This window comes from Cupressus sempervirens, chromosome 6, assembly GCF_028749045.1.
Source record: "Cupressus sempervirens isolate cs-2001-9-10 chromosome 6, ASM2874904v1, whole genome shotgun sequence".
Classification (NCBI taxonomy): domain Eukaryota; kingdom Viridiplantae; phylum Streptophyta; class Pinopsida; order Cupressales; family Cupressaceae; genus Cupressus; species Cupressus sempervirens.
Genome location: NC_143123.1, coordinates 19,552,862 through 19,624,950, shown reverse-complemented (window position 1 = coordinate 19,624,950; position 72,089 = coordinate 19,552,862). Strand labels below are relative to the sequence as shown.

Sequence of the window (72,089 nt, the reverse complement as noted above, 5' to 3'; positions counted from 1 at the left end):
TATTAACATATATATTCTTAGTTTATTTCTAAACACATCCTTATGAACCAAACTAAACAAGAGAAATTAGTGGATTTAAAACTGAAAACTATGTGTTTTTTAATATTCTATTTATAGTCTTGTGATATTTATTTTCATGATGGCTTTTCTTTGTGGGTTGTTTAGTTGGCCAAGTTAGGATGTGAACTAGAGGCAGTTTTTGAGATTTCTTTTATGATTATTTAATTGGATGTTATGATGAACTTTATTATTTGAATTGAGATTTATGTTTTATGAGTTTTATGCTATTGAGCAATTTTGAGAACTTGGGTTTTGAGAACCAATGTTATTTTTTGGGTTGCCTGATAAGAAACCAAATTTGATCAATATTACTTAATGTGGTATGGGACACTATTGTGGTTTGTGATTTTTGGGAAGATAGTCTAAGTGCATGTCTATGGGAGTGGCTTGCAATGAGTGTCGAGGCCCAAAGTGGCTACCATGGTAACTCATTGTAAGTTGTGTAACAAGTGATAATATAGTAATTAAAATATCCTACCTAGCCCTTTTCTTTGAGATACATTAAAAAGATAAGTTAGATATTTTTCCTCATCCATGCCTTCAGTGCTTGTATAGACTAAGCATGAGATGGAGATGATACCTTGAGAGGTATGACTAGTTTTCTTGTCATCCCGAGAGGGTATTCTGGTTACACATAGAGTCACTATAAGGTCGAGGTCTTGAGAGATTGCTAGGGTAACTCTAGAGTTGGCTCATGTGATGACACTCCATAGTATGTAGCCTGAGTCTCCTTCATAGTTTTTTAATACTTGCCTCTAGTGGTGTACTTATTGGATATTGCTTTTGATGGTGTATTTATTGTGAATTGTTATATATTGACTGGATGTCATTTATTGTAGAGAATTGACTTTTATTAATGAATGATTAGTTATTCATTACCGATATTTTTTTATTATTGGAGTTAGTGATTAGTGGTTTATTTTTGTCGATGATAGTTGTTATCTGTTGGTCATTGTGCTTGTGACACTTGACATTGATTTTGAGGTGGTTGTATATTTTTGGTCTTGGTATTTGTATGTTGACTTGGCATGTGGTGTTGGTATTGGATGAGTGTCCTTTCAATTTTGATTATCACTTCTTCTTGAGTAGTTAGTGTTACCCTTGAGGTAGTTTTGGCTATCAGGATTCCTTGCCAAAGATTATTTTATGATTTGATTATTTGTGTGTAAATCGTACATTATCTCTCCTGCATGGTGGGAGTGAGAGCCTGATTAGGTGACCATGTGGTCGTGAGGTAGTGTATTCTTACCATTTGGGTCCCCCTCAGATTTATAGATGTTGGATGCTTCTTGATACAATGGTACAATTATCATTCTTCCTCTTATCTTGAAGGCTTCTATTTATTTGATGTATCTATGTATCATGTGTTTTGAGATCCTATGAGATATTGTATTGTATATTGATGTACTTGTATCTATTTTCACATACTCTGTGACATGTGCAGTGGATGTTATCCATTTGATGTGGTTTCATATTGTAGTTGTACTTATGCATTTGCTTAAATGAATATGTATGTGTTTATTTATTTTATGATTATGGACATTGTAATTGAGACTTAAACTTATTAATAAAACTTTCTTAAATGTGACTCAACATGAAGGAACCTTTGAGGAATTGAAACTGTATTTGTAAATGATTACGTGTTCTTGATGTGTGTGTATATATTGCTTTTGCATTATTGTTACTTTGATGTTATTTAAAATTTTTTTAAAATAGTTCAGTAAACTTTGTAACATATTAGGTGTTTATTTCTTTTGGATTCCCAAGTGGGGTGTTATAGGAAAGGGATCCATTTGCAAGTTCCACATCTATCCATGTATTGGTTGTGAGCATGATGCATTGGACTTTGCAAAGCACTACATGTTTCTCAAGTCATTCTTGATGCAAGAGCATCCTAGGCTTGCCTACAATCCTACATGTTTGGAGGAATTTTGGTTAAGTGTAGAGGAGCATCGAGCTTGAATTTTGGTGGAGTTATGCTTTCATGGTAAGGAATGTGTTGGAGACACATTGGGGAACCTTTCCTCACAATTGCATAGAGATTGGATGGATTGAGTTGAAGTGTTTTTACCTTCTTGTTGGAACTATTTTTTCTAGTTTCTAGGTGCCTATTGTAGGGTATGTAACTAATTTTGTGCAATGAATGAGAGGATGTGCCTTTTAGGGATTTAAGAGTCCTAATTCTTTATAAATTGGGAGATATGGAAATTCTCCCTGAGTATCAATTTTTGGCAGTTTTGTGCGACAATTTTATGTGCTTGAATTTTGGGATGAATGCACACTCATCCTTGGTGAATCAAACTTTGCACCTTTTAGGGGTTGTAGAGGACCTAAATTTCTAACTTCTTTTCAAAGAACAAGTTCTACTTCAATTGGATCTAGGAGATATTGCAATTTTGCTCAGATATTGATTTCTGGACATTTGATTGTTGTTGAAGGCCAACTTGTGGCACTTCATGTATTTAATGATAAGTTTTATTTAATTTGTAATTTCTAGGCTGACTTGTGGCTTAGATTGGTATAATTAGGGGTCTTATGGAGTCTTTTAGTAATGGAGTTGGGATAGAAGGAAGGATACATGTGAAGTTGAAGAGCTAGAGTTGCGACTTAAGAACTAGAGGATCTCTCGGTGGACATGAGGGTACAAGTGTGGATTCTTCTTAATGTTCTTATCCAGTTATGTATCTAGATTAGCTATGATTGGTTTTATAAGTTGGATCTTGTTGGATCTTGCAAAACTAATTTTGTAATTTTTGTTTGTATTTGCCCCTAACCTGGAAGGCCTTATAGCCAAGCATATTGCATGTAATTAGTTATATTTTATGAACAAATTATTTTAATTTGTATCAGATCTTGCATTGTTGCTTCTTGCTATTGTGTTTTCGTTGTGCAATTATATTGTTGGGGGTTAGGACATCTCCTTTGGGGATACTCTTGCCTTGTGTTGTGTCAGATGGTATTAGAGCGAAGGTTGTTCCTAAGTGTGTTGATAGATCACCAAAGTTGAGGCAATTTACACCAAGATTTGCAAAGAAGGTTGATCTTGTGGCTGATTGATCTTTTGGATTGGTGGATTTTTTGCTTAGGGTTTGCTAAAATTTTGGAAGATGCCTCCAAGAAGATTGGACCCTAGGGCAATTGATGGTCTTAGTGATGTTGTAGAAGGATGGATCTTAGAGAAGGTTAAAGCAAATTTCAAATCTAAGATGGAGGAGGTTAAAGCTAGTTTCAGATCTCAAATAACATTGATGAAGAGTGACATGATTGCTAAAATTGTAAGCACTTTAGGTAGTGTACCTAGGCATGTGGGTATTGAAAGTAGTTATGAAGAAGTTTCCAAAGACTTTGAAGTTGCTAGATCGAGTAGTGAGGACAAAACTGATCGTGTGGAGAGACCTATTGCAATTAGGGTTGGTCAGTTTGCTTGACCTAGATCTCAGTTGAAGTTGAAGCATAAGATGGAGGTTTCTAATTTCTCAGGTACTTTGAATCCTAAAGACTTGATTGATTGGATTGGTGAATTGGAAGACTACTTTGAGCTTGAGAACATTGAGGATCCACTCAGAGTAAGGTTGCCGCAAACTAAGTTGAAGGGACATGCTACTTTTTGGTGGAAAGAATTACAAAGAGATAGAGAAGAGGAAGGTGAAATAAATATCACTAGATGGAGATTGAGCTAAGTTCATTCCTATTGATTATGAACTTGAGTTGTTTAAGAAGTTGCAAAATCTGAAACAAAAAGATATGACTGTGAAAGATTATATCAAGGAGTTCTACAAGTTGACTATTCGGTCCGAGCATAGAGAATTGTCAAAAGAGAAGGCAGTGTGGTACATTAATGGTTTGAAATTCAATATTCAAGACGAGGTTGGTATGCTGAATATTTTTTCAGTTGAGGATGCTTATTAGTATGCTTTAAGAGCACAGGAGAAGCTAAAGAGGAAGAATCAAGGTAGTTCTCAAGGGAAGGAGAAGCTGGATAACTCAACACAAGCTAAACTGAAAGCAGAAGGTGAACCAAAACTTGTTGAACAAAAAAGAAGGATAGGTGGAAGTGGGTTCAAAGGTAATTGTTTCAAGTGTGGTCAAGAAGGGCATAGATCTTTTGAATGTATGATTGGGAGGACAATTGTTGTTGTGAATGAGGCTATAGTCCAAGATAGTCAACCTGAGTAAGGAGAGAGTTTGTTGGCTTGGTGAGTACTGATTGGTGAGAGGACATTAGATTCTCATCAGAGGACTAGTTTTTTTAGGACTTGTCGTAAGTCTAGTGGCAAAATCTATAAGGTGATTGTGGATGGTGGTAGTACTGATAACCTTGTTACTGAAGAGATGGTTCATAAACTTGGTTTGAAGAGAGTGAGACATCCTTATCCTTATCAAATTAGCTAGTTGTAGGGTGAGTATGCTTTGGAAGTGAGGGAGCAGTGCCTTGTTGATTTCTAGATTTGGTAGTATAAGGATCAAGTGTTGTGTGATATTGTGGATATGAACAGTTATCATGTGTTATTTGGAAAACCTTTGTAGTATGATTGTAGGGATGTGCATATTGTGTTAGGAATGTGTTTACTATTAAGAAAGGTGGTAGGAAGTTTTCCCTAATTCCTTTGCAAAGTGAAGAGCTTGGTAGGAGGAAACTGAGTATTAGTAGCCGAGTTGAGTTAGCAGATTCTGAGAAGATTGGAGATCATTATGGAAAGCATACCTATGGAACACATGTGGTGGATGCTAAGAAAAGGAGAAAAATAAGTGATAGAGTGTACGAGTTGAAGACTTGGAGGACATGTATGTGAAGAACTAGTTTGGGATTTATTTGTTGAATCTTAGAAGATGTTTTTACAATTACTAGAACATCTTTTCAAACTTGGGGTGTCTAATGTAGGAGTATCTTACGCTCGTCTGCAATCCTGCATGTTTGGAGGAATTTTGGTTAAATGTTGAGGAGCATCGAGCTTGGATTTTGGTGGAGTTATGATTTCATGGTTAGGGATGTGTTGGAGACACATTGGGGAACCTTTCCTGATGATTGCATAGAGATTGGATGGATAGAGTTGAAGTATTTTTACCTTGTTGCTAGAACTATGTTTTTTTGTTTTTGGGTGCATGTTGCAGGGTGTGTAACTAATTTTTCACAATGAATGAGAGGATGTGCTGTTTAGGATTAAAGAGATTAAAGAGAGTATGTGCTTTTTAGAGGATGTGCTTTTTGGGGATTAAAGAGAACCTAGAGTAATATCTCTTCTTAAATGTGCAAGTTCTAATTCTTTATAAGTTGGGAGATATGGCAATTCTCCCAGAGTATCAATTTTTGGCATTTTTGCGTGATAGTTTTCTACACTTGACTTTTGGGGTGGATGTGCACTTATCCTTGGTGAATAAGCCTTTGCAACTTTTAGGGGTTGTAGAGGACCTAACTTTGGTTTGAATCACGAGTTCTAATTTAGTTGGAGCTAGGAGACATCAGGATTTTTCTCAAACATCGATTTTTGGACATTTAATTGTTGTTGCAGGCTGACTTGTGGCACTTCATGTATTTAATGATAAGTTTTATTTAATTTGTAATTGCTCGGCCAACTTGTAGCTTAGATTGGTATAAGTAGGGGTCTTGTGGAGTCTTCTAGTAATGGATTTGGGATAGAAGGAAGGATAGATGCGAAGTTGAAGAGCTAGAGCTATGGCTTAGGAACTAGAGGATCTCTTGGTGGACCTAAGGGTACAAGTGTGGATTCTTCTTGATGTTCTTATCCAATTGTGTATCTGGACTAGCTGAGATTGGTTGTAAGTTGAATCTTGTTGGATCTTACAAAAATAATTTTGTAATTGTTGTTTGTATTTGGCCCTAACTCGGAAGGCCTTATAGCTAGGCATATTGCATGTAATTAGTTATATTTTATGAACAAATTATTGTAATTTGGTATCAGATCTTGCATTGTTGCTTCTTGCTGTTGTATTTATGCTATGTGGTTATATTGTTGGGGGATAAGACATCTCTTTTGAGGATTCTCCTGCCTTATGCTACATCAGTTCTTCATTGTCTATGTTTTTGGTTCATCTCTTGATGCTTGTTACAATATGAAGGTTCAACAATCTAAGCAATTTTCAATTGTAAATTTTAACTAAATCATTTGTTGTGAATAGTTGCATCCTATTGTCAAATAGTTCCTTCTCACTTGACGTAAGATGTTTATCTATACATGTCTTCATAATTTTCCAATATTCATGTGTTTGTAATGTATTCTCCATGTTTTAAAATGTTTTTCAAAATGATGCACATGTTAGAGTTTCACCTTGTTTATGGAACATTGTTTGTAAGGTGAAAAAATATCATAGATTGGGTCCACTATGTTGTATTGTTTGAATGTGATGTGTAGATATTTTTATCCATAATAGGTGGTAGTTGTGCTAGGTTACCAATCAATATTACAGATACTTCACCAAAGTATGCATGTTGTATGTGAGGAAATGCTTCATGTAGGCTATTGTTTATCTTTTGTAGTAGATTTAGTCCTGTGAAGACTATCTCATTAATGAGTACATAATTTAAATGTGATTCATTTCTTCTTAGAATATTGTTAGTATTTGTCCTTGAAATGATTGAACTTCTTTGATAGGAATTTTTAACTCTAAATGTATAGTTGATACACACATATTAAATAAAACAACTCACGTAGGAACAAATGTAGATAATTTTCTTTTGTATTGACATATCATACACAAGTAATTATGAAGGACTTCCCCAATCATTTTTTTCCTTGAATGGTCATGCGTAGTGTCTGAGTGACTTTCAATATGGCTTGTAATTATTGTAAGTGTTAGCTTTTGTTATGGTGATAGTATATAGCTTGGGATATCAAAGTTAACTAGCACATTTTTGTCTTGGTTGAATGTCTTATTCATATAAATGAATCATGCGTAAATTCCATGCAAATATAGTGGTATTGTAAGTTGATCCCATTTGTTGTTGTTATCAAATTTATACCCTCTAAGCATGTTGAGATCATTTAGGTTGATACTAATTGTTAGACCTGTTTGTGAAAATAGTTTTCATTCATTCATTTCTATATCATCCCTTGTATTTATATCATCGTGATTATGTTATTCTTTTGTTTAGTTTTGTTCAATTTGAAGTGTGTGGTTGATGTGCTAGGTATCATATTTGGTTGCATTCCTTTGCTTCTAATGTGTGATCATGCTATCTTTAGTAAGTCATATATTTAAAATGTGTTTTTATATCAATAACTCTCTCTAATAGAATTTTTCAAAGTGTTTTTAGTCTTCCTTCGAGATGCTCCACAACTTTGAGAAAAAAATGACAATAACTTATATTTCTCACTTTCCATTTGGATCCTTTCTAACTTACAACATCACAAAAAGGCCTTGTTGATTTGACAAGCATCCTTAATTTCTACCTTGGGAGGATATTTATTATAGGTGTGATAGTAGCTGGATTGCAATTAGGTTTTGTTTATTGTTCTTTATACTCAATGGGACACTTTTTTTTTTCAATATTTAAAGATTTGAAAATTCAAGTTCAAATAACGAGGGACAATTTTTTAAGCACATGACATGTTTCATTGGCTCCTCTATCACTATTTTCTATGATTTTTGTCATGATTTTTCAATGTGTTGTCAATGTTGGGTCATCTTGTTTGAATTTGTAAATTTTCTTATTAGCATATTACTGCATGTCTTAAATGTTCTATCTAATTTTGGTGTATATTTGACAATACATTTCAACCAAGTGCTTAAGAGATGTCAATCTAACAATCTATGTTATCTCTCCATATTAAATTCATTTATGTGTTGTGAATGTTTAACCTATCCTTATTTATTTCAGTTTCATGGTTTTTCTTTCCGATGTAATCACATGATATAGTAGAGATAAATTATATTTTCCATGGCATTTTGTATCAAGATACTCAAGTTTTTTTCCTTTTTTTTGTCAGCACGTTTTCTTTTTGGATTTTGTGTGCGTTTGAACAAGATTAATTAGTTCTTCATAGTATTATGAAGAGTTCTTATTTGATATCTCAATAATGTTCATAGAGCATGAATCATCAAAAAAGATTAGTATCTTTTATTATTTGCACAAGATGCATCGTACAACTTTCACTTGAATTAATGAACTTCACAAAAAATGTTCTTTCTCTCTCAACTATTGTGTTATTTTCCTAATAAAGTTTATCAACTTTTGGAGCACTCTTGACCTACACTTAATTCTAGACATGTAAGTCCTTGATGTTCCAATTTATATCTATACTATTAGCCTATTGTACCAAAAGTTTCCAAACAACTTCCTTGCTCAAGATTGAAAATCATTTACATGGCATGACAATTATTGGTTACATTGTACAAGCTTTGTCTATTTGATTGCATATAAGTCAACTTACCATTTGAGAGTATGCATTTTAGATCAAGTCACTCTATGTTTGCAACACCTAATGTGAATAATAGAGTGGATAACCTATTTGGTTGACCATTTTTGTTAGTTCAAAATGATGCTTGTTGTAGTACAATCTTGCACCTCTTATGGATAGTGCAAAACACATGAGCTCCTTTGCTAATTGTGTGTCAAGGATACTTTTAAGGTGTGTAAGGACATTATCAATAGTAGTATGCAAGTTGTCTTCTAATTTTTTTTATGAAGGTTGTAGAGACATGTTGGCTATAAAGTCACATCATTAAGTTGAAGATAAAATAACAAAACTTTAGATGCCTTCCAAATCTCCGGTCATAAAATATCATCAGGTCCATCTATACTCATGAATTTCTATTTCTCTATTTCATGGTTGCATCCCACATCTCCATTTGGAAAAATAATGGAAATGCCATTTCAAGGAAGCCCTTGGTATTGTATTCATTTATTGTATATGGATCTATTCTAAGCTAACCAATATTGTTATTAATATGTCCTAAAATCCAAAGTTTTCTTAATAAGCTTTAATTCATGATGTATTCTTGACACTTTCGCCATAATGGTGATGTGTACATTGTGTCATTTCCATTTTGGTCTAGTCAGTGTCTACTTGGTTGTTTAGGGAACTATGTTTTAATCAGTTTTGATGTTGTGTAGTATGTTTGAAATATTTGTTCAAGTTTCAAGAATTTTTGCTAAATTCTCAACAATAAAGGCAACATCATAACAACATGGGTCATTTTTTATTTTATATAACAATCATAATGTTGTCCTTATGTGTGGTTTTTAAACTATGACTATATTTAGTCCCAATACTCTATGTAGGTGGACCTTTGCAAAAGGAAATGAAAATAAGTCTAAACCTAAAAAAAGACTGACACCGAAAAAGAGATTTATCTAAAAAATGGATAGAAAGACTAAATCTAAAAACAAAAGGAAAATAGGGGAAAATTAGGCGTTAATATCATGCAAAACTAGTAAGACATCTACCAATTTTTCTCTTTTGCTACTACCTTTTCCACATAAATGGTAAAGTTAATAAGATTCATTCCATCTTATGCTGAAAATATTTTGGTCCATTTGATAAGACTAAAGTCTTAATTGCATTGCAATTGGGTTATTTTGTTCCTATGATGTTTCTTCATGAAGTGCATCATAGTAATAGATAACCCATAACACAATCCATGCTTTGAATAATTATTTATTTTTGTAGGTTTAAAGTTAGGGTAGCTTGTATATATATATATATATATATATATATATATTCTAAAGTCAAGAATCAATGATGTAAAATCTATTTGAGTTAGGAAGCCACTCCACCTTCATATAAAATAAAATATTCATACTGTTTCTAAAACTTTTGAAAACAAACATTTAATTTTTTTTTAATACTTATTGTAGTAGCTTATAGCTTTGATTGTGCATACTGATTTAAAAGATTTTTAATAGTTATTTCAAGAATAGGTGATAAAGGATTTTGACATCTGAAAGGGACATCTATTATATGCCTATCGTATTGAGAACTTAGTTTTGAAGAATATTGGGGATGACTTAGGAGTCTAGAGAAGATGGAAAAGCTGTCTGTAAATAGTGGCCTAGGAAGGTCTTCACAAACACTTAAAGGAAATCCTAGAAGACCTCTAATGAAGGATAACAATCGAAGAGAGGTAGTTATGGGTAACATCCCTTCTAACTCCCTTGAAGTTGATAAAGTTAACAATACTAACAAGAGTAATTATGTAGAGAAATTTTTCAAAAATAATATATCGATATCATAATTATTGTAAAATGTCTTAAAAGGAAAAGACCAATGAAGCACCCCTTGGACTTGAATTCACCATCAAGTTTGAAAAAAATTTAGAATGCAGGTGCCAAAAATATGAAGAGATCGAAGAGTGAATGACAGATTAAAGAGTGAATGACTTTGAGACATGTCATCCATAAGGAGAAGCAAAAGGCAGTTTGATAGCTTATTATTGACTCATAATACCATCGATCTTTGGCAAGATTCTACTACTGACCTAAACCCAAAGATGTCAAAGGTTTACCATTATTGAATGCAATAATCAAAGTATTTTGCGTGCATACAAAGACAAACTTTTAACTTCCATGGCAACACAAGCTTCAACTCAACTCAAACAACACCATATTTATCATTACTCTATTATTGTTCCAGCTTAGAAATTAGTTAGAACATGGAAATAAAGGTCAAGCTTAAAAAAGAAGATAAAATTATAATTTTTTTGTAAACTGATATGAAACATACTTAAAGAACACACTTGTTAAGTAGTCATAGTATTAGTCACTACATGCAAATGAACAATCAAAGCTTCAGTAGGGTGTGTCTAGGTGTCTAGGATGCTTAAATGTTCAATTTAAAGACGTCTCAAAGGCTATAGAACTCAAGGTGGTAATGAGCTAGTAACTATCACTCATTCATTACATAAGTAAAACATTAAAAGTTGCATTTATTTCATGTTTGTAGACGCCACTGCAAGAATCCCAAATGTGCTTCCCACATGCTTGTCACATTGTACCTAAATCTCTAACACATAACATATTATTTCTAACTGGTCATTCAAGTAACATGTAACCCATAAATCAAAAATATTAATATTATAATTTTTTTAATATTTTGAACATAATTTGAACATTTTGATTGGTCTAAATGAAGTTTAATCACTTCTCCCTTATTACTTCATAATGTAAATTAATACCAATAATTAATTAATTATAAGATTTAACAAAAAAATGGAAGTGAAGTTGATGATGAGGCCTACTCTCTCCATGTGGTAAAAGGGGAATGTTGGCCCAACATACTGCTATTACTTAAAAGTTTAAACAATTTATAGGAGATGGTGGACACTGTCTACGGTGCAACATATATGCACCTCTTTTAAACGTATTTCTTTTGTATATAAAAGACTTAAGACTATTTAACACTAGTCTAGGTGCATATAAATTGCACATGAGAAACTACTAGAGTGGCTATACCAAAAGAAAATAAAAATTTAATACGAGTGTTAAAAAAAGTTAAGAAAAAATGAATAAATACGGATACGAATTGAAAATCCCTAATAAACAAGATATTCAATTAGACGTCCGTCGGATGCCTAAAAACCCACGGTTCGGATTGCATCTTTTTCCGTCTCAACGAATATGGAAAGCCGAACAAATTCAAATTTTCTTGATTCCCTCGCCTTTCTGATTTCATGGTAGAATTTCATGAATCACTTGCAGACAGATATCAAATCCAACCAAAGGAAAACAAAAACGCCGCTGTTTTTGCTTTTCTGTTTGGCTTTGAGCACTGTATCAGTAGTTTAAAGGCTTTTGGGTTTGGCTTTTTAAAGGTCTGTAATGCGGAGAGGAGAAAACATGACTGAGCAAAGTCGTAGCAAAGCAGATTGCTCAAGATTGAGGACAATGGCGGAAAGTTCAAATTCACGGCCTGATGTGGTGGCTTCCAAGAAAAGAATGCCGCTTTCAACTTTGACAAATAAAGGGGCGGGCAGCGGCAACGGCACGGTGGCTGCGCAACGCAACAAGCCCAACATTATTCCCTGTAGACAGGTATACATAAGTTTTTAGAGCATTACTGGCTTCAATTCTGCATCTGATAAACCGATTAAAATGCTTTTATTTCTTAGGATTATCCCAGGTAATATTGGCCTCAATAGGACACCTGACCACACGTCACCTGATGGATTAATTAAAAGTGCCTTGGCATATAGGTTATTTTACCAGGTATATTGAGCCTCAATCATGCACTGGATCAATTGGATGCCCCTTAATTTTCACTTGTTAAGCTTATAAATTAGGCTATACTTGTCTTCACTGGGCTCCGGGATTCTTTCCGTGGTCGAAGGCAAGTCCTGAGAATCGTGTGCCTATCTTTTTAACCAGAGAGAATCGACGAGAGCGTCATTGGTAGTTAATTTGGTACACTTCAAAGTTTTTTTTTAGGTGTGAAATATAAGTCCTCCTGAGTCCCTGTTTTGATTAAGGGAGAATCAACTGGACCATTATTGAAACTTAAGTTTGGGACGTAAATCTTTTACCGTCAAAATAAAGTCTCCAGAATCAGTCAGGGCAGCTTAGCTACTGATTTCGGTGCAGATGAAGTTTCGAATTTATTGCAGGCAATGCCATTTTTGCTCTTCTAAATCAAGATGAAAATAAGCTTGTCAACTTTCTCCCCGAGAATACATCCGAGTGTCACAGAGACGCCATTTTTAATGAGATAAAAACTGCCATCAAACATATATAGAGGGAGAATTATGCTGTCAGCCCATTCAGCTGGGTTTCGTATCTGTCTTTGATCATTTTCACTTCAACGAATGAGGTCTGCTTGAATACAGCATCGATCTCCTTGGGTCTCGAATTATTGACCTGGCTTTGACCATTTTTGACTATAATTAACACTTAATGCCTGAATCCGGAGAAGCTTACCCTGATGTTTTTCATCATTTAACCTTTCCAATGACATTGTTCTACACGTGGTTTTGACCATTTTTTATTTTAAAAAATCCAATTCTTCTTGCAATAAGATAAAAAGTTCCATCTCTTCTTGCAAAGATCAAAATATCCTTCATGCGAGCCCCTAATTAATTGAAGAATAGTACAAAACCCCTTAAGCCAACAACTAGGTTTATAGATGATTAAAGCTTAATACCAACTCAAAGGAAGTAAGGTGTTTTGAGACCTATTCAACACTTCTTAAGGAGGAGAGCAATCTGCAATATTTTTAATCTTTGTAAGCGGTGAATCCCTTTGATGCTTTGGCCACGATCTTCTTGAAGTGGTGAAGTTTTCCATGTGGTTGGATCTTTTAACATGAACTTATATTTCTGGAGGAAATCCAAGTTGACGATAATTTTCTCTGATATTTAGTGGTGAACCCCTTTGATGCTTTGACCTTGATCTTCTTGAAGTGGTGAAGTTTTGTGGCTGGATCTTTCAAAATGAACTTGGATTTCGGAAGAAATTCAAGTTGATGATAATTTTCTCTCATTTTTCTTTTTTTGGTTCTTTGCTTTCTTGGACTCCATTTTGATCTTGCCTTGTGTTAATGTAGATTAGATCGATTGCAGATTAGATTATAGATGTCTTTTAATTTTCTATCTCTTGATCAATATCCTTACCGATTAATGCTAAATGCATTGATATTTCACAAAATATTCTTGATATTTTAATGCTTCAGTTACTTCAGAGTATGAAACAATTTTCTAAATATATAGAAGAATGCTAATGACTTGCACTTATAGATTTCGATACTCATCATGATTCGATCTGCATTGAGATATTTATATGTTTTGACAAGACATATCAGTGGATGGACATGTCTCTCCACAGGGAGAGACATGTCTTTCCACTGATAATTACATCTCTTCATTCTTGGTGATTAGGATATGCACCATTTCAAACAAACAATCTATTATCTGATGCCCGATCGTTATCGGCAGTATAACAAGTCTTAATCAGATTCGATTCTGATTCATAATCAATGCTATTTTTCTCTTTATCGATTAGATATTGATACTTATAAATGTCAATGATAATGCTAATTAATTTCAACCAAATGCAGATCGAAAATTCAGATTATACTTGGAACAATATAAATGATAATCAGATCATTATGGATGATAATTGGTTTTACAAATATGATCAATATAATGATATATGGTTAAGCATTTAATATGCACGTGTATATATTAATATACATGATGTATATTGATTTATATACATGCATATAATCATAGATCATTCTATTGATAATTATCAGACATAGTTATCTGACCAAAGCTATCATTCCAACACCTTGAATTTGCATTTTCAACTTTGAGCTTCATCTTTCTTGTCTTCAAGCTGTCTTCTTGTTTGAAGTTTTGGCCTTAATCTTGTAACACCCATTTTTGTTGCCCAATGATTGAGGTTTTGCATTCTACCCATGTTCCGATCTTCTAAATTGCTCCAATGAGTGAATCTCAATTCAACCTTCCATCCCTCATAGTTACCTTGCAAGAACAAAAGAGAAATTGCATAAGCTCACGAAATTGATAAGCACAAACAAAAAGAAAGAAATCTGAAAGCTTGCATGAAATGAAATTGCATTTTTATATGCTTTAAATCAACTGTCTCTTCTGCTAAACCAACATGATCAATAATTCACATCAAAACAAGGAGGCAAAATGCATTTTGATCATGGATTTTCTTTGATTGAAGACCAAATTTCTGTTCTTTTTCAATGAATTTTGCCCTCAAGACTCTCTTAAAATCACCCTTCTTAGTCATGAAATTGCTGCCTAATAAGAAGTCGCTATCTTAAAATAGGAAATTGCTGCCTTAATATAGGAATCGCTGCCTTTGGATTTGGTGGAGAAATGAGATACCTGTCTTCTCTTGTACAGGCAACTTTCAAAATGAAAGGGTATATCTTCTCTTGGGCCGACTTGCTTCTTATTTTGGCCAATGACTTTGATTGAGGTCAAAATATCAATTCTAAAAACCACTGATCCATTTGTCATGCTCCCTTCTTTACATTCCATTGATCTGATTTCAAGCCCAATTAAATTTGGGTGGAATATTTATGTGTTTCGAGATTAGGAATCTCAACAAAGGGTCAGATTTTGCCCCTCAGTCAAGATTATGAACTTTTTTTTTTCGCTCCCAAGTTTGTTATACAATGCCAGTTGGAGAAGGCGACATCCAATCTCTCCAACCCCAACTTGTTATTTTGCCTTCCCATCGTGGAGATTTAGAAGGTTTTGAGATTAGGAATCCTGACAAGGGGCAGATTCTGCTCCTTGGTCAGGATTATGTCTGATCTTTTTATAGATTTTTGAGCCCCTATCCATTTGATTTCATTTTACCAATTAGCTTTCAAGTTTTGATTGCAAAGCTCCTTGATTGTGATCTTCATTTCAGTCTGGAAGTCATTTCACTCATTTACTTATCGTACACTTGTTTAAATTTTAATTCCCATCCATCAAACTTCATCCCTATCTAGTTTCAGACTTTATCTTCTTCCATTATGATCGATTTGGAGCTTGAAATCCACATCACAAGTCATCAAATTTAGGGCAGAAATTTGGCGTGGGTTGGGATTTTTACCAAGCGTTGGGGCAGAATCTTGATATGTCTTGAGATTAAGAATCCCAAGAGGTGGTAGGATTTCAACCTCCTCTTAGGATTATCCTTCTATTCTCTTAATTTCTACCTCAATTTTTATATGATTATATAATTTTTTGAACATGGATCTGAAGCTGCAAGCTCATCAGTTTTGCCTTGAATCATCATCAATTCTATGCATTTCACATTCTAAGTTTTACATTCGAACCTCACTCACTTTTGTTATTTGAAACTCACCCAAGCTAGAGGGCAAAATTTTGGCATGTGTCAAGATTCAAAATCTTGACAAGGGGTTTAATTCTGCTCCTTGTTAGGATTTTGTCCCTTTTACTTTCTTTCACTTTGTCAATGCAATTTCCCCAACTTATATTTTATGTTTGAATATGGCTTTCGAGGTTGAATTTCATGTTTTGTTCAGTCTGATTTACACTTTGGTTGATTTGAAATTATTGATATCTGATTTCTTTCATATTCTTCACTTTTTTGCTCATCTCCTTCCAAGTCTTTGATTGATTTTTGCATCTACCCTTCAAATTTTGGCCTTCCACATTCATTTAGGGTTGAAATAATTTTTTTTTTTGGGGGGGGGGGGGGATCAAAGGGTGTTCAAGGTTTTGTCCTAAGAGGGGGTTGAAACCTTAGGGAGGTTAGGATTTTGAAGCTTTAGACAAGGTTGGAGTTTGACTTGTGCTTAGGATTATTCTATTTTTGTAAGTTGACTTCCCAAAATCATTATTTCGTTGCTTTTCAGTCACTCCCCTTAGTTCTTTTCATTATTTCACACTCAAACCTCACCTTGATGTGGAAACCATCTAGACTTGGGAACTTTTTGAGGGTTGTCGAGATCATGAATCTCGAGAGATGGTTAGATTCCGACCTACGCTTAGTATTTTTCATTTTGCAAGTTAACTCCCGATTGTTCAATTCAATGCCATTAACGAGGAGGGTGAGCTGATTTATAAAACATTTGACATACAAATATAAGAAATTTATTTTGTTATACTTTAAGTTATATCTTTATTAATTCTGTTAGGATGTTTGAGACAAGTTTCATGTTTATAGGAGTTATAATAAAGATTTTAGATTTTGGTAGTTTAGAAAAAAAAACTTGACTTAGCCAAATTTTAGGATTCAATATACCTCCATTAGTGTTATCTCTCAAAACTTTCCTGGACATTCTAAGATGAAATTGAAACTGGAACAAGAATTTTCAAATCCTTTCATCACAAATCTCTTGATTACAACTCCACCTCCTTGACTGGCTTAGCCTAACTCTTGCCCACACCCTTGACTAACTTGACTACTTAGCCAAAGTTGCCCAAACTCATCTCTTCTACTTGGAGACTTGAAAATTGTCACCAAAGAAGGCTACTTAAGACCACTAATCCTACCACCAAAGAAAAAAGAGGGGGTCCCTATTTGCAATGGGGTGATGGATGATTATTAATTCAGAATTATGTATGTATAGATCTCAAAAATTATTGTATAGTAAATAAATGCCAAAAGATCTTTCGTTTATGAAAATATGATTTGCAAAATTTGCGTCCACGAATAGTAAAGTGGCTCTAAACTAGCCTACAGTGATAAAATGAGCATCAAATTTATACTGAATAGGAACTACTCTAAGTAAGCAAATTTGGTAGGAAAAAATGAACTACTTGTTTTAGTAAACTTTGTAGAGTGACAAATAAATTTCTGCATTTTGACCGCATTCAATCCTTGGAATTGCAAGTATTTCTTTCATTTAAATAAAAGCTTAGGTGCTTGTGTTCCAATATAAAGCAAAAATTATGAAGATTGTTGCTGAAGGACAAATGCAATGTAAGTAGAGAGTTTGAAGAAACCACTTGAGCTAGTAGGGCACATAAAAATAAGAGACACAAGATGCTGTGTTGATGCTTGAAGGCTAAAAGAATCAATTTCGTGATACATACACATACACACGCATATGCATACACTAGTATTCCATGGAGGTGTGTCTCATCCACACCCAAAAAAAAAAAAAAAAAAAACCCACATCCCTGGTAGGAGGGCATTTTTGAGACTTGCAGAAAATGTGTCCTTCACAACACCTCTACCTCATCCACCTCTGCCAAGGACACATGTAACGCTTCGCCAGTGAACCCAAAAGAAATTAACCTATTATGTCACTAAGTTTGCTAAACTTTTTTTTTTTGAAAGATTAAAACAACAAGAGATAACATAGCGGAAGCAATAACTCACATACAAACATAAGCAATACACTAACAGTTACATCTCTCAAGGGTTCCATGACAGTGAATCACATGCATAAGTTTTATTAAGATTAAATCTGATAAATAAACAAAGTTTACATCATAGAATAACCATAAGTATGAAATCAAATGAAATAATATACAAGTACATAAGATGCCACATGGCATAACCAAAATGCATAACCATCTTCTGTACAAGTCACAGGGTATGAAATGCTAAAATAACATACATCATGATAAGATACAACATCTCATAGGATCTCAAAATCAAAGTAGGATAAATCAGAATATGACCACATAACATAATCACAAGATCCAAAGAATAGAGCAACTGTACAAGTACATCCAACAATGACTTCTAGTTGTCAGATCTCAATGGTATAAGAAATACTACCACCCGATCTCGTGGAACCTAAATGGCCCACTCTCACTACTGAGGAGATAATCTCAAGTCCCAAACGAATAACAATCCAAAAGTCATAACAAGAATCTAGGTCAAGGAAATCCTGATAGCAATCTATATCAAAGGTAACAAGTACATAAATAACATCTAATCCCAGAGGCAACAAAGACATGTACGAAACCTACTATGTAAGTGGGCAAGTGTCATCGCATAAGCCAACTCTAAGGTTACCATGGCAGCCTCTCTGGACTCCGACCCCCTAGTGACTCTATGCGGCATTAGTATTCTTTCTTATAGACAAGGCATACTACTGAGGCAAGGTCACAACCGAGCATCCTCTCTATTCCCATCCTAGCCTGTACTAGCACTTGAGGCATGAGCGAGGCAGTATACTAACTCTTGTTAATTCATTTTAACCTCATTAATGAAATCTTATCACTTATTAATACAACTTACAATTGGTTACCCATGCAACCTCTTTAGGGTTTCGGCCTCCATTGCAAGCCACTTCCCAACATACATAAAGATAACCTACCCTAAGCTCATAACAAAGAATCTCATAAAATCACAATGTCCACATCAGTCCTATACAAGCAACTGGAACCCCCAATAAATAACTGATCAAACCTTCAAAGGTTACATCCCAAAAGCACAACATTACATAACAACATCACAAATAAACTACTTCCCAAGCCTCTGGTAAACATACCTAACTGGTCGAAACTAGGTTTGCCCCAAACCCCAACATGAAATAAAATGTATCATCTCTTCAAGTAATTAAAAACAAGTGAACATATTTAACTAATCCAATTTTCTATAGTAAAACTCTAAGTTTCGATTTTGAGTAACACTATTGTTTTTCGTTTGCTAAGGTTCTCAATTGATAAAGATCTCTATTTTAGTTTGATCAAGATGAAAGTTTCATTTTCATAGTTAAAACTTAAAACCATATTTTCCTAATAATCATGTCTGTTAGTTCGATAATCAAATGCCTATTAGAAGGACGTCTTCCCCTTTTTTAAACAAAATTCACAAAGCAAAGAAACTATCATATTTAATTATATTAAATATCGACCATATTTAATTGTGTAATATCCCTAACTGGATACAACTCATGAAACTCCAATTATATCTTAACTCAATAGTTGTTTGACATTTTGTCAAACACCTGGCAAGCAAACTCTCAACCTTTGTAATCATCTCAATGTGGCTCTAGCTTAAAATGTTGAATGATATGATCATCTTTTGCAATTTTGGGGCTTAATGATTTTTGAAATACATGAATATATGAGAATGAAACGAATGCTAGAACTTAAAGGGACAATACAATTAATATGCCATTATCAGAATGTGAACAGTATGCAATTTTTATTCAAATCACAGCTACAATATGAATAAATGATATTTGGATTGCATGAACCTGAAAATGTTACTGCACTGAGCAAATTGCAGCCAAGATGGTTTCTTTCAGGCTTCCACGTGAATGCAGCCCCTGGAATGAGCAAGGGAATTGTTGACTCTAAAATGCTGCCGCTGTGATGATCACTTCCCTACTGTCCCAACCAGTAATTTCGTACCAACTTTGATCTTGCTGGTTCACTAAGGACGTTGATTGATTGCCCTTTTTCTGCCTTATGTTTGATGGACAAACTCCAGCAGTGTTGTCCAATGAAAACGCAGGTATAAGAGATTGATCTCTGATCAATATAAATGAATTACTTCACCCAGAATGCAGATCGCAAGTTCAGAAAATTAATAGCAGACCTCCTCCACACACCCACGGCTCAAATTCAGACTCACACATGGGTTAAGATTAATAGCAAATCCAGTATCAATAACCATCCAACCTCAATGTGAAAGATGAATCACAGTTATGCTGATCGTACCTCCTTCCACTGAAACGCTGCTTCCCAAACACCAGTCGGCAGCTCTCAATCTCATAAAAAATGGCTCCCTTCAATTCTGAATTAAATTGATAGCAAATTGTCCTCTCCTTTCAGCCACATACAATTCTCCCAACATGTGCACCTCCTTAGATACAGATCAAACAGTAGGAGGAATCCAACAGATTGCTATACCACAGCAGCAACGTTTCAGAATTGATTCTCAGAATTTCACAAACCCTTGGTCAGTTATTCAATTAAGAGATATGATAATCAAGATCCTTCTCCTTAGCCACAAAAATACAATAGGAGTATGTCGGCCAATTGTATACTTCAGCACAACTGCCAAGAACTTCGCAGACGAGACCCTTATACTTCAGCAAGGGCTCACAGGTTAGAAATTAGGAAAGCCACAAAGGCACAAAACAAATATATTTTTTCAAGCATGCCTTTTTCCGATGAAAAGAGCGCTCATTTATGAGCTTTTCCGTGGCAAAAGTTTCCATAAAATTCCACTTGAGAAAACATGGAAGTTTCCCAAAAGAATTCAACACTAGAAACTTTCCAACTTGCTTTTTAGAAATATCTCTTTAAGTCATTAATTATAATAATATAAACATTATTATAATAATGCAACTCAATGATTAAATAAATAAGAGCTCAAGTAATTTTAAACTTGATTAACCCTAGGTGGCGACCAACTGCCAAGTCATCCACTACACTGCCAAAAATAGCAATTGCCCATAATAGACTTACTAAAAATAGTAAGAAATCAACTGAGACCCCCAAAACACCCTGTTAGCTCACGAGGGTCGCTATGATGAGCTAACTCAATCAACTGCACAAACTGGCCAAAAACGGGGACATTACGAATTGCTAATTTTAATTAACATTTAAACAATAACCAAATTTCAAATATAATTAAATTAAATTTAAGTAATGTTAATTAAACCAATTTAATATTTAATTTATTTTAATTGATTATTATTATTATTATTATTTTATAATATTTATTTATGTTATTTTATTTTATTAATAATATTATTTAAAATTATAAATTTATTATTTATTTATTTTTAATAAAAAATGTCAATTGATAAATATAAAAATTGCCTCTAATTAGGGGGTGGGTTGCTTCGGTGACCGTGCTACTTTGGCAATTCGTGCGGCCTCAGTAGCGTCTGCTGCTTTGGTAGCGTTTGCTGCCATTGCAGTCGGGGGGGGTTCGGCCCCTCTTCCTTTTTTTTATAAAATAAACAATATTGCACCAATTATATATATATATATATATATATATATATATATATATATATATATATATATATATATATATATATATATATATATATATATATTTAATATGCCATTCTGTATAGGCCTAAAATGCAATTTTTTTAAAAACAAGGATACAATGATTAACTCAAATCAAATTAACCATTCAATCCAGATTAAATTTTAAATCAAACCCTAGCTATGTTTTATTTCCAAACATTGATTCCTATATCGAGGGTTTCAATTTGTTTCCTTTCACAGAGGTTTCAGTAACAAAAACAACAATAATCTTCAAAGCAAGGATTTTAATTAAAAAAAAAACAATTTCCAAAACAAGATTCATAAACAGGCACAAAGAAGACAAAGGTAATTTGAAAGGATTTACTGTGATAATCTCAACAGAATTTCTACCTCGATTTGATGCTAAACCTGACGAATACTATGAGGTAAGTAACCATGAAAATGTATATAAATCATCCATCTAGCTATCATTATGAAACAATTGAAATTACTATATGAAACATACAAAGCATCATCATCGAAAGAATAACCATGAACACATGAAATAACCGAGTATCAAGTAGCTCCTCAAATATATATTCTAAGTACAAAATAACATGAACCAAATTAGGTAACCAAGTACCCCTAAATCATATCACAATAACCATGAAAATTGGCCTAAAAGAATTCGGCAATATAACATAAAAGTAAACTAGGGGTAGGCACTACAACACAACTGGTCTCTTGCTATATTACACACACCATTACATACTAATTGCAATCTTTAACCTCTTGAAAACTATATTGCTTTTCACGAGGCACTTGTGGAGATGTTACATTGCAGATTTTTCCTTGATGGATTCAGTTTACCTTTATTTGTATATTAGTGCCATCCACCATTCTATTATGGGAAGTGTAAGAATTTGCCTAAGGGAAAAATTCACCTAGGAACTAAGAACTCAAACACAAGCACATAGTAGACCAAAGAGAGAGAGAGTATGATTAGAATAACAATTTATTCAATAATTGGTTCATCATAAGAGTACACTAGGAGTGCCTGAATATAAAGGCCTCAGGAGAGCTTCTAGAATCCATAGAAGTTAGCATCATGATGTGTCATACAACCAAGCACATGTCCACTAGATATGGGTTATCCTCCATTAAGCACGGAAGTAAGTGCGGTGATGAGAGGATAGGCCTACAAGGGTGGGACATGCAAAACAGTGTTGTAGACACCATGTGCTTAAATAAAGTTGCGTACTCCTGTGTTGTCTACATGACAACTCAAAAGGTGTGCAAACTCCTAAGTGTCTCACAAATAAAAAAAAAAAAATAATGCAAAATAATTAAATAATGCATTAACCTAAGTAAACTTAAGTAAGTGTAAATAGTAAATACTTATTTACACCAACAGGAAGTAATTGGTAAAATACTTGCTTCATATTAACAGAGATGAATAGATGAATATATACAAATGAATAAATGATGTTTCCTTAGGAAACGATCGTCATGAATAGAAACATTCTATTCTAGCTAACATGTACCTAACAACTAACTAAAAGCTAACTAAAATTAGAAATATTCTAATATCTACAATAGATTACATTAGATAACCATTAAATAGAAATGTAAACTATCTATTATCGTAATGCCCTCCCTCAGTGGTTAATCTATTCACTACACCAAGCTATCCTCTGAATTTGACAAACTTATCTAGATCAAGAGGTTTGGTGAGATTTTCTGCAGTCTGGTCCGCTGTAGAAACATATTGCAAGTCTATTGTCCTGTCTTCAACCAGTTGCTGTATGTAGTGTTAGTGAAACACCTTCATTATCAACAAAGAAAGTGGTTGGTCTTGCTGGTGACATTTGCATATCCCCAAGCATCTAACGAAGCCAAACAACTTCACAACTTGCCTTAATTGTCCCTCTGTATTTTGTCTCTATAGAGGAGAGAGAAACTGCCTGTTGCTTCTTACTGGTCCATGTGACGAAATCGAATCCCAAACTGAACAAATATTTAGAAGTTGACTTATTATCATTAACATAACCGACCCAATCTAAATCTGTGAACCCATTGAGTTTAGGATTAGAACTCTGAGAGTAAAGAAGTCCATAATCTGTAGTGCCCTTCACATGACAAAGCACACACTTTGCTGCCATCCAATGATCAACCTTTGGAGTTGTCTATTGCTTCTTATTGGTCCATGTGACAAAATCTAATCCTAAGTTTAACACATATCCGGAAGTTGACTTTTTATCATTAACAAAACCGACCCAATCTAAATTTGTAAACCCATTGAGTTTAGGATTAGAACTTTGAGAGTAAAGAAGTCCATAATCTGTAGTGCCCTTCACATGACGAAGCACAAACTTTGCTGCTATCCAATGATCAACCTTTGGAGCTGTCATAAAATGTGAGATGTAGTTGAATGCGAAGTTGATATCAGGTCTAGTTGCATAGAGGTAGATGAGACTGCCTACTAGTTGCCTCTATGTAGTATCATCAACTGGAGGAAAATTAGAGTTGGCTAATAACTTGAGACCTTTCTCCATGGGTGTAGATACAGGCTTACAATCCTTCATACAAAACTTGTCTAACAAAGCCCTGACATATTTGGATTGAGAAATGAATATACCAGAAGATTGCTACCAAACCTCAACAGCTAGGCAATAATGCATGAGCCCAAGGTTAGTCATATCAAAAGAGTGGCATAAACTCTGTTTGATTCCTTGACTCAGAGATGCCAAACTGCCAATGATGATCAAATCATCCATATAAATGACCACAAGGATGATGTCACTGTCAGTAGTCTTGATGTACAAATTTGAGTTTGAAGAACTCCTCTGGAAGCCTTGATCATTGAAATGCTCATCAATTTTCATGTACCATGTTCTAGGGGCCTACTTCTAACCATAGAGAGCTTTCACCAGTCGAAGAACCTAGTGTTCTTTACCAACAACATTGAAACCAGGAGGTTGTGTCATGTAGACCTCTTCTTGTAGGTCACCATTCAGGAAAGCACTCGACTCCATTTGATGGACCTTCTAGCAAAATTGTGTTGCCATGGCTAGGACTAATCTGATAGTGCTCATCTTTTCTATAGGAGCAATGACCTCATAATCAATGCTTTGACGTTGAGAAAAACTCTTCGCAACTAAATGAGCTTTGTACTTATCCAAAGTACCATCAGATTTGTATTTTATTTTGTAGACCCATTTGCAGCCAATGGGTTTCTTCCTTGGTGGTAGATCAGGAAGGATCAAGTGTGATTCTTCAACAAGCTTTGATGTTTAGATGTCATAGCCTGTTCCCACTTTAGAATTCCTTTAGCCTCAAAGTATGTCTGAGGTTCAAACACACTGTGAATGTTGGTCACGAGAGCAAAATTAATTGTCTCTGTAGGTTTGCTCTTTTTTCTATCAATTCTCCCATCGATGAAATCATCATCTCAAAGATCAACAAATGTCTTAGCTCACCACTTAGGCCAGAGAGGAGAAGGACCAACATTAGCATTAGGAGGTGCTCTATGATCAAGTTCCTCATCAGAAGAGAAGCCAGAGGTGTCTATACAAGAATCACTGGTATAGTTGGAGCTACTGGAGCCCTCCCATCAAGTGGACCTAATGGAAGCCGAACTCCCAAATCACAAGCCTTCATAGGCTAATCTGCTAGATCAGGAACAAGGGAAATAGGCATGAATGGCCCTTGCTTCTCATCAAAGACTACATCATGACTGTATAGGAGACAATATGTCTTAGTGTCGATTAAGCAGCAGGCTTTGTGAAGATTACTGTATCTAGCAAGCATGAGTTTTTGACTCTTGGCATCCAACTTGGTGCATGACGCATCAAAGATCCAACCATAAGCAAGAGCCAAAAACCTTCAGGTGACTAATTTTGGGCTTGTGACTTGACTAGGCCTCTTCCAGAGTCTTACCTTTGACTGCCACAATGGGTAAGAGGTTCAAAACGTAAATTGCAGTGTTAACTACTTCAGCCCAAAACTTATTTGGAACATATCTGTGGTTGAGTATGGATCGAGCCATCTCAGTGATTGTTTTGTTTCAACGTTCAAATACACTGTTTTGTTTTGGTGTGTGGGGTGTGGTTAATTGGCGCTTGATGTCATGAATACAAAAGTTATAGAATTCATTAGAACAAAATTCCCCCCATCGTCCGACCTAAGAGCAATAATAGATTTCCTAGACTCTTTTACAACTAGAGGTTTTAACTTCTGAAATACAATAAACGCTTCTAATTTCTTTTTAAGAAAATAGACCCACATTTTTCTATTGAAATCATCAACAAACACTAGAAAATAGTTGGACCCAAGAACAGGAGGAGTGGCCATAGGGCCGCAGATATCAACATGAACAATGCGATATTGCTTTCCAACCTGGCATGTTCACAAACTCCAAGCCGCTATGTCTCAATCTCTGGCAATCCGAGGACAAGCTCTTCTCGGGCAAGCTGAGAGAGAATGTACATTTAAGTGCCCATACTGTTGATGCCAAAGTGAATTGACTAAAGACCGTCAAGCAACCATAGCGAAGTTTCGAGAATCACCATAATCAACAAGTCTAAAAAGACCATGATCCTCAAAACCAACTGCAACATAGACTGAGTCTCCCTATAAGTGACGGTGCTCTGATGTGAACTAAAGGTGATATCCAATCGTTGAGTGTGTCGCAACAATTGACTGATTGAGAGTAGATTTAGTTCCATCCCTGGAACATAGTACACATCGAGGAAAATGAGATTCCTCCGAGCAAACAAAATTTGAATGTTGCCTTTGTTGAAAACAATGTACTCTTCCTCTCCACTAAAAATAAATGAATCTAAAAAGGGCTGGTAGTTAGTGAACCAATCTCTGTGGTGGGTGAAATGACGAGATGCACTTGAATCAACATACAAGGTAGACGACTTCACATGATTTGCAGGACTTTTAGCCATAAAAGCATAGAAGGTAGATTTTGTTTGCTTAGTGTGATTTACCCTGTTCACTTTTGGTTGCAAACCAGATTACTTAGATTGGGTAGCTAAGTGTTTTTGACAATCAACCTTCATGCGGCCATACTTGTGGCAGTAGCTGCATTGAATGTTCTTTTTCTTGGAGCCTTCCAATGCTGGAGCAAAGAATTTTTGTTGAGAAGACTGCAGTGAATGAGACTTGGCCTTATCCTTTTGAAAGAATTTAGTTGCAAAGGCTTGCTCTGTGGAGGTGGAGCTGGAACTACTACCGCACTATTGTTTCCACCAATCACGTTGATGCAGAAGTGTGCAGAGATTTGTGAACTTCATATCAACACCAGTAGAAGTGATGTTGAGATTCTCGATAAAATGCTCTTAGGACTTGGGTAAAATTTTAAGGGTTATTACCACAATGTCCTCTTCCCCCATCTTGTGTCCAATGACAAGCAACTGATCACAAATTTTCTGAATCTTATTCAGGTGTTCTTGGAGCGAATTCTGCTCATCCATGAAAATAGAAAACAAAGTGGTCTTGAGAAAGAAGGCCTTGCTTTTGTTTGAAGTCTCATGAAGTTTCTTGAGACGCTCCCATATCTTGGTAACTGTCTTGCAAGATGGAATCTGAGGGAGCTGATCATTAGCTATAGATAATTTGAGAAGCATCATTGCCTCTTGGTTATTTTGATTAAAGTTATCCTAATCAGTACTAGTTGCAGTTGGACATTGTGTAACACCAGAACAATCTGATCAATATTCCGATATTCAAAGATTGTTAACATCCGTTGCTTCCATGTGCTGTAATTCTAACCATTGAGTTTCTGATTTCCCTCGAGCAAAATATTTGTCAAAGATGCCATAGCACGTTTTCCTGTGAAAAAATGTGAAAATTTATGAAGGCACAATTTCGAGGCAAAATGTTAGAAGACCCACAAAAATGAAGAGGTACCCAAAAGGATTATGTTGTTGGATTCTAGATCTGTTGGCTTGAAAATCAATGCACCTAGAAAAAAAGACGATAACCTAATTGAGCTCTCGAAAAACCACCAAGAATCTTTTTTTTGATCTGGTACAAAAATTTAGGGTTTCAGAAAAATGTACAAGTCTCCAAAAAGTTTAAAAAATGGCGGATTTTGTTGGAAAAATTGCAAATTCTGGGTGCAAATATGATATTGAGGGTTTCAGAAACCCTAGATGACGCAAAACATAGCAGAACTATCGACGATATGGAGGAAATAATTGTGCTTTTGTGCAAATTGACATAAAAAATGTTGTTTCTATAGCAGGTCATTGTGTGGGTTACAAAAATGTGCACAAACATAGCCAAACAATTCCAAAACAAAGTCACAAAAACCTGACAAATGCAGCTAAAAACACGTCCATAGCAGGAGGAAAAATGGATGCGATTTTTAAACAAAAAACCTAGCAAAAAAATGACCAACAAATGGGCATGATTTGTAGTCGAAAACTCTAGCTTGCGGGAGTAGATAGGCTGAAAACTATTTTTGAAAAAAATGGTACCAATAATTTTGAAACGAAATTATTAATTTTTATTCGAATTTGTTTTGAAGTATTTGCTTTGACACCATATTACATGAAGTAATTGCTAAAATACTTGCTTCATATTAATAGAGATCAATAGATCAATATATACAAATGAATAAACGATGTTTCCTTAGGAAACAATCGTCAAGAACAGAAACATTCTATTCTAGCTAATAGATAACTAACAGCTATGGAAAAGCTAACTAAATATTAGAAAGAATCTAATATTTGCAATAGATTACAATAGATAACTATTAAATAGAAATAGAAAGTATCTATTATCGTAATATGTTCTTGGTCTTCAACAAAAGAACTTTACAAGACTCGACAAAAGTTAAAGGAACTTGACAGTACTTGACAAAGGCAAAAAACCCAAGAACTCTAGAGATTTTTGAGGATTTAAAACTGGTTTCATACACTCTTTATTAATTAAATCTTAATGACACAATAACATCATGAAATAAATGCTATTTTGATCACAAGAGTATACATCGATCACATAAGTATAAACACAAATTGTAGCTAAAAGAAATAGCAAACTTAAATATGTAAAATTATAAATATTGTGAAATGTATACAAAACTTATGGATTATGAAATGTATACAAAACTCATGGATGACAAAATCCATGACATTAAATGTTCCAAACGTATATAAAAGCAAAAACAAGTCTGTAGCTTAGAGGACCCTACATCCCTCCTATGAAGTCTTCCAACATAGGTCCTGAATGAATTAGCAGTCACAACCTCCACTTGAGACATGCCACCCTCACCAACATCAACAGTGGTTTGTGTCTTCTCATGTTATGTGCTTCTCTTTGGCCATGGCTACACCCTCAACCTCTCTATTTGCCTAGTCGATCCAATCAAGGTCCTCATCACTAAAGATAGGATCAGTAGCCTCTGTGATTCACTGAGATTCTGGATTGGCATTGTTCAACATGATGGGGGTTGTAAGAGACTTTTCTCATGTCTCCAATCTCCGAAGAGGATGTCGCACAATCTGAAGTAGATAAATTCCTTTCAACTATAAGAGGAGCACACAATGCTCTACAATCCGTAAAACTGAATTGACCAAGACAATGTTTTGTCTTCAATCTCTCTCTTCTGATTTTCACACCAATAATGTTTTTAGTTGCACTAAGATCTTTCGTTTCAAAATTGTTTTGCAAGTTGAGGTTTTAGTTTTGAAATCATTCTTTTCCCCTTACTAGTAGATAACATATTCTCAACATATAATGAGATAAATTGGAAATAATTACCATCAGATTTATAAGAAACACACTCATCTAATTTGGAATGTTCAAATCCTTAACTAACAGTATGCATCAAATTTCTAGTACCATGTGCATTAAAGATGAAACCCTCATCTTTTCCAATGAAGTAGCCATAGACTTGCTTTCACAGAAGTACTATTGCACTCAACAATTGTTGTGTTAGGCTCATACAATGTGTCAAATCCGGTATCTCTAATAATCACTCAGCATCTTGCATCTTGCATTGGAAAATACTAACTTTGTATTTGCATCTATTAGTTTGCTCATATATACTAAATTTTGTGCTAATAGAGTGATATACAACATGTCATTAATCCTTTTATTCTACCATCAAGAAACTTGATTCTAACTTTACCATGGCTAATAATAGTTGAATACGTACCTCACCTCCATCATATTTTTGGATACTTGGAAAATCAATCTCTATTAGAGGTCATACAAAAAGATGCATTTGAGTCAATCAACTAAGCATTCGTACCTACACGAGTGGAGAAGCTTGCAGTTAACGCAGCGCCATCTTCCTTCTTAGACTTATAATCAGAATCAAGTTTTTTAATTTTCTTCTTCTTTGCACTTGTTATGAAAGTATTTAGGTTTATCATGGTTTCAAGTTTTCAACAAATAGATTTGGACTTTTCAGGAGACCTAGATCTCCCCTTAGACTTGGATCTATCACGTTTTTACCTTTCTTGCCTTTTTCTTTAGGTATTCCTTGAACTTTATGGGGTCATTTATGGATATTTTTCTTCTCTTCTGTTCAAAAAGCAAAGGACCTGCAATGTTTTCAAATTTCAAGACAATACAACACTCCAAATAGCCATAAGAAGAGAATCTATCTCTAGGATCAAACATAGTGAAGCAAGATCTAACATCTCTCTTCCCTGCCCATTTTTACATCAATTGATGTCAATTGAGCCACTAAAATATAAAATGTTTCCTGGTAGTCTGCAACCTATCTACCCTTTTCCATTCTCAAGGATTATAATTCTTTCTTCAAGAAAATCTTATCTACTAAAGATTTGGCTTGATATATCTCACCAAAAGTTTTTCATTTTTTCTTTACATAAGACTCTTCATGGACATTGATACAAACAAAAATCTATCAGCCCCAATCTGATAAAACTTCTGCCTTTACAGTCCATAACACCATATTGACAGTAATAGGTCTTAAAACATTCTTAGAAACAATGCCCGTAAATCTCAATCAATTAACAAATCCATCATCCTCAGACATTATTTGCTAGTGTGTTTTTATCTGTTCCAAAGGAGGGAGTTTTGACCTTGTCCAGCTTATAATTTGTCTATATAAGGTTTTTGGCACATTAGCCCCTGATTTCACTCCAAGAATTTCGTTGGTTGTTCTGCCATAAATTTGTGTACAGTTTTATGAGGTCTCTGAAATAAATTCTCATTTTCAAATTTCTTTGAATATACTATTTATCGTTGAATTATTGACATGTGATATAATTTAAACAATGAACACAATTTTTTTTTTTGAGTCAAATAATGCTTTACTCTGTAATTTTTCTCTCTTTGATTAAATACTTGATAGCACATCATTTTTCATGGCCAATTACATTACATAATTCTGGTACAAATTAATTTTCATTTTTTTCTGTCATTCCATTTTGTACCTAGGGTTTAGATGTTTTCCAGGTTCTATTTATGTAGATCTACCGTTTGCAAAATTAGTGTCAGCTGTTCAAGGTCAATAGTTTGGTTCTTGTTTATATTTTGATGTTTTTGTTAAATCAAATATCTTAAACCTATATTAACAGTCTTGCTTCACCATATGAATTTTGTGTACCATAGAAACATTCTGAACTCTGAAACCATCTCTGCTAATGCTGTCTATGCAGAATTTATTCATCAGAACTATCAAGACAGCTTTTATTTTCCGAGCCAAAAATGATTTTAGCCTGTCAGTTTTATTTTTAGTATGCTGATACCATTTACTAACAAGGCTTGCTTGAACATGATTTTTTTTGAGTGGCCAAACCTGTTTGACCAAATTTACCATTGACATTAACTTCTATTTTGTAATGCAAACTCTGTTCTCTTTGTGCATGCCTTGTAAACTATGATGAACATAGTTAAAACCAATCTACTGGTAGTAAAGATTTGTAGATGCATTGAACCAGGATATGGTATGATTATCAATGAACCAATTATCATGAATGCAAACTTATAGCAAGTTTCTCGTTTGAAGATGGAGACTTGAGAGTTAGTGCCACACTTTTGACATTATGTGTTAGTTTAATGCATCAGATTTATATATCTTATGAGCATTTGACTTTGAAATATTTATTTCATTTCACTTTCACATTCATTTTCTTTGACTATGTTTTTTGAAGCATTTAAAATCCCAAACTTTAGTAAATGTTTCATTCACCTTCGTGAACACATCAAATACTGGAATCTTGTTACTGTTATAACATCATGAGAAAAATTCCCCATGGCCGGTGGGACAAATATTTTCCAACTATCATCAGTCAGTCAATTTAATTCAGTCACAAAAACGGACTCTGAGGTATTTTTACTCTCTAACATTCTATATCTATGGTTTCCTGCAGTTCTCAACTTCTCATTATACCACAAAGCTTTTAGGATTATGGCGAAAAAAATTGACAATATTTTACAGCAGCGTTATCTTGAATTTTTGTTAGATATGTGTGTGATTTCTTACTGGGAAAATTCTTGCTCTGAATCTAAGTGTGCCACATATTGCAGGATTTATAAAGGTAATTCAGGAATATAGTGAAACTAACTATTTTGTGTGACCAAAATAATAATTTACTGTTTATCTTTCCTTTTCTGATTTATCAAAGTCATCATGAACTGTGTTTCTTAGCCTGTCGTTGAAAATTCATTACGATGTCTTTTTTTGCCAAGGGTTCTGCCCAAGCTACGACTTCTAAAGTCAGGAGTAGAGTGATACTCTGTGGCAGAGATTCTGAAATTCACAAGATAAGTGCAAAATCTTCCGTCCCAAAACACCCTGCGAAGGCTAGGGTTGTTTTGAAGTCTCCAGAGAGCAATGCTGCTTCCAGTAGCTCAGTTTCCTCTTGTCCAGATGAGAGTATTTCATTGTCAGGTGTAATGGAACCAAAGATCAAAATTGCATCTATTTCAGACTCTTCAGCTTCTCCAAATGCTGCATATACGGATGGATTTTACTTTGATATTGCCGCATTGGAGAGGGAAACTGCACAAAGCTTGAGCATATCAAAGAATCATTCAAAAGAAAAGTCTTTGCAAGGCAGGATTACTATTTCTCCCTCTACACTCTCATTTGTAGTCTTCTAGTTCTATCTTGTGTTCTGTGCTCTATGACAGATCCAAAATGGCTTTCATCATAAGACAGATCCAAAATGGCTTTCGAAGTGTTTCTTATTTGTAATGATGGTATTTGTTGCAGTCCATCATTTGGAGGACAGTTCTCTGGAAGTTGCAGGGGTGGAAGGATCTCAATATATTAACATTGATTGTGATAACAGAGATCCCCAGTTGTGCACATTATATGCTTCTGATATATATGATCACCTTCACAAAATTGAGGTAACTAACTTATTGTGGGATGTAATGATGACATTTTTTTAAGATAAAACTAAAAGGTTACTGAGATGAATATTTTTTGCATTGGGTTAGCAGTCTAAAATGCACATTTTGATAGGACTCACCTACAATAAACTGGTGTAAATGGTTATTCGTAAACAATATTGTGGTTCTGCATAATGGATATAATTGTTTGATAAAAAATCTTCATGTTTTAATAGGATAGTCAGCAATTTTATTGATGGCTTATAAGGTTTCAGGTTATTGATGTTGTGTAGGAAGCTGTGGTTGGTCTGTGTTTGATATGCTTCAAAATTGGCTTCTGCTCTTGCTCAATAGTAAACAGTCCATGCAATACAGAATGAGTAAAGAGGATATAAAACGAATATGGTATAATGGGACATTCCTGTGCATTATTTTTCATAGAGTTTATTAGTTAGAACTAAGAACAAACCTTAATGAGTTTGACACAAGGATTAGTAATTATCTCTCATACGTTTAATTCTTGCACTATATCAATTGAATTATTTTAATATGTTTTACTCTGTTAAATATTTTAGCACTAGAAAAGTAAAATGACCCACAATTACATAAAATTGAGAAATAATAAAAGACCAAAAAACTTCATAATACTTGAGATAAATTTATTTGTGTCATTAGATAAGCAAAATCTATGCTAGGTGATGATGTGCTTTTTTTAGATTTATAAATTGTGGGTATAGCTCACATCTGTACTATTAAAAATTTAAAATAAATAACAAAAACCAGTAAAGTCCTCTTTGGGAACAATTAGAAAACCAGGCTATAGTAGTCATACTTAGCATAGCTTATACCAACCTAAGGTCAATTCCTATAAACAGGAATGCCAAACAAACTAACTAGACCTTCAACCATTCCTTACTGGCTTAGACCAATGTCTCCATTTCTGCCAGGGTTGGGAAGCGTCATACTAGGTGAATCCTTATCTTTTTTCTTCTGAACTACACTCCCATCATTTGTGCCATTAGAAACTGTATCAGACACCGCAAAATCTAGAAAATCCTGATACTTCTCAAGTTGGAGGATCTTCTATCTTCATAATGCCCATTGTGTGACCAAAAAAAATCACATATAGAGAAATACACGGAACACCACTAGTAGAGCTATAAGACAACAATGTAGTTTGGCCCACAAGTAGTTGTGAGGTAGGAGGAATTTTTGAACTGCAGCGATTTCCCATTAGCTCTTGTTATTGTAAATAATTAATTATTATTACACTTTACTTAGGATAATACATTTTTATTAGTTGTCATGTAGACACTTAGGAATATGCATAGACATATGAGTTGTCTTGTTGACAACACAGGAGATACACCTATGTAAACTTATCCTCTCATCATTGCACAAACTCCTGTGCTCAAAGGAGTATAATCCACCTTTGGTGGACATGTGCTAAGTTGTAATCCTTATCTTCTTGCTGACTCCTAGTCATATTAGTTGCCTTTATATACAAGGCACTTCTATGATGTATTAATCCAATCATTTGATATCCATTCTCATTTGATCATATCTTGTCTCTCTTGTGCTATCTCTTGAGCTTCTAGATGTTGGCATTTCATTCTTGCCTTAAGCAAATTCTTACATGGTATCAGAGCTATATCAAATTCTTACATGGTATCAAAGCTATACCAAATTTTTACATGGTATCAGAGCCATGGGAGCTTTATTATATAGCCATTGGAGAGATTTTTTTTGTAGGTCGAGATTGGAGCTTGCTTGTGTAAATCAGATATTGGCATCATATTCAGAAGGTCAAAAAACCCCCAAATCGACTTTTGTTTCATCAAAATCGGACATCTAAGGTGAAATTTAAAGTCAACTGATTTTTGGAGGTGCGGCGGTGGCGATTCAGGAAAAATAATTACAGAGGTGATTTTCAAACAATGATATCTCCCTTAGACAGACTCCTTTTTTCGAGCAATTTTTTTTTGTCTTGGGGTAGAATTTTGTGATCTACACATTGGTGCAGGATGTTTGAGATCTCTGTTCTTGAAGTTTTTTGCAAATTGCAAATCTCGATTTTTGCAACTTCAAAGGCTTAGTTTGGACTCATTTGGACACATATTCAGGTACTATTTTTTTTGAAAGTGCATATTTTTTGTCTACTTTCTAGATCTAGTATCAGTTTGGAGTAATTTTGAGTAGACATAGTACTTTCAAAATTTGGTCTCATTTTGGCCTATTGGCACTTGTAATTAATTAGATCCTTGAGAGGTCTTGTGTCTTATCTTGTTGAGACCGATATAGCTTCATATTTGTTGTAACCAGCAAAATCAGAAGTCCACTTAGGCCCTAAATTGGCAAGTGGTCATTGTAATCGCACTAAATATAAAGTGCCAAACCATGCATTAAGGGGGGTTTTTTTGATTTCTTTTTTGTATTTTGGGGGTGCATACATTATTTGATCTCATGGAGTCACGTCAAAAGTGTCACTTTGGTTTAAGATTCAAATTAACAAAAAGGAACTATCAGAAATGGAGTGCTTTGATGATTGATCATCTAAGAGAACATAAGGAAGTGTTTTTTTATCTATATTCGAAGATATTTCCACCTAATACTAATTGGGGACATCTTTCTCTTCTTCTTCGCTTTATGTATAACAGTATGAGTAAGGAATCTTTTGCTCCTCTTAGTAAGGCAAGTAGTCTCATGACATTTGGATGTGTCTTTGGGAAGCATATCTAGATCCACGAGTCCCTCCATTACCAGAGGACATTCCACCTCCAATCACTCCAGTTGTGGTACCTTGTAATGACCCTTTTTAGGTCATTCATTTTTTTTGGCTTTCTCTTTGACTACGACTCCTCTGTTATTTGGTGCCTCCTCTCCTTGCATGTAGGTTTCCTTTCTTGGCGTGTGTGGGTTTCTTTCACATCTTTGCGTTGAGTATGTTGGCATCCATATATGTACACGATCAATCAACTGTTCATTTATGTGATATGCCCATCCTTGGACTTCTCCAATCTTATTTTATCTTATCCACATTGTAAGGTGGTTTGGGTACTGACACAGCTCCTTGCCAGAGTCTGTTTGTAATGATTCAGTTTATTTAACTCTCTTGTTTGCTTCGATTTCTTTATTTGAGTATGTATGCGTTTGTGGATTTGATTGGCAGTGGTGGAAACATCCACGTAATCTTCACAATTGACAAGATTTTGCCATTGTCAAGTCTGTTCTTTCTTCATTGCTAATTGGTGTCCCGTTAGTTTCTATTATGTTCTTTGTCCTCCGTATTTGGTCCATGCATCTTCATTGTTATTGCTTCAGTAATTTGTCAAAGATGTAATCAATTCCATCTCTTCCTTATTCGCCATCCACCTATAACATTTGATTGGATTTCTTTATATGTGTTGGTCGGTATTGGCCAACAGTCACATCCTTATGTGTTAACTAATTCATAGTTATGTTAAAATATATATATTTATATGTTATTTAAATATGATGTTTATCATATATATTTACTTATATTATATGTTATTATAACATATTTGATTGTATTATCATTTATATTAACTCTTGTATCATTTATATAATATTATTTTGATTATTTTATTAATCAATTAATATTATATATATTCAAATGTGATAATATCTAGATATGTTATTATTTCATTGTTTATAATGTAATTGTAACATTTATTTATTCTTATATCTTAATCTTATTATTATGAATAATAATAATTTATATTATTACTATGAATAATACAAATGATTAAGTAAAATAAATAGATCATAAGTATTTATAAATATTATTTCTTTTGTGAACAATCGATAATAGCGTATGAACTATTATTATATTTTATCCAATTATAGGATTCCCTCTTAAAGTATGATATAAGAATAGGGTAATATATATATGTATTAAGGTACATATATACAAAGGCATGATATTAATACGTTTGATATAATTACGTAATATTGAAGAATCATTCTAATCAATGAAATGTCGACTTGTTTGATTTTGAATATCAACTCATTTAATATTAGAATGGAGGTCGATGAATAATAATCTACAAATGATGTGATAGATATCCTTTCTCTTGGAGACAAGGACATATTAATATGTTAACTTAATGACAAATTATATCATTATTATTAATAATTAATTTATCATTAAATCTTATAAATATGGGGAAATGACATACCTACAACTTCAGTTGCGATCATACCTCCAGATGCTCCTGTTGCTTCTACTGATCCAGTTCTAGCCACAGATGCTCCTGATTCAATGCAGTAGGAAACACCATGTCTTCCTATTTTAGATTCATGGAATGACTTCCTTACAGACATTGCAATGCTGTTTGTGGAGTCTTACATTGAAGATGTGGGAGACATTATTGATGACATCCATCTTCTCTTTGTTGAGGAGAATTCTTCACTTGTTGCGAGGGAATACTCTGACCCTCAACCACTTGATCTTTCTTTTGAGACTGACATGATTGTGGACACTTCTTTTTAGTAGTTGGAGGAGGACTCTTTTACTTTAAAAGAGACAAATCAGTCTTTGGAGATTGTATTCCAATTTCCTCAGACATCATATCTTTTGAGGATTCTTCCTACTAGTTGGGGAGCATTCTCTACTACACCTATGGCACTACTTCTTCCTACAAGGAGGAACATCATTCCGTTTTCATGGTGCAACTTCTTCAGTCATCAAGGAGCTCTTTTCATGGGTGTGCATTCATCATTGAGGGGAGGCTACATTACTTCTCTTCCCATATCTTCCTATAAGGATGATTCCTTGTCTTTGGAGTTTGATTCACTTTCATACATGGACATGTTACCTTGTTTGCCACCTTCTTTTGGGCATCCACCAGATTGGCTTGTTGCATCGACATTCATCAATGACTTGTCAACATACGAGCAGACTTCAAAGGCAGCATCTATAGCATACTACATATGGATTCCTCATCCATCTTCCTATCCACAATGGGAAGTATACTTGCACCTATACTTGGTATATCTTCTTCCTAAAGGGAGAAATGTCGTTTGTAGGCATTGGATACTTTTTTTGTCTTCATGACATTCTTGCAGGAGATTATTCATTATGGGGGGATAACATCATGTATTCTTTCTTATGGGGGATATATGCTTGTACATGCATGATGTATGTCATACTAGGGGGGTCTTCATTACTCTATCCTTGCATGCATCTTGTATTTCTTCATCTCTCTTTTTGGAGGAGGTTTTTCCCATCAGGTTTTCCCTCTTTCTCCGTTTTTAGAGAGATTGCATTGCATTGCATTGCATTGTATGTAGAGCATTGCATTTGTACATGGGTACCTAACATGGCTTAGTAGCCGGGACCCACATTACATCTTGCATTTAGCTTTGTGAGCTAAGTGCATTCCCCTAAGTTGCACTTAAGGGGGGGTGTTAGTGTAAGTAATTAATTATTATTACACTTTACTTAAGTTTACTTAGGATAATGCATTTTTATTACTTGTCATGTAGACACTCAGGAATATGCATAGACATGAGTTGTCTTGTTGACAACACAGGAGTTAGCAACTTATTTGAGCACATGGTATCTACAACATCTCTTTATGAGATACACCTATGTAAACTTATCCTCTCATCATTGCACAAACTCTTGTGCTCAATGGAGGATAATCCACCTTTGGTGAACATGTGCTGAGTTGTAATCCTTATCTCCTTGTCGACTCCTAGTCATATTAGTTGCCTTTATATACAAGGCACTTTTATCCATTCTCATTTGATCATATCTTGTCTCTCTTGTGCTATCTCTTGAGCTTCTAGAACTTGGCATTTCATTCTTGCCTTAGGCAAATTCTTACATCTCTAACTCCCACATTTGAAGAAGACACCTTCTAAAGATGATGAAGCTCTGCTCTTCACCACCAGCTAGGGTTCATATTTTCTCGTCTTGAAGCATTGGAAGTCCACTTGAAGATGAGTGAAAAAATGTCCATATTAAAAATATCTTAGGCACTTGAAGTGGATATTCACATGGTCAAGTTCTTTGACACCAACACCATGTATTCTTCAAAAAATTTGTCTTCGAAAGACTTTTATCTGGGTTCATTTCAACATAAATATTAGAAAAGGTGATGTGGTATTGATCTTATTTGGGAGATAAGATCAAAAGTGGTTAGAAATTAAATGCATGAAGGGCCGATTAAGGTTAACAACAATTTAATCAAGGGCCGACCAAATTAAGGAAATTGTCAGTGGCTAGTCAAGGGTTGCTTGGATCTTCTCGTGATGCATTTGCGCTCCTCACGCGTTGATGATGTGTCTCAAGTATAAAATCACTCTCAGGCAAAACTTACACTTGGATACCTTTGCATATAATTAAGTTGCCTCCATTGCTCCCAAAACTTCATCTGAGTGCCTCAAACAGTCCTCTTATGACTTGCGTTACATATCATCAAAGAACACCAACAAGAACTTCCTAAATTGCTTGTTGAAGATATGATTCATGCATGATAAGAATGTGGCAGTTGCATTATGTTGCCTTGGTTTTCTAATAGTTAGATTGTGGCAAAATTTTATCTTATTGGGCCCAAATGATGTTAAGTGTGCTAAATGCAAGTTTTAAAAGAGCCTGCAATCTATTGCCTTTTTAATGATTTTATGATTTTTGTGTCCCCGACTTGTCTCTAGCTCCATTCAGCACTTCGGATTTTCGAAATTTGACTTCTAAGTTAAAAGTTATGGTAGGTTAATGAAAGGATCCAAAACATGTATATTATATGGTGACATTAACCTTTCAACATTTAAAAGGTTAAGGTTCAAGGTTCAAAACACATGTTTCCTCTCCAAATCTTAACCTCTCACCCCAAAAAGAGTGAAGAAAAATATTCCAAACACGCGTTCTAAACCCCGAACCTTAACCTCCAAAACTAAAAGGTTAAGCATAAGGCCCAAAATTCGTGTTTTAAAGACAAAACTTAACCTCTTTTCCAAATGGTAGAGGTCAATGAACCTCAATAGAAGTCAGTTATTTTTGTGGCAAATATGAATTCAAATTATATAGTTGGGTGAAAGAACCAAACGCACCATGAATTAGAGGTTTGAATTTAGACAGTTATGGATGACATAAATGATCGATTGGCACTTATGGTTGCCGATGTTGGCATGGTATTGATGTAGGATGAAGAATGATGCTTCACTCATAAATCGGCTGCCATCCATTTGATTGAAATACTCAATTAATAGTGTGAAATGCACTAAGCTATTTAACCACGTGCCGCTAGAAATGCCATGCCAGAGAATGTGATGATTGGGATTGATAGCGTAAAGGAGTATATTTAGAGGAGTCATACAGGTGCCATATATGAGGAGGACATTCTCATTCCAGTTGACTCGTTGTTGAGATGGATAACTTTTATCGATGACATGTTTGCAATGCCAAAGTCCTGTGACAGTCATTGAAGGAACAATATACATGTCATCTAAAGGTATAACTGGTTTTATGGATGCATTCTCAGCCCTCCACCTTTGATTGCACTATCAACTTTGTCAATGTATTACTTATCCTTGGGTTCTTATTCATTTTCGCAAGGAAGATATGGATAAGATTTTTATGTAGTGGGATATAAAGAATCACAAACTAGTGGAATATAAAGAATCACAAACTATTTGTCACAATGCCTTAATAACATGCCCAAGAACTTGCCATAGGATATGACAACGAAATGTTTGGTCTCATGAAGGTTTATGTATTATTGAAAGAAACAGAATGCTGTAGAAATAGTTGACAGGTTCACACATCACCATGATGGAAGACCACAATGACAAAGCTAACATTGACATTGACTAAGTATGGAAGTAGAGATGGTAAACGTCTCAATTCTTTGACAATATACCACAGTGATTGTCTCATGAGTCATGGGACACACTTAAGGTGGTATGTGGGATGTGAGACAACGAACTGTTTCATGGAACGTTCTTGGATATGCCATTTCATGGGAATCAATGAGCATTGTCACAAAATGAGGATGGACGCACCAAGTCGTGCGAGAATCTCCTTTCCTTGTCCAAATTGGGATGCATGTGGAAGATATTCAAAAGGGAATTGCAATATTGAAAAAGATGTAAAAATGTTTTATATTAATACAATCAACACTTTCAAAGTCAAATTTATCAACCTTTTCCAAGCCTATGCTCGAGCCTTGCACATTGAAAGAATTAGGTCTCGAGTACAACAAACTGTTTTAGTGGACACTGTGAGTGATTAATCATTCGATAGCTTTGGTTGCTGGATTGTAGAGGAGCATAGTGGAATGAAACCTATGCTAATGAACTATTTGATAGAAGCTCCACAAGTCATATGAACATTTCTTAAACATATGATGTCGCAGAGTGAAGCGCTGGGAACGATAATTGTGTGAGTGGATGTTGCAAGCGAAGAATCATTTGACAACCTTGATCACGCACATTTGAAGCACGATGAAGCTATATTGTTGACAAAATAGCTCTGGTCAAAAATACAAGTTGTATGCGAACTTTAATGATGCATGGCACTTGTTCGACAAAATGTCCACATGGAATTGTGGATGGTAAAGCGTGTTGTTGTTTGATACAGTATGACACCCGAGCCATTCCCTGCTCGTGCTAGAGACCACATTGACAGACATGCATGCAAAATATAAAAGCCTAGGAAAGCCAAGAACTATTTAATTGAATGCAAAAGTGGGGGAACCACGGTTAATATACAATGATGGGTTAATGATGATTCATCAAAAACATAGCCCGCCAATCTACGTGCTTACCATGGAACCATACATTGTTATTGAGGCATTTCCCACTACAATGCATGGAAGCATAGAGAAGGTCCAAAATTAGTTTGACTAGATGACTCAACTCATGATATATGCCAGCTATCCAGAGTAGCAAGTGTATATTATCCATGAAGCAAAGCATTCAAAATGCGGCCATTTTGGTTGGCAACTTTGAGTATGATACATGTGAGTCAGAGTTAGAGCACATTCTCTTCATATATGGGAGAGTTAAATGAGTAGATATGTAGTCTGGTATTGCTTTTGTCTAAATAGATGTGGGCATGATGCAAATGTTGCTATTCATGGGATTGATATAAGAGAACTTGGCCGACAAAGGTTTCATCTCTGTGGAATGGACAAAGGGTGGTTCTGATTCAGCAAGGTTAACCAAAAGCGGAAAGTCGATCATCATTATTTACTTGTCGTGTTTCTAGATAGAAGCATTGACAGTAGTGTATGGACATCATCTTAAGCATTTAAAAGTGGTGGCATCAGATATTGCAATCGAGATCTCGATTACCTTAGTGGGTATACATACTTCAAGGCCAAATTGCTAGTAAATTGGTGATCAATGAATTAGAAGAAATCTACACTCGCATTTCAGCGAAGTTATCTATTTGAAGGTTTTGTTACTTTTCATATCTTTCAAGTATGACCTTGTAAATAATGGCTTTGTCACTTTTGATTAGAGGTTAAGGACTCAACCATTTTTGGGTTAATTTTGTAAAGGCTAATTAACCTCGCCAAAATCACATAATTGGAGGTAGTTATTAACCATGAAGGAGTAGTTCTTAACCTCAATGTCTATATAAGGGATCATTTTGGCTTTGTAAAGGACTTTTTTAAACTTGAAGAATTGAGAGGACAACTTTATTACTGAAGTAGTATTGTTTCATGTATTGAGAACCAAGTTAATTTGAAAGTATTTTCAAGACCTTCGGTTTTTCAAATTCTTATGAGTTATGTTCATCGTAGGAGGATATAACATTTTATTCTCTCTCTTTTGTAAAGGCAATTAGTCAGTTAACAATCTATTCTATGCAATCAAGCACGTTTCTTGGTATCTTGAAAATGTGCCCATGATATAAAAAGTTAAAGTTACTTCATTTGATCCCTGTATGCATAGTTCGTTGGTATTTATGATGGAGTTTGAATCTTTATTAGTATGAGTTCTTGTTAGGAGTTTGTATATTCTTTGAGAAAGAACGAAGTGCTGCAAATCTTGATACTTGTATTTATCTCTGACCTTTTTAAAAACCCAAATTTTACATCCTACGAGGGAGCTTCCCCCCTTAACGCAGAGGAAGGTCGCTTATCAAGAGCCTATCCAACTGTTGGGAATAGTTTTCCAAATACACTCTGTTGGGCTAAATTACATCATATTTCCAAGTGACAAATCTGTTTACCAACACATTGGTAATTCCAAAGTGTATGATTCACAATTCATAGTGTCCATAGTTGCACCTAAAGGTTGTCTTATGAAAATCTTGCTAATGCACGTGAATCTGGTGATACATGTAGCTCATCCAACAACTTGTCAATATGTGGAATTGGTTAACTTTTCTTGATTGTCTTCTTGTTTGGAGTGCTATAGTTGATGCACACATTGAGAGTTTCATCCTTCTTCACCAAGACAACTGAAGATGGAAAATGGCTCGAGCTAGGTTTGATATGTCCCATGTTTCTAGAAGCTTTTGAATTGCCTTCTTGATTCCATCTCTGTACTTCTATTGATGCTTGTAAGGAGTGGGGATGACTGGATTTGTAATAACCCTCAGCCAGTTATAGCTTAACAAACATCATTTTCTCTCATTAATCAATGGTTTGACATTTTGTCAAACACTTGGCAAGCATTTTCCCATACCAGCTAGTGCTACTGAATATATAAGTAAATTGCTCTTTCTGATCTAATCACCAATTTATGTATTTTAATTTCTAGATAGCAATCTTTTTCACTTAATTCCAATGCCTTTGCAAAAATCTGCTCGCTAAGTTATGATCCCAATTTAGTGATGCACAAAAAAAAAACAATTCCTTCTACCATTCACTGTTCGCTTAAAGCACTTGCAAGTTACATTCCATTCATTAAAATTGACAATGTAGAACCTAGAAATGATTTGCACAATTAACATTTAGCTTCACCACAGCTTGCAGCTCAGGAATGATATGCTACAGCAATCAAACATGGCACCTATTTATTATATTAAGATTGTAAGCCAAGAAGTGCAAAATTCTGCTCAGCTGAAACTCTCCACTCCACGTGCAGGTACAGCAGTCACTCCCAATTCACTTCAGTGCCCTCAAACTTGAATGCAGGGTCTTTAACCTTGATTGCAGACCTCAAAAACTAAAATGCAGGGCTTCCAAACAAATCACAGGGTCTCTAAAATCAAACACAGGTGTCAAAATAAAGCACGTAGGCCTCTAACTCATACACGCAGGCCTTTGACACTAAAATGCAGCTCGATCAGGTTCGAACTCTGCCCTTCCAAAGACGGCAACCTCCTATGAATGCAAGCTATTCCTCAATCAGTAATGCTGGTGCAATCACAACCTCTTCCCAAATGTTTTGAACCCTCAACAATAGAGAATAAACTACTTAACAAACTCCAGATTTGCTACCAAGTAATTGACTTCTCAAGTACAATAAGAACAGTAGGAGTATTTGCAATAAAATTCTTAGAGCTCACAACTTCAAAACTCCACTATACTTGAGCAATGGACTAATACCTCAGCGTTCAAACCCTAATACCTCAGCAAGGGAATTGATTTCACAAATCAGAAAACCCTCTCAACCAACAAAAACACATAGACAATTGGATGATCAATTCTCATAATGGGAGCCATATTTATAATCTCCATTGTGCAACTTAGCTTCCACTACACACCTTTCACTTAAAAGCCTTTTTGCGTTATACTTAGGGGCACATAATATAATTTATTAATTTTCCTTTTGGCTTCCAAAAATGGCCTTTTCAACCATATCATGATATTTTGACATGTGAGGTCATTATTTCTTGTGCGCAAGATTTAAAACTTTTCAACTCAGTTCCAACGAGATATGACACTAAGGTGGCCAACATACAATACTAGCAAAAATAGCAAGCATATCATATTTAGTTGAATAATAAATAAATAATAATTTACCTATCTTGCAAATATGATTAAAGAAGCATCCAAACGAAATGTGACAACACGAGTGATCCTGATGATGAAAAACTATGAATGACCTTGACAGGGTGACTTACTAAAACTAGACGCTCCCTTTGAGATTCTTGGAGCCCAAATCAAAAGCCAAAAATAAAAACGGAGAAGATCACTCAATCCTCTAACTCAACTGAGCTCATTCGAACCAATTGTTAACTTATTAAAAATAACAAGTCCCCCAAAATGGAGCCAAAACTCACCATAGGCCATTGGAAAGCCCAATAACTTCATAATTGAGACCCTCAAAATCCCACTATCATCTCATGTCGGCCATGATGATGATTTGACCAAGCCAACTGTAGGAACCTGCTAAAAATGGGGACATTACAAGTTTGGCTCCTTCTAACTCTATTGTTTGTTTAAATGCTCTATACAGAGCTATACCAAAAAGAATGTCACTAAAAACCAAGGTGTGTTTACCCAATAATGTATGTAGCTTATCATTGCGATAGGTGCTTAAGTCAGCTGTCCAAATGTTTGGAAGAAACCAAGCACTATGCTGCTCATACCACCTCATTGTGTCTAAATATTGCCACTATTTCATTTTTAAAGGTAGCTGGTTTTTTATGAAGCAGAAAGAATAACAAAGCAGTTTATATAAGGTAAGTTTTAACCAATTCTTTTAGTTTGTTAATGATTTATTTCATGTTCGAAAAATTCAGTTTCTTTTGGAGAGAAGAAATAAGTTCCTAAACTTTTTATTATGTTTTTCACGCGTTTTCTCAACTTACACCAATTTATACACACTATTGAGTTGCATTTTTTAATATATTTTAGTTTAATTAAATATTATATGATTTCTACTAAATAGCGAATTGCAATCTATTTGGAATTGCTACTAATTTAAGTTTAGCTGGCATTGAGATTGACAAACAACTTGAATATGATCAAGCATCTTCTTAATGGAAATATGTTATGATGCTCAATCAACTTTCAAGAGCTGGGACTTTTATTTGGAGTTGTAATTAGCATGGCGTCCAATGTAAGCAAAAGCTCATTAATGAGCTATAGGTGTGTGTGGAATTAAAATATACGTGTCGAGAAAAATAAAGGGGTTGCTGAAAGAAAAAAACAATGCATTCATTAAAGAACAAGAAGTCGATGCTATGAGGGAGAGAGCGAATGACAATCTCATCCTTTAGCAAGGAGAACTGTAACAACCAAATTTTTTAATCCTTAAATACTCTTTATCTTATCGAATAAAATAAGCTATCTACCTAATCACATGCTAGGGATTAACTGTTCCAACTGATTAAATTGCATTGACATGATTAGCCTTAACTACCATTGATTAAATAAAAATATCGTAATATATTACACATAATGAGTGAATGTTATCTAACTGAAATATTTAAACTACCATTTCATATAACTGAAAACAAGTACAAATAACTGTATAATATATATAGCTGAAACTGAAATAAGATACGAAAGAAATGAAAATACCAACTAAGTTCGAATCCCACAATGTTAAGAGTAGTCCCGATCTGTCTTGTACAAGTCTTGGCATTGGAAGAGAGAAGAGGCATGGACAAAAGCTTAATCTTCAACATGGACCTGTTGGAAACTAAAATTGGATCAATTGTTATGTTGTCATTTAAGTCAAACCTATTGGTAAGACATTGTCTAACCTACTAGAAAGACATTTACTAATAGTGTAGAGTGCCATATCTATTGATTGATGAAGATGATTTCGAAAGAAGAGATAACAAGGTAAGCTAGTGATGTTGTTGAGAAGAGAGAAGTTAAGTATCATGGAATTACAATGGGCACTTGATACGTTAGTTACCAAGATAATGTGTTGTTCAATCGTTACATGAAGTAAAGAAGACAAATGAAATTGATGCATAAGTGAAATGACCAATGCTGAGTTAAACTTTAAGCATGATCGAGTATTAGTGTTGGTTGGTCAATGAAGGAGTTGGAACAAAAGATTCAGGAACTTAAGTAGAAGCTGAACAAACTATTTAAGCCGAGTGCTAGTTATTGCCGAACAAGTTGATGAAGGTTAGTTGCGACTAAGTGTAGTAATGGTCGAGCGAGCTAGTAAATGCCGACCGAAATAGAATAGTGTATGCCGAGCTACACAGTGATGACCAAGTAGAAGAACATAGTGATTTCCGAGTGACAACAACAGTTCCAGTTTGTAAAAGAATCAAGTTTGACCCCGATAATAGTTGAGCGAGCTAGTAAATGCCAAGCGAAATAGAACAGTATATGTCGAGCTACACAGTCATGACCGAGTAGAAGAACATAGTGATTTCCGAGTGACAACAAAAGTTCCAGTTTGTAAAAGAATCAAGTTTGAGCCCGATACAGTTGATTTTTTGGATGAGTTAAAGTGCCTAAATGATAAGGATTATGAGTTGGCATATTTAATGAATGGAGAGAGTTTGTTATACGATCAAAGGCAAGGATTTGATAAGAAGTTTTTAGAAGTATCAATAAAGGAGGAGAACAAAATGATTGAAGGATGCAATGAATTTGACCTAACCCTAAGATGTACGATGATGTTTAAGCGGCAAAAGATCGAAACTACCTATTTAAGGAGGCACAAGAGGTATTTCATAAGGTTGGTTCGTTGTTGATTGGCTATCTTGAGAAGTTGTAAGGAGCAGAGCAGCAAAGGAGAAGTGTGAAGAAATTAGTAAATTATGATTGCTTGAAGGGATGCCAAGCAGATAAGTCATAGAGATGATAATGGGGGCCAGTCAATGAACTAGCAAATGAGTGAATAAAGATCTGAATTTGCAAAGTGAGTTGTGTTTTACAAATCAAAACAGTTGTTACATTCTAACCAATGTGGCAATCAAAATCCTTTAGTCAAGTTTGGTCTAACAATCAATTTGTAATTCTTTTAATCAAGGTGACATTCTCATGGACTGATCCAAAGTTCTCTAACAAGGCCACTCACAGGGTGTTTAAATCCTTTAATAGGGTCACATTTAACAGTGTGTTGTATAACCTTTAACAGGGTTGGCTCTTAACTGAGCTCACTTCAAAAGAGTGAAAAAATGGTAGCATGTTACTTGGTGGTTTTTCCCAAATTGGGTTTCCACGTTAAATCCTGATGTCAAAATGTTATTTACATGTGTGGATGTTACTTTATGCGTGCTATTTTTATTGTTGTTTAGTTTATTGTTTGTCGACACATATAGACAAGACAAAAAGTTAAAGAATTTACAATGCTGATATATTGCTATATGGATTGAGCTATTTAATGAGATTGTTCTGAAACTATTGAAAGTTGAATTGGTACATCTGGACATGAGGTTAACTGATTCAACCCCCTTCTTAGTTATTCTAAATCATTCTAACATTTGGTATCAGAGCATAGGTGCTTGTAAGGTAAGTATGAAGGGACTCAAGTTAAAGATCAAGATGTACAATAGAGAAATACCCAAGTTGAATAGGGAGAACTTCCCAGTGTGATAATGCTTGATCAAAGTGCACATATCTAGTATTGGATATTCTACATCATATTAGTTGGACAATAAATACATTGTGGTACCTAGACCCATGACTGCTGAACAAATGAAAGAGAAACATGAGCACAACCAAATGCTGATTGAACTTGCAACAGCCCTAAGTTTTGCTGAATTTGATGATGTGAAGGAATGCACTATTGCTAAGCAAATGTGGGACAAGTTAGCACCAATCCATGGGGTAGACAAAAATATATTGAGAGTTAAGGCAAAAATGTTTAAAGACAAGTTTGATGATATGAGAATGAAAAAAGGTGAAACCATTGCACAATATTGTGGCCGAGTCAAAGAGGTGGTGAATGCTATCAGAGGAGCAAGAGGCATCATATTTGATGAGATTGTGATAATTAAGTATTGAGGACTTTACTTCCTATCTATGCAATTAGAGTATCTGTAATTCAAGAAATGAGATCTACACTTGGTAATGATCTGACCTTGGATAGTCTAGTTGGTAGATTCACTGCATTTGAACTGTCAAAGTTTGATAATTATTCACCTCCTAGTGTTGAATCTGCTTTCAAGGCTAAATTGATCCTTGATGGATCTAAGAGAAAGAAGAAAAGAAAGTATGTGGAAACTGACAGTAAATATGACGATGACCTTGATGAGCTTGAAGCATTATTTGTCTGAAGTCTACCTAGAGGGAAAGGAAAATAAAAAGGTAAACTTCCTATTATTTGTTTTCATGTAACAAAGTTGGTCATATTGTTGCAAGGTGTACTGATAGGGATGAGAAGGATGAAAGGAAAGATTTTAAGTACAGATGAAGGAGAGACAATAGAGACAACCGAGGTAACAAAGACTACAAAGACAAAGGTAAGAAATCTTGCTACATAGTACTGATAGTGATTCTGATGATCATGATGAAGAAGTTGTTTATGTTGCAATGAAAGATGATTCTGACGAAGATAAGAAAACTGCATTGATTTCACATGTGAGCAAGAATGATAAATGGACATTTGATAGTGGCTGCTCACATCATATGACTGGTGATACAAGTAAGTTTGAGATGCTAGAACATTATAATGGAAGTAGTGTTAAGTTTGGTAATGATGCAGCATGTTATGTGAAAAGTAAAGGATCAATTTTACTGAATGATAAGATCAAATGTGACAATGGATATTGGGTTGATGGTTTGAAATACAACTTGTTGAGTGTGGCACAACTGATTAGTTTAGGCTATACAGTTGAATTCTAAAATAAGAAGACAAAGATTTATGATGATACTAGTGAATTAATTGGAAGTGGAGAGAAAAGAAGAGGTAACTTGTTCTATCTGAACTTATTTGAAGATACTTGTTTATTTGCATAATGTGAAGATGTTTCATTATGGTGTAAGAGGCTATATTGTGAATTTTGATAATTTGGTAAGCATTCGTAAGAGGATTACCAAGATTAAGCAAACTTGATAAGGTGATGTGCAAACAATGTCAAATGGTTAAAATGACAAAGTCTAGTTTCGAGAGAAAGACCTATTGTTCTGATGATATTTTGGAGGTGGTTCATACTAATTTATGTAGTCCTTTGGAGTGCAAAGCTATTGTGGTGACAAATATTTCATTCTATTTGTTGATAACTTTTCTAGAATGATGATTGTGATGTTTCTTAAAGAAAAAATTGATGCATTTCAAATGTTTAAGTGGTATTTGGCTAGAGTTGAAAAGGAAACATGGAAGAGTCGGAAGTGATTGAGATAAGATAGAGGAGGTGAATTCATATCAAATGAGTTCAACATATTTTGCAATGACAAAGGAATCAAGAGACAAATGAGTACACCAAGGACTCCACCACAAAATGGTATAGCTGAAAGAAGGAATATATCAATTATGGATTGTGCAAGAACATTGATGATGGAGAAGAATACTTTACAAACTTATTGGAGAGAAGTTGTAAGTACTGCAGTCTATACTCTAAACGGAGAACAAGTGAAGAAAGGTACAAACAAAACACCTTTTGAACTTTGGTATTGCTATGCACCTAATGTGAATTATTTCAAAGTTTTTGGAACCAAATGTTACATATTGAAAGATGCAAGAAAAGGAAAACTTGATGCAAAGAGTGATGAAGGCATATTTTTAGGATATTTCCACTAAAAGCAAAGCTTATAAGTGTTTGAATTCTAACACTAACGATATTGTAGAAAATACAAATGTTAGAGTTGATGAATTTGTAGAAAAGAATGAAGAAGAATGCAAGAAAGAACCTGAAGACTACATAAATTTTGTCTATATCTATGAAGGTGAACCTAGCACCTTACCTGAACCAGAAAAGGTGGCTGCCAAGCATCAGTAGCCAGGCACATCCAAAGTTCTGTAGAAGTGTTCTGCCGAGTATCAACAAACTGTCAAGTATTAGGTTATAGGAGCCGAGTCACAGATACACATTGCTGACCATTAGATAGAGGAAGCAGAGATGTAGCTAGAAATACTTGAAGAAGAAGAGCATGTTGAATCTGGTGAACCACAAGGAGAAACAAGATCTGAATCTTTTTTGGTAAAGTATGTAAGAAGACATCATGCGCCAGATCAAATCATTAGAGACAGATTCAGGATTCATGACAAGAAGAAAACTAAAGAGTGATACATGCTTATTATGTGAATTTGAGCCTAAACCTGTTAAAGATGCTCTGGAAAATGAAGACTAGAAAGGAGCAATGAATGAAGAAATTGAACAAATTGAGAAGAACAAGACATGGACGTGAGTACCCAAGCCAAAGGACAAGAATGTGATTGGAACTAAGTGGGTTTTCAAAAACGAGCTGAATGAGAAAGGTGAAGTCACAAGGAACAAGGCAAGACTAGTTTTTAAGGGATATGCACAAGAAGGAGGAGTTGACTATGGTGAGACTTTTGCCTCAGTTGCAAGGTTGGAAGGAGTGAGAACTTTGCTTGCATACTCTGCTTACAAAGGATTCAAAGTATATCAAATGGATGTCAAATCTGCATTTCTGAATGGATTAGTGGAATCTTGGAGGAAGAAGTCTACATTGAACAACCTAAAGGATTTTTTGATCCTAGCAAGAGGAATATCGTGTGTAAGCTACACAAAACTTTATATGGTTTAAAGAAAACCCCTAGAGCATGGTATGAAACGTTACACAAATATTTGGTGAAAATTGGTTTTGCAAGAATCAATGATAATAGAAATCTGTATTTGAAAAGTGAATCAGAAAGTAAGATATTGCTAGCTGAAATTTTTGTTGATATCATATTTAGAGGAAAAGATTCAATTTGTAAGTCATTTCTTGATCAAAGGAAGAAGGAATTTGAGATGTCAATGTTTGGAGAGATCAAATTCTTTGTGGGATTGCAAGTTTATCAAATGAAAGGTGTCATATACATTACACAATCTAAGTATGTCAAGGAGCTATTGAAGTAGTATGTCAATGAGATATTGAAGACTTTTGGATTGGAAGACTCAAGACCAATTGGAACACCTATGGTGACTGGGCATAAGTTGTCAAAGAATGATGATTCTGTTGAGGTGAATCAAACATTATAGAGGTCAATGATTGAAAAACTTCAATATGTTGTGATGGAGCCAAAAATTCTGGCATCCATTTATGAGATTATGGAATGGGTCTTTATTTTAATATGATATTCAGGAAGCAAAAATACTAGTCTTGTTTTTATTTCTTTAGTTTTTCAGAAAGCAAAGTGTATGACAAGGCCAGTAAGGAGAATAGTTGTGAATAATCTGCATCCCTCAGTGTCTGAAGGAGAGCTTATGGATTGCCTCAATTTTGTGTTGCTGTCAAAAAGGGCCTACCACCTTCTAGAAGCTTAGCACTGTATTAGCTGTGTTGTTAGTGAAGATAATATCATGCTTATGCAAAGTTTCTAACACCAGAAGATGCAACTACAACACTTTCGTTAGACAGCGTAACAATGAATGGAAGTAATTTGAAAATCAAATGACCCAAAGATTATGCTGAGCCAGCAAATGGAGGTTCTGAGAAAACTTTGCCTGCGGTTGATTTGATATCCAACACTGTTGTTGATTCTCCTTGCAAGATCTTTATTGGAGGGATTCCAAGTTTGCTTTCTTCTGATAAGGTCAAAGAGATTGTCACTGCCTCTGGACAGCTTAAAGCCTGCCACTTGGAAGTTGACACAAATAGGTCTTTTGCATTCTTTGAAGTATGTCAATCAATCTGTCACTTCTAAAGCCTGTACGAGGCTTTATGGTATGAGGTTAGGAGGTGGCATTATCACTGTAGTCTAGGCTACTCCTGATGCAAATGTTGAGGTTGAATGTCTTCCAAATTATGCTATCCCAGAGTTTGCAAAGGCACTCATGCTGAAGCATACTCGAATTTTGAAACTAAAGAATGTGCTAACCAAAGAGGAGCTACTGCAATTTTCTAAAGGGAAGAGATCTCAGAAGATATCCGTCTTGAGTGTACTGGGTTTGGTACTGTCAAATCTGTGAATATTGTAAGATGTAATGGCGAGGGAGATAACATTATAGAGAAAAATGGTAATTCACAGAGTTGTCTGCCAGATATTAGCAATACTGAGAATCAATCTGAATCTTTAAAGGTCCAAGAGATAAGTGTTGTTGAAGGAACAAAACAAAATGGAAGAGAATTGAAAAATGTTGACCTAGGCATTAAAGATACTCTCTTCGAAGAAAATGAATCCCGTGAGCAGAAAATGGCAAACAAGATAGATCTGACTGATACTGCAAATAATAATTTAATTGATATTTCTACTGGTCCAGCCTAACGCAGGAAGGAATTCGAGTGAAGTTTGAAAGAGATATGAAAGACTCAGTTTCAATATTTTTGATCATGAAAGACTTCAGCGCCTATCTTTCACTAACCCGTTAGAAGTTGTTAGCTGATGAATATATAACCAGGCTTCATCTGTTTTGCAAGAATTGAATTCATTATTCTCAGCCTTACATCTGCAGTAGAACAGAGGGACACACCTTAAGTTCTCATATGCTCGATTGAAGGTTTTACACAAGAGATTCGAATCATTTGGTTTTGTTTATCAACATCTAACTTTTCTTTTCTTTTTGTTTGCAGGCACTGAAGCATGAATATTATCAACATCACTATGAACAGGTACTCACGATGGAGGGTAATTGGGGAGCGTTCCTTATGCATATGAAGAATTATTGCAATTTACTGTGTAAGAGCAAGGGTCTCTTGGCACCACCCAGCGTGAATATGAAGCACTCCAGATAACAAAGAATGAAGGGTCTTCATGCTAGAAATTTGATGATATTCATCGAATTTGCACACGGCACCGTTTACCTTCATTGGTCACGATTAATAGCTAAACAAGGAGTGGTATTCCCGTTTCAAACTTGGAGATTGTGTGTGGGAGAAGAGCAGAAAGAGTACCTACGCTGAGCTTGATCGAGCGTAGACATGGTGCGAACAGGCTGACAAATTTAAGGATCCGAATCAGGGCATCTCATATGTTTGAGAATTTTCTCTAAGTAAGAACGTGATTGAAAAGTCTATCGAATGGAGAAAGTCGTGTGTGAAACAACTTGGGAATAACCTTACCAAATTTTTATCATTTTCAAACATTAATCAAATTCAGTATAAGTTAATGTTCAGAAGATGTTAACTTTTCATTTGTTTTAAGCAAAACATACGAATTAATTCATAGTTTGGAAATGGTGTGACGTTTTGGAAAGATCTCATATCTTTCCACGTCTATAAATATGAGATGTAAAAGCCAAACAAGAGAGACTTATGACATTATTCATTATTCATATTTTAAATTTTTTGCCTGCCTATGCACGATGATATATTATATTATTTTATTGGTGGAGAAATGAAGTTTTTGAACTCAGCCCGTGGGTTGAATTACAGAGTAAATTCATATGCGATTCCGGATAAATTCGCAGGAAATAGATCATCTGTAAGGAGTGTCTTTATTGTGATTTTATTTTCGGCAAATTTATTTATTTTAATTTTGGAGTTTTAAATTATTATTAAGTTGCGTCCTTTGTAAATGTTTTTAATTTATTTTCTATAAATGTTTTAATATTCGGATAAATGGACTGGGTCATTATTGAATTTTAAATTTGATAAACATAGATATTGTGAAATATTTTATTGTTTTTGTATTTATGTCTAATTTGTCTCCGTAGGAGTTAAAGTGCAATTTAGACTAATTTAAAATTGAATTTATATAATTGATCCATCACGTCCGAATTGTTAAAATTGTTTATAGTTTAAATATATTGAACTTTATAAAGTTTTACATCTCAGCTTATAATGTTGACTCTGATTGCCCATTTAATTAGGCACTGGTCCTTTACTCTTGATTCATAATCCATATGCTAGCAATTGTTTCATTTCTTTCCCTTTGAGGAATTAATATATTCATTTGTTGCATTAATCTATATTTATTTTTTTATCTAAACATTATTTCAATCATTTACTTTTGTTCTCAGTTCAGAAATTGCAAGTTTAAATTTTTCCTATAGTTCTTGCCATTTGGGAAACTTTTATTGTATTTGTGTTCTAATCGATCTGTTTTAAGCATCTTGGATCTAAGCATTTCGTCCAGGATTAGGTACACCTGCCTCGGTTTTGCAGAGCCGGAAGTGCAGGGAACTCGGACCGTGTTGTTCAGTTTCGTCAAGTTGGCCTCAATCGGTTGGAGATCCCAGCATTGAGCAGGCAAGGCTCGTAGGATTCCAATTTGCAGTTTTGGGAACCAATATGTTGTACATAGTAGACTTGATATTGCATTAGGAGTTGGTATTGTTGCTAGATACTCTGCTAATCCTAGATAAAATCATATGGCGACAGTGAAAAGGATATTGCGATATCCAAAAGGAACAAAATACTATGGATTATGGTACAAGAAAAATGATAAGTTTGAGTTGAAGGTTTTCACTGATGCAGATTGAGTTGGAAATGTTGATGATAGAAAGAGTACAAGTGGAGGCACTTTCTTTCTAGGCAAGAGACTGATTTCATGGACAAGCAAGAAGCAAAATTGTATTTCACAATCCACAACAGGGGCTGAGTATGTTGCTGTGGTAGTAAATTGTTCAAACATTGTGTGGATCAAGCAATTGTTGAAAGGTATGAAGGAAGAGATCACTAGACCTGTTGTGATATATTGTGATAACACAAGTGCTATAAACATATCAAAGAACTCTGTGATGCACATAAAGATTAAACATATTGAGATCAAGTAATCATTACTTGAGAAAGTTGGTACAAGACAAAGAAGTGAGATTGGAATATGTGAACACAAAAGAACAGATAGTTGACATATTCACAAATGCACTACCTATGGATGCTTTTGAGTATCTAAGAGGTAAGTTAGGGGTCATTCCCCTACTTAAAACAAACTAGGAAGAGATGCTGCATTGCATCAATTGTTATGATCAGAATATCTTATAGATTGATGTAGGTGGTCACACTTTAGGACCTGTCTAAGGGTGTGAAAAGCAGGGCAGTGAACTATGAGCAAATGAAGCTGCAAGGAGTTATGAAGCAAGATAATGGAATGCCATTTCTATTTGAGTCAGAAATGTGACATGAAGATGTTATGTATACTAGAGCAAAGAGATGAGATGCATGTGAATGGTTGATGCCTTTGGCATTGTTGTCAAAGAGGGATAGAGTTTGTACAAGTTACCATACACACTACATATAAAGAGGGAGAGATATATTTAGTTACCATTCATATAATGAGGGAGACATGTTGCTAAAGGTGTTGAAGTTATTAGCAAAAGAGGGAGACAAGACAAAGAAATAGTATGTGCTGAAATTATAGAGGGAGCAGTATTATATAGTGATACTACTACAGTTGATGAAAGAGGGAGTATCCTGAGATTACAGTTGATGAAAGGGGGAGCATTCTGAGATTGCATTGAATGAGAATCAAAATGAAACTAAGAAAAATAGAACAAACAGAGAGGGAGCCGTTAGTACAAATTCAGTAGAAGACATAATGAAGATTTTGGATTGCATGGTAACTAGAGGTGTTATCATCAATGCCAAAGAGGGAGATTGTTGGAAACTACAATTGGAACAATTGTTATGTTGTCATTATTGTCTAACCTATTGGAGAGACATTTACTAATAGTGCAGAGTGCCATATTTGATGATTAATGAAGAGGATTTCAAATGAAGAGATAATAAGGTAAGCTACTGATGTTGTTGAGAAGAGAGAAGTTAAGTATTATGGAATTACAATGGGCACTTGATAAGTTAGTCACTGACAAGATAATGTGTTGTTCAATCATTACATGAAGTAAAGAAGATAACTAAAATTGATGTATAAGTGAAATGACCAAAGCTGAGTTAAACTCTAAGCATGATCAAGTATCAGTGTTGGTTGATCAATGAAGGAGCTGGAACAGAAGCTTAAGGAACTTAAGTAGAAGCCAAACAAACACTTTAAGCCGAGTGCTAGTTATTATTGAGCAAGTTGATGAGGGAAGGTTAGTAGCGACCGAGCGTAGCAATGACCAAGTGAGCCAATAGATGTCGAGTGAAATAGAAAAATGCATGTTGAGCTACACAGTGATGATCGAGTAGAAGGACAATGATTGTTGAGTGACAAAGAAAGTTATAGTTTGTAAATGAATCAAGTTTGAGGTTGACATAGTTGATTTTTTGGATGAGTCAAAGTGCTTGAATGATAAGGATTGACGAGCTAGCGTATTTAATGCACAAAGAGAGTTTGTTATACAATCAAAGGCAAGGATTTGATAAGAAGTTTCTAGAAGTATCAAGGAAGGAGAACAAAATGATGGAAGGATTCAATGAATTTGACCTAACTCTAAGATCTACGGTGATGTGTAAGCGGCAAAAGATCAAAATTACCTATTTAAGGAGGCACAAGAGATATTTTCTAAGGTTGGTTCATTGTTGATTGGTGATCTTAAGGAGAAGCTATGAGGAGCAATGCAATAGAGAAGTGTGAAGAGATAAGTGAATTATGATCGCTTGAAGGGATGCCGAGCAAATCAGTAATGGAAATGATAATGGAGGCCAGTCAATGAACCAACAGATGAGCGAATGGAGATTTGAATTTGCAAAGCGAGTTGTGTTTTACAGATTAAACCTGTTGTTACGTTCTAACCATTGTGACAGTCAAAATCCTTTAATCAAGGTTGGCCTAACAATCATTTTGTAAATCCTTTAATCAAGGTTGCATTCTAATGGAATGATCCAAAGTCCTCTAACAAGGCCACTCACAGGGTGTTTAAATCCCTTAACAAGGTCACATTTAATAGTGTATTGTATAATCTTTAACAGGGTTGGCTCTTAACCGAGCTCACTTCAAAAGAGTGAAAAATTGGTAGCATGTTACTTGATGATTTTTCCCAAATTGGGTTTTTACGTTAAATCCTGGTGTTAAAATGTTATTTACATGTGTGGATGTTACTTTATGCATGCTATTTTTGCAGTTGTTTATTTTACTGTTAGTCAACACATATAGACCAAACATAAAGTTAAAGAATGTTACATTGCTGATTTTTTGCCATATGGGCCAAGCTATTTAATAAGATTGTTTTGAAGTTGTTGAAAGTTGAATTGGTACATTTGGACTTGAGGATGATTGATTCACCACGCCCCCCTCTTAGTTATTCCAAATCATTCTAATAGGACCTAGTGCAATCCCCACTCACTCACAACTGAGAATGGGGCTACCTTGCGTGGGATAAGGCATTGAGACACTATTTCGTCCTGGCACCTGAGCATTTTGGTGTTAGAGATGTCAGCTACATAATCGGCTAGATTGTGGAACCCTTCAGATAGACTATCCATTTGGCTATGAGCTATCCCGACCTCTAGTGACCATAGCAGCATCATTCGCCACAAAACCTACCCTGGGTACGGATTTAGACTATGTGTCGATCACCCACCGGTCAACTTGATAGACTTAAATCATACCCAATTCCTACCACGAGCTGACTATATTACAGTTTTCAGATTGTAATTTTCATCTCAATTTTGATATAATATTATTTTTTTGCAGATTATTCTTTAAATCCACTATAGAAGAACTACACCATTCATCTTTGTAAATCTTGGTTATCCTTGATGATCCTTGGTGTAATCTGTCTAGCTTTCTTTATGCTTAAAAGATATAGCAACGTGCTCTTTGCTTTTAAAAAGTTTTTCTGAATGAAGGTAAGAAATAATGATGCTTTCTAAGTATTTGAACACTCCTCAGCAAAGGGGCATGCCTCCATAATCCCAGAGATATATGAGTTCGATGCCTCTGTACTATGGAGCATATGGCTTACACAATGTTCTCATGACAATACATAAGCTTTTAAGAGCATTTAAAGATCAAGAAACATAACCAAAATGTAAGACATAGCTTCATTTAAGATTATTGTCACAAACTATCATTAATTTGTACTTTCTTGGATGTAATATTTAGGGCCGATTGGACCATAGAAACAAGAAAGATTAATGCATGATAGTCTGCTATCAGCTAACAGTAATAACATGGTAAAGAATTTCAGGAGATGTGAGCTGACATGAGGCCGCGATGTAATATCTTATGCTTCTTACTGCTTGAGCTATAGTCTCCAATGAGTTCCAATTGTTTTTCACAATTCAAGTAAGCTAGCAGAACGACGAATAAGAAAGATTAATGCATGATAGTCTGCTATCAGCTAACAGTAATAACACGGTAAAGAATTTCAGGAGATGTGAGCTGACATGAGGCTGAGATGTAATATCTTATGCTTCTTACTGCCTGAGCTATAGTCTCCAATGAGTTCCAATTTTTTTTCACAATTCAAGTAAGCTAGCAGAACGACGAATAAATTGTTGAGAAGATTACTTCAGATCGATCACTGCAGAACGACAATATCATTTGGATGCATTTAGAGCCAACCGCTCATTGTCTGTGATCGCCAATTGTATAGAAAGGCTCAGGTTTTACAGAATTGAATGGGCACAAGAAAGAGTTACGTGCATGAATAAAAATGCAAGGTGACGAGGTGTACGTTTGCATTCTTGGCAAAGTAATGAAAAATAAAGAATACCGAAATATTAAATGGAACATAAGAGGCCGCTCGACTATATGAGATAAGTTAATTTGATTGGTACTTGGTCTTCTTAGACATTAATGTAGATAGTATCATAGTTGGAAAACTTGCCAAAGGCAAAAACTCGCCAAGCCCCCCAAAAGTTTAATTGGGAAAAATTCGGCGATTAAAAAAAAAACCTCAGGAACCTAAAAAACCGCTGAAATTTAATTAAAAATACATTTATTTTGCAAAATTTAATGAGAAGATGCATCGAATAAGTTAATTAAAGACAATACAAAAGAAACAAGCAGAGTTTAGATATATATAAATGCATAGTGTGTACAAAATTGCATTCTCATGCAGAATGCTCATGGCAAGAAGCAAAATAGTAAATAGTTTCAATCTGTCAAACTAGAAGTAAATACTAAAAGTCTAAATACATCAATACAATCACGATTAACATCTTCCTCTTTCCACTTGCACTAGCAGGAAAGCGAGGGGGTCTAGTCTTAGAAGAAGTGCTCCGCACTGGGATAGGGCGTGAGTTGCGTCACTGTGAACTCTATGGCTGTGCCCCCTCACTCGACATCCCTACTGACTGGCTCGGCGTCCTGGAAGAGGATGCATCTCCTCCTATATGTGGCACTGGTAATGCCTCATCCTCATCCTCTAAGCCTGAATCATCATCGTCCTCGTCCTCGTCTGCATCCTCCTCCATGGCCTGCCTCTCCAAATCAGCGATCTCATCTGGTGTAAACAATGGACTTGGCTCCTTTGCTGTCCAATCAGAATAAGGATCTATCTCATCTAGATCAAGTGGACCAGGTAGTTCTAAACTCTGTGCCTTTTTTATGCGCAACTTAAGATTATAGTGCACATAAACAAGGTCATTAAGCTGTTTTTGAGTCATTTTGCTTCTTTTCTTTGTGTGGATGGACTCAAATAAGCTCCAATTGCGCTCACAATGAGATGAGCTACAAGGTTGGGATAGGACTCTAAAAGCAAATTTCTTTAAATTGGGGGTATTGCCACCCCAACTTGCCCACCAAGAATCTGCAAAACAAAATATAATCAGAAACACAACTTATCAATTAGCAAAAGTTTTAAAGTTTGACGGTTTACTTGGTGCTTGAGTAGATCTTGCTCTCTTTGCTAGCATAGAAGAGAATAAAGGACCTCTCGATTCCACAAAGACTTTTTGTTCGGTCACAATAAGGTCTCTCTCTACTTCATTGGATATCATTCTCTCAATTCATTTAGAGAGACCTTCCATGACCTCTCCATTAGGATCTGAGTAGGAATCATTAGCCCTAAAACAAATAGAAAATGATATCAAGTCTTACTACACAACCTTAAAAAGTAAAGTAAATAAAGTCTTAGTAAAATCCCAACTTCAAGGACAACCATAGTACTTGAATTTGGAGTTGAGGAAGTAGCTTGCTGCATGAATGGGTTGGTGGAGCATATTGTTCCACCTCCTATCAGTTACTTCCCAAATGGGGTCAAATTTGAGACTGTCCCCATGATAGTAACTTCTAACAGCCTTTTGGCCCTATCCATGGCCTCATAAAGACCTCCCATTGGGGATTGCTGCCCATCATATATGCGCAAGACTAGAACCAGGGGCAGAGACATCTACATTTGAAATTGAAAAATACGAATTAGTTAATAACATAGTAAGTTATGAATTAATAATGAAACTTGAATAAACTAAAAATATAATGTTTTGATTCTTGAAGTTGAAGTTACCTCTACAATCTCCTTAGCCTTTGCAAAAAAACTATCATCAAAGACTATTCGTGCCACAGCCTCTCCTTCGGGCTTCTTTGAATAAGGTGAAGCAACTCAATCAGCACACACAAACATTTGTTTCAAAGCCAATATATGGTCAAGAATACTTTGCAACGTCAAGAAGCCGTTGCAAACCTTGTCATAGCAGGTCTCATCAAATCTTTGCCTTTAGTGGCCTTTCTCATCAAATTGAGAACCCATGGGTGATTATAGATATATTTGGTGACTCGCCTAGCATCTTCCACAACTAGACTCACCCAATCAAGTTTTCCTATGTCCTCCAAAAGAAGGTCAAGGACATGTGTTGCACAAGGTGACCAAAAATGTGTGGTATGCCTCTCTTGGAGGATTCTACCTATAAGATTAGCAAAAAATCAATAATTAGTTACAAATACAAACTTTCCTTATTTAGTATTTACAAATTACATCAAATCTAAATTGAATACCATAGCATTACATTCATGATTCATATTGATTCGAATAAAAAAAATTAAATTTACCTGCTGCCACATATGCTGCCGCATTATCTGTGATTATTTGCACCACATTCTCTAATCCGATCTCCATGACAACATTCTCCAACATTAAAGCCAATGTGTGTGCATTTTTCACTTTGTTGGAGGTGTCAATAGATTTCCAAAACACCACATCATCTTTGCAAGCAACCAAGAAATTAATAATGGTTCTACTTCTTCCATTTGTCCACCCATCAGATAAAATGGTGCAGCCATACTTCTTCCACTCTTTCTTTTGGTCTTCTATCAATAGTCTTGCCCTACCAATTGCTTTGTTAAGCAACCTACAAAATTTAGGTGTAATAAAGTGTTAGTGAAAAATAGGAAATAAGTTATAACAATTAACATTTAAAATATAACAATAAACTGAAGTGAATTACAATTATTTATAATTATTAAATAGTAAAATACTAACCTTCCACTCATATCCTTGCGATTAGGCAGCTTGTACCCTTTGCTCGCTATTGAAATTGCATTCACCATATTGACCCAATAGGGACTATTAGCCACATTCATCGGGATATTGTTGAAAAACCAAAAATCAGATGCTGCAATATTAGTTTGCTCATGCACCTCCTTGAACCATGTAGTGCCCTCTAATGATGGCTGTGCTCCAGGTGTGTTCTTGGGCACAAAATAACTCCCTATCTCTAATGCGGATGGTGATGAAGAACTAGGTGTAGAGGAAGTGGAACCGGTAAAAGAGACATTTTGTTTGCGGATCCGTGGGCCATGAAGAGATCCCGGTATGTTCTCAAGTGCTTCTTCTTCTTGCATATCAAAACGAGCTTCTTCAGATTCAGCTATGGCTGCCCTCATAGCTAATTTCTCCCTCTCCCTATTGAATTTTTTCTCTTCAGCAGCTGCAAGTAGGGCATTGATGAATCTTTTTCCTTCTTCAGTTACCTTGAGACAAGGATTTGAATCATGTTTCTTTATGCTTGCAAGCTGGTATTTGAGGCGGTTTATGCCTTCAGAAATAATTCTCTCACATAGAATGCGTATCACCTTCCCAACATCATTTGGAGCTTCATAGGCATACTGCCATGCCTTATCTCTTGCATTTTTAAGCCGAGTGCCAATATATGTAGATGGACATGGCGTTTGTGGCCACTCTTTTTGTGGGTTTTGAAAGGAAACTTGGCAATAAAGAATATAACCGTTTCCACATAACCCATAATAGATCTGAAATAAATACGGAATTAAAATCCACATGCAAGAGAATAGACAACATACCCACAAAATGTGACACAAGATATACCTTGGGAAACCCTCATTGAAGGAAAAACCCAGCCTCCAAAAGCATCCATCACCATGTATTATTCAACAAAAAATACCATGGCTGTACAACCATGGAAGCTTTCATAGCCATAGCCACAACCGAGCAAACTATGTGAACAAGCATGAATCCACACATCCCATGCCATGCTTTCAACCTTCACAAATGCTCCTTTGGCTAACCTGTCAAGTCTTGTCCCACTCGATTCTTGCCTTTCTCACTCTTACTCTCTCTTCTCCTACAACAACTAACCTTGTGGCTACTTATATAGTAGCAAGTCCCACAAAACCACTAGGTGGTATTATATAAACTATGTGCTAAAATTATGTGCTACCTAACCCACTGACCGCACATTTAATATTGGGCATTTAATTATTTTCCCCAATATTAAATAATTACATGAAATATTTTCACAATGTTACAATACAACTCATCAAGAATATTCCATGAGAATTTTTGCATGTTGCACGTCCATCTAGGTACAACATTACATAATAAATAAAATAATAAAATATAACAATATTATGCAATGTGTGCAACACCCATTATCTCAACAATCTCCCACTTGTTGTATACATTGCATAGGGTCAATCCGTAGCCACATAAATGAACAAGGGAACAATCCCTCCCAGCACATCCACCATCATGGATCAAAATACACCAAGTGCTCCATCCTGGTACCTGCAACAAAATCAGAGTATCTAGCATCTCAAACATGAATGATCTCACCTCCTATTATGCCACTGCCACTGGACATACATAGAAGCCATCCAAAGAGAAAGCCACCCAACCTGTCGCATTAGAAGATCATAAAATCCTATACCAACTGAAATTTCAAGCACAAAAAAATCTGATCCAAAGGCAATCACATGTATCCGTAGTTGTCAAAATATCCATAGCTGAAATAGCACCCACAGCAAGTGCCAAACCCATCCAACTATCCATACTTCCGAAAAGTATATACCAAGTGAATCTCACATCATCAACATATCCAATTTGCAACCTACAATCACAAGCCTCAAGAGCAATACCTACCACATATATATCAAGAAGCTCCCACTGCAAAAGATAATGTCAAATCTATACCCAATCCACTCAACACATCTCAAAGAAGTGAATCCGTGTAGTATCAAGGACATCCACAATACATAAACTAATAACCATAAGAACAACTCTCATAACAAGTCTCCAACAATCTCCCAAATTCTCCACAACCAACAGAGGAAAGAGATAAAGGAATAACCATGTCATCTCTCACATGACATACATGAACACAAACTAGTGATCACAATCTCTAACCAATATCAAATCCAATGTAAGAAAAATTGAACATCCAGGAAGATAACCAAGACCGGAGAAACCATGCAAATCATAACCTGTATCATGTCCTTCTACACACACCTCTAGATGTAAACTGTGCAAGTATAATCTCCTCCATAAAACCCCAACAAGAAGCAACCATACCATATAACTAATCATGGATGTAAGCCTCTCACAAGAAGATCAAACTCAATAAACCATTCTTAAACCAAGGAATATCCCCAAATATAAAACCATCTCCCAAACTCAACCAACATAACAACATATGCACATGGAGATAACCAATGCTAAACCATCTCTCAAATGAACCCTCCAGAACTAACTCATGTACCGTAACTCAAGATCCATATCCATGAAAGACAAGCATAAATATAATGCAATTGAGAGAAACAATGGGCTATACCTCTCAAGTAGCAAACCGCCGAGTAGACCAAGAGTGGGGAATGAGAATGCTCATTAAGATACCCAAGTCTCCAACCAAGACTCATCTAAGAACAATCTCTTCTCAAGTCCATATCAGGTGACTGCCCCTCGGACTTCCTGTTGACACTATCAACCATCCCAACAAATACTTCTCTAATCCAAGAGAAATCAGCATCACCACCGTCTCTAAGTATCCATGAGCACCTGTAACCAATCAATCCATGCCAACTCCAAATGCAACATAGCAATATCATGAAGTATCCAGCTTATGATCAGTGTACTCAATACCAAGAAACTAAACCAAGATCAATGTCAAAGTTCCAACCATGGCCTCAGGAACATAAACATGACAACATGATCTAACCATCTCAACCAAAGAGATAACATGCTCCATATGAACATACCATAACATGTCACAACTCTAAACGCGTATTAAGAGTATACCATGACATAATAATGAAACCATCCTTATACTAAGGATAACATGCCAAATGACAACATAAACCACACCTTCACCAAGAATCCTGTGAGTTCTCAAGATGCAACCATCTCCATACACCATGAAGAAAAACCATCTCCACATACCATGAAGAACCATCTCCACACACCATGAAGATAACCAAGAACTCCATGAGTCCTCAAGATCTAACCATCTACACACACCATGAAGATAACAAGTGCACCATGCAAATGTCAAAGACGCTTCTGCAGCAACAGGATCTAAGACAAACCTCCAACACCTGCAAACACTCAATAAATATATCAATGCCAACAACTCCCACTCAACCGTGGTACCAAGTCACCTATGGCATCATAAAATCCATCTTCTACATGAAGATCCAAACCAAACTAAGAACTAATCCTGCACTGTCACCTCATCACTGTCACAAGTTCCCACTAAACTGTGTATCCAAACTATCCATGACATCATGATGAAAAATTCATCCTCTAACCATGAGAATCAACCAAGGCATCAAACCATCAAAGAACTCAAAGTGCACATTATGAGCTCCTCAAAAGAAACCAAATAACCATGATCCTCAACCAAGAAGATATACCGCCATAACTAAATCAGAAATCTAAGCTAATGAACATCAAAGATGTACCTATATATCCAATCATGTCATGCCAAAAATCCATGGCACCATGATCACATCCATGAACTGAGCATCTGTCTCTCAATATGTCCAACCTGTCAGCATAAAATAGTCAACCACAATCCTCCACCATGACTGTACCTGGTAACAACATCTCATCCTTTCTATATGAAGAAAAATATCAGCAAATCATGTGACTTAGGGCATAGACAACCCAAATCCAAGCCACCAATCTGAATATGCATCAATAATGAAAGATCAATGGGCAAAGACAACCCATAACCAAGCTATAAATGCAACCTGTAAGTATAGACCGCTTACAACACTGCACAACTTGTAGATCCAACAAGTCATCATAAATATCCAAACCAAACACTGATAATCATATCATCATGAGACCAAACTTGAGTATACAATGACATCAAATCTTAAATCTCCAATGCCATAAACTCATAATGTTACCATAGTCAAAATATATATATATCTATAAACTATTCAGATCAATATATCACCAAATAAATCATGCCAAACTTGTACCAAATTTGAACCAATGTGTAGGGCTTTCCGTTGACTACTTGAAGTCTAAAATCCGACTCCGTATGCTTAAGTTATGCCCTAATCCGTGCTCAAAATAAACAACATCTGACTTTAGGGCTCTTAAAACTTGATAAAATATCCAAATCATAGAACCAAACCTATACCATGTTGTAGTGCTCTGAATTAGCTTTCCAACGCCTGTAAGAACTCTGAAATCCGATATTTTGAGAGAAAGTTATGGTCGTTTTACTAAGTCTTTTTACCATTTTTATTGCGATTTTTTATTTTTTATTTTTTTTCTTGTGACGAAAATTTCGACAGGATTAAATTTGACGGCCATCATGGGCTGAAACCAAAAAACTTTTCCATTTCCTCTTAACATGGCCAAACTAGGGCATATTATATATCAAAATTTATGAAAATGTCAACCCGGATCCAATGGTGAGGTTTGTTTTTACCTACGAGGTCATTTTTGCAAGCTACCCCCTAAAAACCTCATTTTAAATGAAACATCCGAAAAAATCATTTTGTCCAACAATTTCATATGCCCAAATATTTTAACATCCCATCATAGCAGCAAATCCAAAGCCCTTAGATATGCAATAAATCATGCATATATATTGCCCTTTCTTTTATCCTCTCATGCATTCTCATGGATTCAATCTAGGATTACAATAATAAAATCATAGCTTTGATACCACTTGAAAGGAAACTTGGCAATAAAGAATATAACCATTTCCACATAACCCATAATAGATCTGAAATAAATACGGAATTAAAATCCATAATCAGAAGCACCGGGACTTCACCCCTGTGAGCATCACCTAGATCCAATGAGTGCTAAGTGTTCCATTTATTCTCATGAGAGATGGATTCATGTTGAATCACTACTCATGAAACATGGGTCAATGAGTTTGACTCAAAATCACACAGTTAAATCCTAATAGCAATATCACAATTTGACTTATTGTGGAAATTATCTCCTACTTATCGAGTATCATACTGTCAAATGTATTTACAGTTCTGTATTATACAGCCATACCCAAACATATTGTGCTCAAGTTTTATTTTCCATTGTGGCATACCAAAACCCCTTACTCATACCCAACCTTGTTCTAGAATTGGCGACTTCAGGGTAAACAAATATTTTCTTAACAAACTACATGAATAATAAATTGCCTCTTGTATTGCGTTGATTTTTTTCATTCTATTATTTTAGGTTTCTCTTCCAGTTTTTATTTTTTTCCCACAATTTGAATCTTTTCCCCAATTTCACGTGTTTTAAGTTTGGTGTACGTTTGTGCTATAAAAATGTGGTAACTCTCATGTCATGTCTGTTTCTGGCTATTTACATGCATGTGAGAAACTCTTCATACCTAATGTGCTGGATGTAGATTTGATATTGTTAGAAGGTGAAACCTAGATATTTTACTTTTGGAAAGTAGATTTCAGGACTTTTCACCAAAAATTTTCGAATAGGTTCTTTCACCTCAAGCAAAATCATTTACCCTTACCTACATGTACTAAGGTTTATGACCTTCATATCAATAACCACACCTTGCAAACTAGTAGGGGAATAATAAATTTCTAGATCAATTTTGATAAAGAATTTTGAACTTGGTCTTTTCTGCAGTGTATGTATTATCTATGCTGATCTCAATTATTTTTTCCTGAAGTGATTCGTTACTTGCTTGACAGAAAATATAATATCTTAATAAGTGAAATTTAACCATCCTCTCCAAACAAATAGAAGATGGAAACATATGTTACAATTCTGTGTGCTTTGTTTAGGACTCTTCTATGTTAAATACTAAATAATAGCTAGTTTTAATATAAGCATGGCCAACAATCTTTCTCATAATTTGTCACACCATTTGAATGTCTGATTCAATAAGTGGTGTTTTACTGCAAATTTGTGGGGATTGACTTCTACTTTAGCCTCTTTCTTGAATATTTGGAGGGAATAATGTCAACTGATGTAATTGAATTTGTATCTGCCAGAAGAAGAGAAGGCCACGAACAGACTACATGGAGTTCGTTCAGCAAGAGATAAACACTAGCATGAGAGGAATTTTGATTGACTGGCTTGTTGAGGTTAATGTTTTCTCCATTTTTTTTCCATAGTGCTGCCAAATTGGTTCCAAAACTGTCTGCTCATATCTGAAACTGCAGGTTGCAGAAGAATATAAACTTGTTCCTGAGACACTATATTTGACTGTAGCCTATATAGATCGGTATCTTTCTTGTGAAGTTGTAAACAGGCAAAGGTTACAATTGCTTGGCGTTTCCTGCATGCTGATTGCATCGTAAGAGATAGTACTTTCATCATAATTTTAAATGCTGTCATTGATTATCTGATTCAGCTTTAAAATTCCTGGTCATGGTTATTTCTTTCTACTTTTGCTCAGAAAGCATGAGGAGATATCCCCTCCCCAGGTTGAGGAATTCTGTTACATTACTGACAATACATATTTTCGGGATGAGGTTTGAAGAATTTGTTTCATTATGATCTTTACATTTATGCACACACAATTGTTTACATATTTGCACAGAAAAATGCAAAATTGTTATTTCTTTTATTTCTATAAACAGGTGCTGAAAATGGAAAGACAAATTCTGGCCCAGCTACATTTTGAGCTTAGCATTCCAACAACAAAGTGTTTCCTTGGGTGTGCCTATATTGAATTTTTTAAAAACTAAAACAAGATTTCTTTTTGCATTGCTATTAGTATTTTCCTTTCTTAGATTCTGTAGCATCTTCTTGTTATATATACATAGGTTATGAAATATTTGCTAATTTCTAACTTGTTATTCCTTTTGTGATTAGGCGTTTTATACGATCAGCACAGGTTTGTAACAAGGTATACAATACTATTAGTATAAACTTCTGCATGATATTTGTAAGTAATACATGTCCTTGGTCAATTATGAACTCCTCCTTACTTTTTTTACATGTCTAGTCCTTGCAGCTTGAGTTCTTAGCAAACTATCTTGCAGAGTTGACACTCTTGGAATATAGTTTTCTGCATTATCTCCCATCTTTAATAGCTGCTTCTGTTGTGTTTCTATCAAAACTCACTTTGGATCTGACCACAAGACCATGGGTAAGTTAATTTAAAAATTTGATTTAAGGCTGTTACATTTTGATCTCTATAATTTAAAGCTCCGATAGTTTTTATATCCTGAATTTGTTGTCTATTACTTTTTCTAGAATGTGACTCTGCAACATTATACTCGGTATCGCGCATCTGAGTTACGTGATTGCGTGAAACATTTGCATGAATTACAATGCAATACAAAGAACTGCAGCCTTTCTGCAATTAGGGACAAATACTGTCAGCACAAGGTAACTGCAACTTCTTCAACTAAGCTTTAAGGTTACCTTGATTTACTTTTTGTGAGACTTGGTTTCCATCTTTATCATTTTGTGATGTAAGAAAATGTCTGTTTCTCGCAGTTCAAGTGTGTGTCAACTCTGGTTCCTCCAGTTGTAATTCATTCAGATCTATTTCTTGACATCGATAGCTAAGCTGCATTGCCTGAGTGAAATTCTTTTGGGATGATAGATATAGGCAGTATCTGGTAAACTGTTCATGATTTGTTTAAGTCTGACATGTTTGGGTAACAAAATCCCACTGAAGTTGCCACAACAATATGGGTGGTAGAGTGCTGGAATGTTCTGACTCTCACATCGTTAATGTAAATTCCTGTATCTAAATTTCTTTTAAGGGCTTATGTACCATCTCGTAGTTTGATGTTGAAACAGCATAGGTGATTCTAGCTGATGTTTGGAATGGCACATATCTTTTTTGTCTGAGATAAACTAGTGAGGAAAGCTCCCAAGCATCATTCGCTGTGGTAAAATGTCAGACAGATCTTATTAAAGAATGATGGATGCTTCTGGCTTTGAACTTTGGTCGATTACTGTAAACATTGCACTATCATATGGACTATGTTTTGAAACTGATTGTTGGACATGTTGGATTTTACCCATAAATCAATAATAAACAACAATAAGAATAAAGCCAAAACTGAAACAATAAACATGAGAAATATCCTGGGAAAACCCTTCGAGAATCAAGGGAAAAACCCAGCCACACACAATAAAAGATCATTTTAGTGATAATGAAATTCGAGTTTACAATGTCCTTCACTTGATGTGATATATATAACAACAAGAGAGACTCATCACATTACAACCGAAGGTCTCTTCAATTTCCTGAACATAACTCTTTATTCCAAATACAACTCTTCGAATTTCCATGCCTTAACGCTATCAAATGGCACGTCTTTACATTTAATATTACAATTTAATCACAAGTGTCCTCTCCAGCTGAAGGTGACCATAGCGATAATAACATCCATATTTCTAGAGATAAAGATCTCTATTGAAGCTATAAACTCCAATAGGACAAAGATTTGATGCATTGTTCGCTTGACAACAAGATTAACTACTAGGATGGTTTGGACAGGCTTGGAGAATGACTTGCAATGCTTCATAGAGGAATATTAAAGTGTATGGTTTGGTGAACTTGTTTAGATGGTTTGTGTGGTTTTTCAATTCAAATCTCGTGTTGGTTGCTCCACAGGTGTAGATTTGGCGTCACATCCACTATTTTCTTATTTGTGTTGGCTTTTGGCCGACTCAACTATTTGCGATGACTTGATTCATATTAGTTGGGTTTGGACAAGTCATGTGGAGAGATAAGAGGCTTAAAATGTAACACTTATTTGGTGAATTCTAGAATAAAGTTTCTATCTTCTGAGAGAGTTGAAGAAATGTCTTTTAGATATTGCATTTTGAATAATGCTATACAACATGTTTGGCAATGCTAGTATTCATATTATACTTTATGTGCCCCCTCAAAATAGTTATTAATGGTGGATTCAACAAACTAGGTAAATTATACACTACAGTATTCATGTATGTGCAATTCAAATGCGATAGTGGGATCCATCTCCAAGTTATATTGGCCTAGTGTGAATATTCTTTCACCTGAAACATCTTGAGAGGAACAGAGCCTTACATGATCTTAATCTATGTTTTATTCATATGTTTTACTTATAGGAGGGTATCCATGGTTGCAATGAGAGAGAAGACATAGGATTTAAAATAACTTGCATAAAAGCTAATTTTCTAGTAGCAATCTTTTCCTTGCTATCCTTTACCCCTGTATTTAAAGTGGATAAACCTGATTCTCTTTACTTTTTGTGCGTATGATGGTCAAACTATTGGTGTTTTACCAATTGCAAAGTTGTACTGATTCCTTAGCAATTTGGATGAGTCTATGAGTCATTGGGAACAATTTCCTTCGATGACCACAATGATAGCATTATGATTTGTGTTGTCATTGATGTCAATCATCTCTAGGGTGACATTGTTTTTCGTATGTAAAAGATTCACCTGCTTAAATTAGAAGATTTGAAAAGAGGATCAAGGAAGTTGCTAAGGCTATGAGATTGATTGATAAAGAAGATGTTTAAAGAGATTTACTTGTTGAGGTTATGATCAATGAAGAAGATTTGAAAACATGACTAGGGTTGTTCTTGAGGCTATGATTTTTATTGAGGAAGAAGATTTGATCCTGCAGTACTAGAATATGCAAGCAAGGATATTTGAAGATCTTTTTAAAGAATGATGGATGCTTTTGGCTTTCAACTTAATGATTGGTTGTGATATTTCTATTAGGAAGCAATATCACAATTTGACTTGTTTTGTAAAATATCTCCTACTTATTAATGATTGGTTAATGTAAATATTGCACTACAATATGGACATATTCCCAAATTAATTGTCAGACGAAAATTTGATGCGTGGTCTGACTTGCAATAAGGTTGATTGTCATGATGATTTATATAGGCTTGAAGAATGGCATGCATTGCTCACAAGAGTAATTTTAGAGTATGAGGTTTGATGGACT

General features: G+C 35.2%; 1 protein-coding gene across 2 annotated transcripts; it reads left to right on the top strand.

Moving 5' to 3' along the window:
• Window positions 1–11,665: 11,665 nt before the first annotated feature.
• Window positions 11,666–70,087, top strand: LOC149550850 (cyclin-A1-4-like). Of its 2 annotated transcripts, none has more exons than XM_089786431.1 (11): window positions 11,666–12,049; window positions 32,083–32,449; window positions 32,609–32,748; window positions 68,170–68,262; window positions 68,341–68,474; window positions 68,577–68,652; window positions 68,761–68,837; window positions 68,996–69,029; window positions 69,138–69,272; window positions 69,380–69,514; window positions 69,626–70,087. In XM_089786431.1, exons 1-11 carry the CDS (start codon window positions 11,837–11,839, stop codon window positions 69,695–69,697), a joined length of 1,476 nt encoding a protein of 491 aa, XP_089642557.1. In that variant the 5' UTR covers window positions 11,666–11,836; the 3' UTR covers window positions 69,698–70,087. The 2 variants fall into 2 exon arrangements, with proteins under 2 accessions (XP_089642557.1, XP_089642556.1); XM_089786430.1 differs by having other exon boundaries at window positions 69,129–69,272.
• The last annotated feature ends 2,002 nt before the right edge of the window (window positions 70,088–72,089 follow it).

Bases quoted from the DNA above. Each gene is read 5' to 3' on its own strand.
- LOC149550850 (XM_089786430.1), top strand. From the start codon at position 11,837: ATGCGGAGAGGAGAAAACATGACTGAGCAAAGTCGTAGCAAAGCAGAT. The intron at 68,653-68,760 runs GTTTGAAGAATT...TTCTATAAACAG, and splicing joins ATACATATTTTCGGGATGAG to GTGCTGAAAATGGAAAGACA. The intron at 69,030-69,128 runs GTATACAATACT...TTACATGTCTAG, and splicing joins CAGCACAGGTTTGTAACAAG to TCCTTGCAGCTTGAGTTCTT.